Source organism: Saccoglossus kowalevskii, chromosome 7 (genome assembly GCF_978046115.1).
Source record: "Saccoglossus kowalevskii chromosome 7, keSacKowa6.1, whole genome shotgun sequence".
NCBI lineage: Eukaryota > Metazoa > Hemichordata > Enteropneusta > Harrimaniidae > Saccoglossus > Saccoglossus kowalevskii.
Window position 1 is genome coordinate 6,504,134 of NC_140647.1, and position 72,089 is coordinate 6,576,222.

Here is a 72,089-nt window from a genome sequence, read left to right on the forward strand (position 1 = left end):
GTTTGTTGATAGTTGATAGAAAGAATTTTTTGTGATGTTGATTGGTACACTCAGAAACACAATATCACATGTGCAATTTACGTTACACCCCAAAATAGCATGCGTGCGCATGTGAAACACCATATCTTCGACTTCTGAGGAAGTCATCTACTAGTATCCGTACACGCTTCCACACTGATTGGGTCGCTGTAGTAGAGCATACAACAACTCCAATTTGGTTCGCTGTACACGACATGCACTAATAAAACTCTGCATTCTGTAATGTCGTTATATACTGTTTCTGTGCATCCAATTAAATCGGTCCGTCTTTGCTCGCTTTTTAGTGCACGTCGCTTCATAAATTTGAACGAAACATGTCAGCAGCAGAAATTTTGCGTTCGTAAACAGCTGCTTAACAAAGTCACCGACTGATGGCACCCCTTAGCCTGTGCTAAGGACTGGCCCTCCCAATGCATGGTCTAGTCAAAATGCAAACATCAGCTTAAATCTTAGCCAGTACTTCATGTAGCATGAACATTACTATTGTCCAGTATTATAATACCGTAAACAAACAAACATGCCATTCACTGCTAAGTCAGCTAGCTACACACATGGAGCCCCCCCCCCCCCATATAACTTACTGAACCACCCAACACCGTTTTGTACACATGCAGTAGTCGTGGAATATTTTCACAAATATTTTTCATATAGCATTAAACCATTCATAATAGCAGAATATAAAAATGAAGCAGAGCATCATGGGTATTTTTTAGTTGATTGTGTCTAAGCCACTTTAAAATCACCTTCCATCGACCCGGTCTTCCACATAAACTTCTACAGTTTATAACACACATTATGAAAAGTTACTGATTAAGTATTTCAATGTAAAATGTTGTAGTTTGGGTGTATTTGAAGACTGAACTTTAGGTTTTTGTCATTATAAAAATGGGAATTTTGTTTATGTTTGAGCTTAACCCCACTCATAAAGACAGGCTCTTTTTTCGGATTAATAACTCGCTATGTGACTTTTTGGAGTAACTCCCTGTGATTTTTTGGAGTAACCAGCTGTTTATGTGACTTTTTTTGGTGGAAAGTCAGTTGCTGAGTATTTTGGGGGTTGCACACTGTTCGAATGTTCAGTAGTGAATGTCTTGCTTGTTTGTTCAAGGTATTATAATGATAGACATTGCCTTTATAAGAACAGGAAGTAGTGCAGAGTCTCATTCAGTCAGTCCATTTTTATCTCAAGAATAATGTCACAGAATGTGCTTGTAATGATTGTCAAGTTTAGTATAGTTATGAATAAGAATAGTTATGAATATAATAGTCAAATTTTCGAATGGACATCAAGTACAATGGTATTTTGGGTGATTAGCCTGGGCTCATGTCTGCACAAACTTCGTTAGCGCCCGTGATAAGGGTCTAGACCGTATTTTGAAAACAGGTCATCTTATATGTTTAATAGCCTATTGCATTACACTATACAATGTATATTATTAAGTCAACAGTATCAAGTGCATGATCTGTTGTGATTTCAAAAACAAATTAACCCAAAACTTCATATTATTTCAAGATATATAATAATCCATATTTCAAATTTTTCAAAATCTTGTATTTTACGTTTACCTACAATTTTACTGGCTTAAAATTGAAGCAAACTGAAGCGAGGGAGGAAAAAGAGGAGAGCTGTCAATCCCAATGTGCCATTACTGGGTATATCTGTGACATGAAAAAAAAAATGACCATTTTATTCATGTAATGAAAAATAAAATGATCATTATAATACCCATTAAAAAAATAGATTGTCACCCACTCCATCATTAAATAAAAAAAAACTATTATTCTGACCAGTGTAAAAATAGTGCTCATTATAACTACCAGTTGAAAATTACTGGTCAATATTTTGACCATTAAAAAAGTTCTGGTTGATATTCTGGCCATTAAAAAAATAGTGGCCATTACAATGGCCAGAAGTGACTTTTTAAAGGGGTCTGAGGGGTGAAAAAAACAGAGTTAAAGTGAAATGAAAAATTATTATAACCTCCTCACTAACCTAAAAGTATGAATTAATATTCAAAAGTTGTGAAAATTAAAACTTTCCGAAGAGCGACGGAATTTCCGAAAGTAATCCGGACGCTGTTATAAGTAATTGCAAAAACTAATTCATATTATGTGAATATCACTTGTTTGTTTTTACACACAGCCAGAAATGAAGAATGCACATTGTAAAATGCTTTGATTATTGTGCTTACTAACATCAACATTACCAAATGACATAACATAAATACAATTATTAAGCAATGATTTATGTATTGGATTTCATTCAAAAGTCAGCAAATAATTCATCTTCTATTCCCTCCAGTAAAGCATCCAGGTTATCTATAATAAATTCAAAGTGAATATATTCTCAGTCTGGTTCATGTACATTTGTAAACAGTCAGTAAATATGGTACTAGTACACTAAATGTTTGACAATAGACAACAATTTACACTCTTTGGTAGGAAATTATTCTCATGAAGCTTACCACTACAAACTGTTACATTAGAACTACATTTTATTTTGTTTGCAAGACAGTGAATTATATTGCAATAATGCTGGTTGTGTTGCTGGTTTATTCACAGTAATATGTTAGACAGTAGCACTGGTCAATAAATTGAAACATTTATAATCATTTGTGTTTAGGTACTCACTACATTTTCTTATATTTTAGCAACTTTGAATAAAAAACGTAACAAGGACCCTGTCACATGTTTCAAATTCACACTGATTATTCACAAGAAAATGAGATATGTGAATTTGTGTGGGTTTTGTAATACAATACTTCATCATGGAATAATCTTTTTCTGTCCAATGTGTTGATTCACTAGTAATGGTAGTAGTGAATTACTGGAATGGGAACACAGTATATCAGTCATGACACATATACATGGATTCAGTTACACTGTGTTTATCCTGTTAATTTCAGCCGGAAATACTGTTTTGTGGATATTGTGGGTTTAGTCATTTTGACCAAATCCGGTAATAGTCATGATTGGAAGTTTTAAATAGTGAAGTTATACTTTGTTTACCATTGGACAGACTAGTGTGTGTGTGTGTGTGTGGGGGGGGGGGGGCTGTTTAAGAAACCTTTGCCTGAAATTTTAACACCCTCAGGAGCCAGTAAAATTAGTCACCTAGGGGGTTCCGTTTTATTACGTTACTGTGTGTATGTGGGTTGGTTGGAATGGACAGAACGAGAGGTCAGTGCGAGTAGCAGTGATCTGAAACAGTACTGGATCTATTGCTTAATGAAATTGGATCCTTGAAAATAGGATACATGTATTATGCTATAATCGATGAAAGTGTTGATTTAAATATAACATTTATAAAGTCTGTGTCCCTGTGAACTTTGAGGGAATTTTGTGTGTCTACAATGACCGGTGAATGAACCTGTTTGCTCTGTACATGTGTGAACTGGACACAGAAAAAAGTGAATGAATCGTTGTCTGGTTATCATGATTTTGACCTTTGAGGGTACAGTCAACCAACCCTGCTGTTACATTGTACCAAACATGGACTATACAAATTTTATATATTATTCAAAACTCTTCATCAGTTACAGCAATAACGCAACAAGAAAAGAAAAATTCCAAACTGAAACAAAAAACATCCTTTAATAAGGGGTTCTTCAACTTTAGTTTTTAATAGTGCAGTACTACATTGTATGCCTTTCCTGTTCGGGTCGACCACAAACTTGTCGACCAGCAACTAGCAGGCTCAGACAACTTTAAAATAGAATGTTTAACCCATTGGCTAATCATTGTCAGGGATGCAGCTATATGTTCAAACCTTGAGAAGTTGAGACAGTGGATTTGCCAAAAAACAGACAACCATTTTATCTGACATCAACTACTGAAACACATGTCCAAGTTTCTTATTAATAACAGAATTTATATCTTAGAAAATTCTTCAAAAGAACTTTTATGTGCTGAGAGTATGGGTGACGTATAAAAAATTAATTCAAAATTTAAGATTAGGCATTCATCAAGAAGCTTGGCAACAAATACTTGTCTGCTATTTGAGATGTACAATGTGAAAACAATATGATCCACAAGTTTATAATACTTTAAATACAGAAAATATATTTGATTTGATTACATCCGTGTGTAGTCTGAATAAAAAACAGCTGCACAACTTTGAAGGCTCTGCAAAAGAGGTACCTGATAATAAGCAAAAATTGTATTGCCTTGCGTGGCAATATTAAATGGTAGAACCCAATCTTTAATCAAGTCTAATTCTGTGTACTACCCCATGGCTCCTCACCTCAAATATCTCAACGTTTACCAAACTGATCACCGAATTGGAAACAATGTATTATTTTTTACCTGATTATTCTTAAAATTCGGTAATAAGAGTGATTATAGCTTCAAACAATACAACGACAAAATGGCAGTCAAACCATGTGGAAATTCAACCTCTCCAGAAAATTATTTTCAAATCGAAAAGAAATCAGAAGAGAATCCTTTACCACACCAGGTGGAGATTTTCTGGTCCTCATCGGCAATCAATATTTTTACTTCAAGTAATGTTTTTGGCAATCTTTAGAAATGGATTCATTCATGTTGGAAAATATTAGAACTGGAATAAGAAGTAGTGGACCACTAGGTCCGCCACTAGTCTTATCCAATGCTGAACATTGGATTTTGAAGGCATGTATGACTGAATGTAATAAAATAACTACTTTGAATGTTCAAATGTGTTTCTACATATGCAGATTTTCAAACAATATATAAAGAATCATCAATTCACTCACCTGCTTGAAATGAAGACATATTTACTTTACTATCACATTTCTCTGGAACAGCAAGAACTACGTTTGTGCATCCATGTTTATCAATTTCATTATTATTTGTGTTTATTTTCTGCACAGAAGTTAGCTTTGTTACACCACCGGAAGGAGATACAGACCTGGGTCCAGGTAAAGAATCGGGCATGCTCGATGAACTTGGCACATGATTTGCACTGTTAATATTCTTCTGACATGTATTGACTGTATCATTGTGTTTTGCATCAGTTTTCAACTGTTGGGATATATCTGACTGACTCATCACCAGACTAGCATTACAATCTGTGGCAGAATAGACTTGCAACACATTTGCAGGAGTAATGTTGAGATAATGATTACGTAATGATGGGCTCAGTACACTAACCTAAAAAACAAACAAGACATGATGTACATGAAACAATTCCATTTTATTTTTGATGTAAGTTCATATAGGAGTGCAGTGTTGATATGTCACATGATAAACATCTTCAGAATTGAGTCTTTAGAACTGCATTATCTAAAACAAAATGGCCACCAAGTGATATAATTTGTCAAAGTGTTACAATACAATATATGTCCATTTATGAACCAAGATCACATTATGCAAATTTCAGGTAATTAATATGCAATAGATTTAAATTAAAATCTAATCAAATCTGCAAATTAGCAAAGAGCATCTATGCATCAAGTTTCATCAAAAACCAACGTGTGGTTCTTGAAATATCAGTGGAACAGGCAGGCAGACACACACACACACACACACACACACACACACACACACACACACACACACACAAACTGCAAAGACTCCCATTGCGTGTGCGTTGCACATGAGTCAAACACTGAGTAGAGATTTTAATTTAGACAAACCTGTTTGAGGACCAAGGCGGAACCAGGTTTGAAATTGCTCTGATAATCTTCCAGTAGTTTTCTATGAATTGTACCATGGATTTCACCAGATGAATCTCTAAAAACTGCAGTTGCATCATTGTAATCAACAGACTTGATTAAAACACACAGATGGGGGATTTTTCCCTTTGGTAGCTGCTTCAAACTTGCCTGAAATAAAGTAATAAATTCCAGTTTCAAAGAGTCAGAATATTATACTTGTGTAGACTTGAAAATGATATGACAAAACCTGACATGCATGTACAATGTATTACAAGCAAGTGCCATATGAATTATACTCGTATTAGAAACACCAATGGTATAAAGTCAGTGGCTCGTGTGTATTGTCTTTAGTTGACTGACAAAAGCTGTTGCGTTATATCTGTGAACCCACAATATTGAGTGAATGTTTCGAACTTGTACCAAGCAAAATGAAAAGCAGTTGTACTGCCCTGTGCCTGAATGAAGCGTAAACTTCTAGTCAACTCCAGACATTGCACCTGAAAAAGGCATAGTCTTAAAAGGGAACCGATCTTATAAATAGGGGCAAGATAGCCACCGCAATTAGTATGCTAATCCGAATCAAGCCGGGAGCTCCAGGAAATTTATGATGTTTAAAGATCAAGCTGTGATTCTAAATACATTTGCACAGGGGCATGAATATGTACGCTAGCGATTACACTCATCTGGTTGGCTTTTTGATGTGTAAATATTGGTTTTGGTCGAAACTTGCCGTGACAAGGAAAAATCCTGAGTTTAAAATGGCGGTTAATTAATTACCCATGAGCATGTGGTGCAATCCATGGGATTGAGTGGTTCCCCTTTAAACAAGGTCAGATTTACAATAGTGGGATTACAAGATTACAGTTATGTAGCAATCATAGTTTACAACTTGTGTACAGTTAGTTGTAGCAATTATATTTTAATAGCGTAGCAACCCAACTGTAGCATTTGCAAGTACAAATAGCATAAATAAAAGCATAAACAAAGAGACATGAAGATTTTCAGGAATTATACCACTCTTGGTCATGTGAGCCAATGTTCTGGCTATTGCTTTATTTCTTAACATGCACTTGTACCATACTTATCCGGGTAAGAGCCCATGTCGGGGCAAACGCCCACCCCCACTTTTGACACAATAAAGAAGTTGAGGTAATATCCGGGGGGTCTTTTTCTACACAAAAAATAACAAAAAACTATTTTCTATTCGTTGACTGTGGTTGTATTAATATTTGACTTTCTTGAAGTCTGTCGTGATGCTTATAAAAATTCTTTAAATATAATAGTTAATTGCGTAAAACAAGAACGCGAAATAGCTGTGACAGCAAAATGCGCGTTCTGCCAATGTTGCAATATTGTAGCAACCCGTACCTGGGAGAGTGGTTGAAATCACGTTATTTAATATAAAATATTTGGTAGCAGCTTGCGAATCCATAACTGGGGCCAGCAATTTTGCAATATAGAGGGACTGTGCTTTCACCATGATTCATAAGCATCGAGTAGGATAGGAAAGCAAAGTCACGATTTGACCTTTATGATGAAATACTAGTAGTGATGTCATTCTTAGCCAATCAGTAAAGCAGATGCATAAAGGTCAAAGATGATTGCCAGACTGTAAACAAAAGCATCGTGTGCCATCGCAGCAGAGCGACCCCATTTTTCTTGTCTCTTTATTGTGATTAGACATGAATAAAAAGTGCCAAATCTGTGGATTAAAAGTGCTAAGTCCAAATTGTGTGGGACGATATCGATCAACTCCAGGAAGAATTTGTAGTTTGACAAAGATGGCAATGAACGTACAAATAAAGATCTGAGAAGTTTTTTCAAACAGCTATGAATTTTTAGGATTTTTACTATGTAAATTTGTAAATTATTATTGATTTTGTATGACAGTTGATTCGTAATTTGTCGAGATCGGAAATCATTTTACGCAGTTTAACCCCTGACATTTGAGTTCACACGTATTGGGCGTGTTTGTCGGCAGGAAAATCCTAATTCAAATGACTCCTCACTGTCGATTTTTATTATTTCTGGTTTATTTGTCACATTATAAGCAATACTGAAACATTATTTTTGTTTTACTTCTAATGTTGCATATTGTTCATTTATTTCTGTTGCATGTTTTCATTTGCCGTTCTATTCCCTGCCGCAGTTCGATCTGCGTGTTGTCAATTTTCGAGAATTTTCTTTTTTTGCTGGGGATATCCTGGCAAACGCCCACCCCTATTTTTTGGCAATTTTCCATGTTCCGGATAAACACGGTACATGGTATTGCCATCAATAAATTTACAGCCAGAAGAATGGATACATTACCAAATAAGGTTTTGTGTTAGTGGATTTCATTGTACATTTGACACATTGTTAAAAATTGCACTAGGATTATTGTTGATCAATACCTTTCTCATAATCACAGCAATATTACTTTGAGCTAGAATACTGTGGGGATCCTTTTCATCTAAACCCATGTCACATTTCATGTTCATCCATGCACCTTTATTGAATTCATTTACACCATAGTAGTTACTTGTGGACGTCTCCTGCAACAAAAACAGTAATTCATATGTCATTTTATTGTATTTTGATGACAGCAGATACAGTAGCAGCAGTGCTGATAATCTAAAGTTCTGATAATACATGTTAATGTGTTTCAAAGAGTATGCTGTGCTGGAAACGACAGCATACAATGTAGACACATCAACAAGTTGTTTTATACAGGGATCTATTTTTTTCACAAAAAACAGATCACTAAATATAAACAGGTAAGCACCATAATCTGCCTTTGCTGAATTTTATTAAATTTTATTCGTTAAATATAGACAAAGACGGGGGAAAAAAAACTTTACTTTATAAAAGACCTGCACTTACCAAAACACCTGACTCTTCTACTGTATCTGTCTTTATTTCCTCTGGTACATGCACATCAGTTAATTTTTGCCCTGGAATCTAGGTACAATTATAGTGCTATGTTATTAAAGTACAATATTTATTTTACCTATAAATATTCAGTTCAGTTTGTATACAGAAGATGACTATCTTGAAGCCTAGTTCCAGTTTTCTCATGAATATGAATTGTATATTAAAATGTGACACTCCCTCATATTGTCTTTGGCTTTCAAGACTAAGAAATGATTGGGTTATGTTGTCAAGGTTGATATACATGTAGGTACATTACTGCAGGATAATTTTGTTGACTTTGCGCACATAAACCACAAAATATACTTATTGTATGCTCAAACATCACAAATGACAATGTTCAAGTTCTTTGTAAAGCAGAAAGTTCATTCAACTTCCACCATAAGTGGGCACATGTGTATTTCCCACAAAAAAGGCATTACGGCTTGATAGTGATACAACTGTTACAACACGTCTTTACTGATATACATCATACTCAGTGAACAATATATAGTAAACAACTACCAATTTTCTTTCAATGTAAAGGCTGATACTTTGCTAAATTTTGTAAAATCCTACATCCAAGATTGACAAAAGAATAATGTTATCTCTCATACTCATAGGAACATAACCACTACGCTGCTTCCATAGATAGGAAATAAGTCATGTAACATTTGTCCATATTTTGCAGTAAGTCCAGGAATAATAATTTTGACCATACTGTACAAAAACTTTGAACGGTTGGAAAAAACAAACATCAGTGCCACTGGGGTTAGGAACTACATTTCAAAAAATGTATATTTTTTTGCCCAATAAAAATTGGATGTAACATTTTGCATGATATTAAGCATTTTTCAATAAAATCTTAGTCTTCATTAAAATTTTTGAAAAAAAATGTGGTTTGTTGGGCGAAATCTGACACTAATGTTGATGTTAATGTACGATACTTACTAGTTTGGGTAATAAACCTGCTGGTCCAGGAAATCGTCTCATCTTTGATTGAGGTGTAATTTTTCCACCAGATTTCTGACAAAGTTGAGCTATCCTAGATGTCAATAATGGAGTATGTGGTGTAGTAGGTCTGCCAAAAGCCTGTCTTGTTTCTGCTGATGAAATGTGTATCTGTTGTTGCACACCAGATGTTGATGCGCCAGCGGCTGACTTTGATGAGCCAGAAGATGAAACTGCTGGATAAGAAGTTTTCAATGTATTGACAGATGTGTCAGATTGTAAGGACCTAAATGTTGATGGGGTGGAAGGGGACTTTGTAAATTGTGATGTTCTCACTGGATGTGGTGTCATTAACTTCCTGGCTGCAGCAAACTGTGAATTGGCAGCAGTGAATCGTGGTTTGCTGGATTGATGAACTGGAGTGGTATATCCTGTACCTGTTTTGGTATTTGAAACATTTGGTTTTGGAGCGTCGTCATTTGTCACATTGTGATTGGCAACAGTCTGTGTATTGTTCTCATACAGTGGTTTGCTCAATGCCTGAGAATTAACCTTCTTTGAATCTAACATGCCCAGTGGATATTCTTGGGTACACTTGTCAAGACCGGAAGATATTCGCTGCAGAGGATTGTTACTGTTTCTCATACCATGTTTTCCTGCTGAATGCCCACTAAACTGACGAGAATTCAAATTTGTCAGAATCCCAGTCTGAATTGCTGGTCTACTTCTTGCCTGTGGTGGAGTTTCACTGATTTTACTTGCATACTGAGTTGTAGAGTTACTGGAAGGATTAGCTGGCTGCAACTTAAAGTTGTTATTATTGACGTTTCCAGGTACCATACGATTGTTAAATTGCACAGTATTCAAGTGAAGCAGACTGCTCGGACTGTTAACCTGACTAGTTTGTTTTATTGATTTAAACTTGAACTGTTTTACTGGGGTATTAGTGCTGCCAACCATTGGAGGCAATTTTGCACTTGTCTTTACTATTTTACATGGTGGTTCAGTGTCGTGTTTTGCATTGCTTCTATTCAGCAAATGATTTCCATCTTGAAATAGTTTCTCATCCAATTTTGATACATGACTGCCGACTACTTCATCAATTGGTATATCAAAATATGTTGAGTGGTTGCTCAATGGATTCTTTGCAAATTGCAAGTTCCTACTAGTACTGTTAGCAAGATTCTCACTTTGGTGTCCTCCATCATTTACTCTCAGTTTTTCAGAAGTAGAGTTACCAGTGTCAACATGATTGTTGTGTGAAATTGGCAGAAAGAAGTCCTGTCAGAAAAAAACAAAAGACATAAATGGTGGGTATGAACTATGTGAATACAGTAGGTGGGTTCTGAAAACCCTCTGCCTCAATTCACTACGTTCAATTACCCACCATAGACTCTGGTCAATCAAAATGACTATTTTGAACTGTAGGCAGAGTCAGACGCTGATACTGTAGGTGGCCGATTTCCGAATGAACCGAAAACGATAAAAAGGGTGAATTGTACTGATTCAGTTGGCATAGGTCTATGATCGAGCACAACTACACTGCTGCTTTCTGTGATGTGATGCCCAGTTGTTGTAGAAAGTTGAACAGCATTTGTTTAAGACAGATTGTCAGGCTTTTCATTCAGAGAATCCAGACTAGTTAGGTGCATGTAGCTCTGAATTCAGGACAGTTTGTTGGGTTAGAAATTTCTATGTGTCTTGTACTAAAGTACAGTCCCTCAATATGAATCAAGAGACGTGTACATATGTACATGTATGTATGTACAATATTTTCAAAATGTGTACATACATGTACATGTATATACATGTGTACATGTCATTATGTAATTGATATGTAATATCTGCAGTAGTAATTCAAGAATGCATAAATATAGAACATGCATGACATTGTCCATGTTAATTTACCTCTTGTGAAAATGAAAAATCTTCATCACCAATGTGGAATAAACTGAAATTATCTTCTGGCTGAAAAGCAAAATCAAAAAAAGCTTACAATGTAGCTCCACCGTAGCAATGCACATTTCAATTAGAGAATTGAAGATATCACCACAAAATGAACAAATCTAAGAGGTCTACTCGAGGTACATTATACATCAGGTATCAAAGCAGTCACACTTGCGTTTTTGAGAAGAAGTTAAAAAAATAAAAAGTTGATGACTGCAGAGAATCAGTAATATGATTAGCTCTGCTCGACAAAATTAACGGAAGAGCCAACAAACTTTTGTATACCGAGAGTATAAGAACAAAAAGCTTGAATCACTGAATGAGTGAGAACTGGTGCTTCTATTTTATTTGCATATATTCTGGCTGTCTTTAAAACACCACTGAATTGTGTCTTCGGTGTTTCACAAGAATGTTGTTCACTTTGTGAGTGTGCATCTTCACATACAGTGGCGTAAAAATTGCAATAATCAAATGCATGTCAACAATTTTATACATCTACATATGGGTCATACCAATATTAATTTGTTGAGGTTTGAAAACTGGAATAATTTGTCAAACAAAATGCCTGCCAGTCAAACATCATGGACTTAAATAGATCAAAGAAAGCTTAGAAAGAACTCCCATGTGCTGAGAGTATTGGAGACACATTAAATATAATTTGAAATTACTTAGCTGAAAACTAATTATGCAAATCAGAAAATTAACATGAACAGATTTGATTGTAAAACTAATGAGGTCTGCGCAATGTAACAAAAACTCTATGTACCAAGTTTAATTGAAATGTGATTAGAACCAAAAAATTATGAATTATTATGGTAATTAGGGAAATAATATGAACAGAGTTTTACACCAAACTAATTAGGTTTGTACATTGTCCTAGAGCATCTTTGTACTAAGTTTCATTAAAATGGAAATTAGTACTTTAGATATCAGTGTGAAAGCTTAAAATTGGTTAATTATGCAAATTGGGTAATTAATATGTACAGATTTTAACCTACAATTATCCTGTCTATCTATTGTCCTACAGCATCCATGTATAAACATTCATTGATATGTGATGATTAGTACCTGAGATATCAGTGTGAAAGTTGGAAATTGGTTAATTATGCAAATTAGGTGATTAATATGCAAATATTTACCAAAAACTAATTGGGTCACTGCATAATTCTAGATTCATTGAAATGTGATGATTAGTACTTGAGATATCAGTGGAAGAACCGAAAATTGACTAATCATTATGCAAATTAGGTAATTAGTATCCACGGAATTACCAAAAACTAATCAAAACCTAGCATTAGTTCAGAGCATCTATGTACCAAGTTTCATCAAAATCCAATGAGTGGTTCTTTAGATATCAGTGGAACAGTCATAGAACAGCTAAAAATTAGCTAATTATCATGCAAATTAGGTAATTAACGAGCGTGGATTTTTACCAAAACCTAATCAAATCTGCGCATTGGCCCAGAGTATCTATGCACCAAGTTTCATCAAAAACCGATGTATGGTTCTTGAGATAGCAGTGGAACAGTCGGACACACATACACACATACATGTACATGTACACACACACAGACACACTAACTGCAAAGACTCCCATTTTGTGCTTCGCACATGGGAGTCAAAAACTTGAATTTGAGGTACAAAATAAGACAAAATGTGCGAAAAATGTGAAAATTATTGTCAAATAAGACAGCAGCCAGTTTCAAAAAATAATGTTCAGTATGCCAATAGTCTAAGTTTGAAATGCCCTACACATACATGTATCAAATGACGGTTTTTAGGATATTCTGAAGTCAAATTAACATTTTTAACAGAAAAATCAGCTTGGCCCTGGGGCATTAATGAGGTTCTCAACTATTTAATGTTTGATAAACAATAGACAATTTAGCTTAACAATGAATAAAATATTATATTCAATTGTTATGCAAATTAGCCAATACTCCATGCTATTTTTCTGTGTATAGATGTACATGTACATGTTTTTTGTACCATCATGCAGATGGCAAGTTGCATGATGTGATTAGTTGCATTATGTCCTCATTTAAATATATGAGTACCGGTAATTCAATACTACAAAAACTTTGCTCTCGACAACGATGATTATAGAGTGACGATGTCATATTCACTAATAACAATGGCTAAAACGCCAACCCAAAATAGATACAATAGGAAAGTGTGTCGTAGATCTACATCAGGTAAACCCTCAAAACAAAGAGAAAAATGCAGAAATGTCCTTGATGATTCAAATAATACTTCTGTAGAAAGCAATGCATTGGCCGTGGAGCCGATGTTACAACACAACGTAATCGGTAATGAGACAAAATATACTTTGTTGAAAAAAGGGCGCCCTCATGTGCGATTCCTTCTCTGCCATCATGTACAATGTATATAGGCAAAGTTAATATGTTAACAAGTTTTAAAGTGTAACTGAATTGGGACAATTGACTTTTTTTGTGTGCAAAATTTATTTATAAACACTATGAAAAAAAATCAAGTGAAAAAAATATACATAAATTAAATAATCGATCAATAATAATGTTCTTGATGAGGAAACACCCACGTCCAATTTCTTGGCCGACTCAGAATGAGGCTTCAACTAGAGAACCTAATTAGCATACAAGGGTGATTTGTGACGTCACAAGGTGAATTTGTCGTTTCACAATGGCTGCTATACGCATGCAGTGCTTGGAAAGCGACACAGAATCTATCTTATCGTCTGACGAGTGTTATGAGATCGAGGAATATGATGACGAGAGATGTCACGATTTTGATTTTGAGTGCCAGGGACAAATTGGCCCATACAGGTTTGAACCTGCAAGAAAAATGACTGTGGGCCCCCTTTTGGAGGTCAGTGATTTAAAGGTCAAATCTGCATATTTCAATTGTAACCAATCATATTGACTTTGCTGCCCTATTAGCATAAATAAACTATGCTTTTGCCAGTATTTTTAATTCAGTACTCAGTTCACATTGCCAAGCCAGCCAAAGATGTTGTGTTTTTCTCTGTTTACATCTTTCTTCACCATGATCTGTACCCATATTTATCGCTAAATGTCAACCACATTAAAATCACAATCTGCAGAGTGTTCCAGATACATTTTGTTTGAATCTGATCCACTACTTTCCAGAATACTCAACAGTAAAGTCGCATGTGGGGAAATTTTTTTTAAAACACTGAGCCACAACCAGTACATGAAATTGAAACGACATACTCAACCAGTTTTACTCATCAACGAACACTTGATATAGTTACTACCGTAGTTCTGGATGGCTTGACACAATCAGACATGTTCATCAGCGGCGTAGACCATACACCAAGAACATTGGAAACTGAATGCAACTCTGACTTAACTCTTGAAGTACAGCAATGGTCAGCAACAATGACATCACCTCCTTCCCTCTTGCAAAACTAGCCACTGGTGGATTCACTAACATGAAAGCTGTCAGACTTATCAAGCTGGACGATATTAATGCAATTGGAATGCAACCGCGGACACAGCGTTGCTTCTGGATCAACGGCATTAAAGACATCAAACATGCACAGCATTGTACAATTTCTGTTAATCCACGATGCCAACAAGCACAGCCTTTAGTTGTCAACGCACCGAATGTCAGCGCTACCAATGACTCCGATGATGAAAACATGGCTCTTTGGATGACGCTATTTTTGTTTGTTGTTTCACAAATCATGCAAAGTGAGACAGCTCAATTACGATAAAACATTTTCTTGAATGATGTTTTGGTAATTGAATTCTACAAAGAACTGAAAATACTTCAACTCTGAATGTTTGCTTCTAGTCACATGTCGTGTAGGATGCCATCTTGTTCAACTCGCGTATTAACTAATAATTCAACATTTGCATGCTTCAAAGTCCTATGGTTTAACATCATCTCCATCTTTAGTAAATCAATAATCTGTTCAGTTGCATTCGCTTGCTACAAATTAAAAGAGGCATCCTCTTTAGATAAAATGTCCACATGTATACAAATGTACATGTATATAGGGGAAAATCAAAATACCCTACGAGTTTGAGCAATGGAGACACCAGTCATGTTAAATCACATTCAACTCGTGTATGAACTAATAAATAATAAACATCTGTAGTTCACATGCTTGAGGGTTACCGGTATTTCAGTTCCATTAGGGTATATTTAGTAATAGTATAACCTGGTGCCTTGAGTGGCATATATTAAGCGAACAAGAACAGGCAAACACAAGCAATAACTGAATGCTATCGCACAACTAAGCAATATACAATGTAGTTCCATGGACAGTAAAAAAAATGTGTTTGACATGTAGTTATGCATTGTAGGGATTACACATCCATGTCGGCAATATTTTCTGAGTAGACACACATACATGTACACAATATAAGCATGGTAATACACTACACGTCGCAATACACTACAAGTGCACACCAAATCCAATTTGTAGCTTATAAGAAGCCATTTGTTCCATGGTCATGGTTTGGATAACAGAAATAGCATGCTGTCTTTATTGCCCTGAATCATGGCATTATTTTATTATTCGTTATTTTTTTTTTAAATGTAAAGAAATATAACATTGTGTTACAAAAGGTGAGCGTAGAATAATATTTGAAGAAGAATAATGATATTTTTTCTTATAGTAAAGAGATAAAAATGCAGAGAAATGTCAAAAAAGATTCTAAAATTTCGTAGGTGTCAGAACCTATTAGCATCTCAACATAGGATTGTTGGAATATAGAGATGTCGGGACATAGGGGTGACGGAATATAGGGATGTCGGAACATAGGAGTGTCGGAATATAGGGATGTCGGAACATAGGGGTGTCGGAATACAGGTGTGTAGCCGTTTTTATTGGCAACCGAACTATTTTTATTTTGTAAACAAATTTTCGCCTGCTAATTTATTCAGTTCAAATCGTTCAGCAACATATTTGGCATAGCAGGTGTACATCACATGGAATACTACGATTGTGAGAACTTGATGTATGTTGACTGAGTTTTATAAACCTTTAATGGAAGATCCACTCGCAGTAAAATTAGCGATTACCATCGAGGCACGACCACAAAACATCAAAGTATCAGGGGGTTTCTGCTGGCGACGTTGCGACATTACCCAGTTCCAAATAAAGATTACCAACGCCAAATGAGCAACATTTTAACTGGTAATAAAGATTCATTTAATCCACTGCTAACAAGCAACATCACAAGCAAAATTGTAGGATGCAGCTCAGTAACGACCGCTGTCGGCGCAAGTCATCCCCTCAGTGGAGTACTGCAGTAGCACGGCATGTTTGCCTTCACCATTGTATTCAAACGATTCATGTGGTGTGCCGTTCTCCTTCAAACCCGTGATTCGATCAATAGGGGAGTTTCAGTAAAAGAAAACCATCGCAAATCATGCAAATTCAACATTTTCAAACCAGTATACTAAAACAGAAATGTTCAGCAATACAAAAGAAGGATAGATATTACTTTTCACTATACACATCTCTGTTGATACTGTCCTTCACATATTCTACTCCCAATTACTCCTGCATAAAATAGACTAGCCTCTTTTCATGTTGACATTCAGAGTAAAATCATGTGATTGATTTATTCTGCAGATATAGGTAAAATATAGGTTAGGCTTTGGCGAAATTTGAAAGAGCAAATAATATTTTTCAACCTGGTATTTTTGATAGATTTTATTCTTCATTCTGTTCGTCTGTTTTTTTCCAGTTTAAACAATATGAGCTGGCTGGAGCCTTCATCCCTTGTCTATTTCTTACACTAGATACCAGCCGATACCCCCCCCCCCTCATAGGGAGTGCGTACGGCAGAGCTCCAGAAGGAGTACCTACACTTTATGCAAATTTTTTAAAAATTATGCTAATTTATTCATGACATAGCAGTTTCTGTGCTCATGAATATTCATTAATTTGTGGGTCATTACATTTTAAAAGGGGCGATATATTATTTTTGGGGGAAGAGTTAGAAAGGGGGATTAGCAATCCTTAGGGGGTCAATACAAAAGAAGGGACCCATTTGGAGAGCAGCCATGCTCCTCGTGTCTGTTGTTGCACGTGACCTACAGCTGTCAACTGTGTTCGTTCTTCGACGACTTCGGCTGGCTTCCACGTGGGGTAGTATTCTTGTGTTCTGTTTTCCTGACTTGAGTTTTTGAATCCGCTGTTTATGATTTTAACGTCTTTCATGTCTTTTGTAGGAGTGTCCAATCCGTGATTCGAACTTGCGATCTTTGAGTTCCCAGCGCACTGTCTTGTCCACTGTACCACGAGTGTCTTCACACAGGAGTTAGGATTTAAGTCCTATTCATAGGACACTGTCTTCACTAGCATTCAAAAATCTAACTAAACATACTGGATTCGAACCAGCGATCGCTCACATTGCTGACATAGTACAAATCAACTGAGCTATGTGGGTAGTCATGCAAACTAAATAATTTGTTGTCATATTTAGCTTTATTGCCAAATGGTGTTTGCGAAAAAAAGATGGGCAGGCAAGGGAATTGAACCCAGGTCCTCCTGATCACTATGTAGAGAACTGACCCACAAGACCACAATGGATTGACTGGATGTATTTGCATTTGATAAGACTATATAGTGTGTATATATATATAGAAATACAACATATTTCTATTATTGAGTTACAATTGTCCAAAAAATTGCCAATTTTGTGTTTTTACTTGTGTAAACTATATGCATGCCATAACCCATTAGTGTACATCTTGCCAATTGGGTGTTTGCCATTTGCGTTGCCCATACCTGACCCGACCCTAACCCTAATGCCAAGACACGTTCCTGTTTATAATTGCTCAACAATGATACTCTGTTGTGCACTGTCTGCGAGTAAGTTGCATTGATGTCAACTGATTAAACAAGTCGCGTTTAAGTAATTTCCACTATCAGTGTTCTCCACAATCCAAATTAGCTGGTGGGCGGCCTAATTAGCATAAATTTGCATATCAATTTGCATATCATTTACATACAGAATTCCTGCATTTATGACATGAACTGCAATACACACTAAGTTATTTACTATTCTCTTTTTAATTTAATTTAATTTAATTGGAACATGTTACAATTTTTTGAAATACAAACAGATTGATCACTATCAATATTTACGAAATGCAAAAAGTTTGAAATCAGTGATTTATGCGTTCGCAAATTATTCTGCGTTCATGAAATGCAATTCGAGTAACCAAGAGCAAGTACAAAACATAATTGAGTTATAATGTAGAAAATATACGAGATGATTTGCCCACGAAGCCAAAACGGACAATTTGTCAAAACAAAATCCATAACAATTTTATTTGTGGCATCAGTACTCACCCGTGCCGACGGACGGTAAGATGCATTTACGCATGTACGGCCACGATACGTTGTGTTTTCACACATTGTTTTGAAATTCAAGAAAAAAATGCTAGCAATCGGCAAAATAAAAGAATCTGATATGTTCTCGAAAGATTAGACATAAAAAATAGATAAATTGAAAAAAGTACGTGGAAAAGATAACTAAAATATTATTCAATTACAAATACTCGCGGTAAACTAATCCAGCAGCCATGTTTCATGTTTATTACCGCTTTCCGAATTCAGTACACGAACACCCAGAATGCGCTGTTCCCCTATGCAACTTAGATACTAAATCGTTACAGCGCCAACAGCGGTGGGTAGCAGACGGTCGTTGAATGGGGTAGGCCAAAAGGTCATCAGTTTGCCTTCTCCATGCTGTTTTCACAATGAAAATCGAGCGAACGTTGTAAATACGGCTAGAATTTAAATTTTTGTTCGAGTTTACATGCAATCTGCTAATATATTTGTTTATTTTCTGTGCATATACATTTCGTTCGTATTTACTTCTTTCTTTCGTGACGATTATTAAAAATACAGCTGTAAATTGAAACCACTGTAGTTGCGTGTCGGGGGCATTAAGTGGCAACAATGTCGGGCGACAATGAATTCAAGCGATTGACACATTGCCATGAATACACTTGATAACTGCTTGCAGACTTCCAATGGACATTGTTTATGTTTGGACTCTTGAAACAATAGAAAAATAAAGGGTTGGGCAACTACTCTTTTGTTTAGGCTTGGGAAGAACAATGCAAGCTTTTTACAAATAATTTCAGCTGGATGTACGTTGGTGGGCGGGTGTTGAGAGTTACTGGGCGGCCGTAAAACTTGATGGGCGGGCCGCCCGCCTAAAACCCCTTGTGGAGAACACTGACTATTAACAAGTGGTTAAATTGTGACAATAAATGTGTGGACAAATATTTGAGATTAATTTTGGTGTAGACAACTCTCGTTTAATTATTTTACACCATTACAAGTTGTTAAATTGAGAGAATAAATGTCTCAACAAATATTTAATACTTAGTTTGATGTAAACAACTCACGTTTGATTAATTCCCACAATTACAGGTTGTTAAATTGAAAGAATAAATGTGCGGACAAATATTTTAGACTTATTTTGGTGTAGACAGCTCTCGTTTAATTATTTTACACCATTACAAGTTGTTAAATTGAGAGAATAAATGTGTGGACAAATATTTTAGACTTATTTTGGTGTAGACAGCTCTCGTTTAATTGTTTTACACCATTACAAGTTGTTAAATTGAGAGAATAAGTGTGCAGACAAATATTTTAGACTTATTTTGGTGTAGACAGCTCTCGTTTGATTAATTCCCACAATTAAAAGTTGTTAAATTGAGAGAATAAATGTGCGGACAAATATTTTAGACTTATTTTTGTGTAGACATCTCTCGTTTGATTAATTCCCACAATTACATGTTGTTAAATTGAGAGACTAAATGTGCGGACAAATATTTTAGACTTATTTTGGTGTAGACAGCTCTCGTTTAATTATTTTACACCATTACAAGTTGTTAAATTGAGAGAATAAATGTATGGACAAATATTTTAGACTGATTTTGGTGTAGACAACTCTCATTTAATAATTTTACACCATTACAAGTTGTTAAATTGAGAGAATAAATGTATGGACAAGTATTTGAAACTTATTTTGGTGTAGACAACTCTCATTTGATTAATTCCAACAATTACAAGTTCTTAAATTGACAGAATGAATGTATGGACAAATATTGACCATTATATTTGTGAGTAAATACCTGTTGTTTAATTAATTTCCACCTCTACAAGGTTGAGAGAATAAGTGTGCGGACAAATATTTTAGACTTATTTTGGTGTAGACAGCTCTCGTTTGATTAATTCCCACAATTACAAGTTGTTAAATTGAGAGAATAAATGTGCGGACAAATATTTTAGACTTATTTTGGTGTAGACAGCTCTCGTTTAATTATTTTACACCATTACAAGTTGTTAAATTGAGAGAATAAATGTGCGGACAAATATTTTAGACTTATTTTGGTGTAGACAGCTCTCGTTTAATTATTTTACACCATTACAAGTTGTTAAATTGACAGAATAAATGTATGGACAAGTATTTGAAACTTATTTTGGTGTAGACAACTCTCATTTGATTAATTTCAACAATTACTAGTTCTTAAATTGACAGAATGAATGTATGGACAAATATTGACCATTATATTTGTGAGTAAATACCTGTTGTTTAATTAATTTCCACCTCTACAAGGTTGAGAGAATAAATGTGTCGACAAATATTTGATACTTATTTAGGTGTAAGAACTCGTGTTTGACCAACTTCCACCATTGCAAGTTGTTAAAATAATGAAATAAATATACTGGTATCATTGGATATTTGATTTAATTGTGAAACTTTCTAACAAAACGTTAACTGCTGGCTTCGAACCCTCAATCAACAATTCCGCAGACACGGTATAAATTCAACAACACCACAGAAGATATTCGTCTGTTGCCTGAATTGTTTTCGTAATATAGGGAACGCCATCGACACTTTAACAAAACTTACCTTGACTTGGGTCTTGTTTATCTCTTGTCACAATCTGGAAACTGTTGAACAAATTGCGCGTCGTCCAGTTTAAGACGTTAGTTATTTTATTATTTATTCATTCAGTTTTGTATGGTGCAGTTTTGTGAGGTTTATTATTTTTTGCGACGTTCTTTGTTTACTTGTTTACGGTTTGAGAGATTTCAGTTTATTTGATTTACGTTTTTACGGTAGCTCTGAGCGAGACTCGAACCCACTGTCTTTTCAAGCTAATTTTGTTTTATTTTGATGGCACGCTTGTGTACCACGCTACGACGTTGGTCGTTAAGTGGTGTTCATTTTTCTAACTACTCTAGTGTTCCGATGAGTTGAACGGAAAAGCCAAAACGATTGCTGGTTTCTGATTGCTTCGGTTCTGGTGAGTGTGTATCTAGTGTGATTCGAACCCATGTCGTTTGTATTGGGCGTTTTTTTATTTCCCATGGTAGCTACGCCGTAATATGCAACCACTTCCCCGTTTTATTGTGATTTTGAGTGTTTAATGATGTCTTCCTCACCCGTCACGCCATGACCCAGTTTCAACCACACGGCCCTTTTGCAACACAGTTCGTGACCCTCGGCGTCACCCGACTGACTATATGAGCGTTCTCTTCAACTGTTAAGCTAGGATTTATTACCGTTATTATCATTATATTGTCACGTGATTTGTTTTACCTTATGTGTAATGTCTTAAGTATCTTTATTGTAATTTGTATATACCAATTCGTATATACCGAGGAAACGACCCCGATTGAAGGTCATGTATTTTATGACGTCACCAATTCGTGTGTAGGTACTGCTTCTAGATCTGTGCCGTGCGTACAGTTGATCATAGTTCCTGGGCTCCCTGTGCACAGATGTAAAACAGGGTACTTGTTTTTTTGTAGCCATCACAATCGGAAGATAAAAACAAATGTTATTGTCACTACCTTAAATCGGACGAATGAACTTTGGGACGAACAAACTAATGGGACGAATCAATCGTCAATAATATTAATCTTGAATGTTGCAAAGACACTTCCTGTCGCCGAATATTAAGAAAATCACACACAAAGTTCGCCACATGTATGTATACTACACCTTTCGTTCCTCTGCAAATGCTTGTCGGTTCATGGCAAGGTCAATTCAGCCCAAAGCAGAAATAACCAAATAAATCTAGTCGTTAATATCATAGTATGATGACTAACAAGATTCCTTCCAATCTGCGTCCAGATCAGTTGTGAAGCGGTCCCAGAATTTACTTTTTAAAATGGCCGCCCTACCACGTCTCGTAAATTGCGTTCTTTCAGCAGTGCGAGATTAAAACAATCGGACGAAGTTATAATGATCTAACATTCAGTAAAATTATGACACATCCGAGTCTGTTGATTATAACACGGTCATTGTGTCCTAAAAAATCACGGAATAATTCAAATCAACCTGGAAATATAACAGATTTGAAAAGCACGTGACAAGCAAAACGAGATCGCCTCGTTTTCATATCATAACAAAAATGGCGACGAGAAATAGTTTTGTAATGAGTGTTAGTGTTTCGGTGGTTTCATGTCATGATAGTCACTACTTTTAGGAAAATAACTGGGAATATATATCAGGAAAATAAACACATCAACGTAATGGCAACAAAGTCATCAAAGAGGAATGATTCGGAAGTGTCCGATAAGGTGAGATAAAGCAATTTGTGCACAGGTGAATGATTTGTTGTGTACATCTGTGTACATATCCGGGAGGAAAAATTACGGTATATAAAAATATACACTATCATTTTTTTTTTTGCATTTTGCAAATAGACATAGACGCTGTCGTATACATTGACAGGTGAAGCCTAGGACTTACTCTGACCCAAAATAAGCAAGCAGGGCACTTCCTAAAAAAACCGGACAACCCAAGGATCTGTATATACATGTAGGAGGAGGCAGCTAATGTAGCAACCAAACCGTGATTTCCGATCCTGTATAAATAAAAAATAATAATCTAAGATGAAGAGCAGCTTTGCCGGGTTCACGTTTGAAGGTTGACAGTAAAATATGCCTATGTTTTTAGTGATAGACGTTTACATATATTCAAAAGGATGCAGTGGTTTACTAATTGTAAATCATAAAACCCCGTGAATCACGTGACATATCATAATTCTTTGCTCAAAGTACATGTACATGTATGAGTTATTGAGCCCTTCCATCTATTTTTCTTAAAATCACAATGGCGACCAAACAACTTTACTGATCACAAGAAATTCTGACAATAGATACTACCACTAATCATGTATGCTTTATTTTAAAATCAGTTGAGAGAAATTAAACAGATGCAATCAAACTGGATGCATCAGAGAGCCAAAATTAAGGAATATGGTGAAGATTCTAGTGTACCAAGGGAGACCAAGGCTAGAACAAAATCTCTTAAGAAAACAGAAGACACATCAAACAAATCAAAGAATGCAAAGAAAGGTACGTACAGTAAATTTCTATTGAAATAAATAATTAAAGATGTAAAACAGCTGCTTGGGCCCAAATTTTAAAAACAGAATAGGCCTTAATAGCTACCTACTGATATAGTAGTATATAAATTAATAAACGCTGCTCAGACTGATAAATATGATATATAGAAGATAATATTTGGTAATTGTAGTCCTAAATAACTATTAAAAATAGCTAGACGTTTCGAGCAATGGCTCTTTATCGATAGCATAGAAGAAAATGTACAAAACAAAACATTTTCTTCTAACGGCTGTTTTTATTTTTGGCCATATTACAACTACGCGGAACATGTGTTTTGATGTAAATAAACACACTCGTGACAACTTCTCCTCTTTAATATGATGAGCACAAAGAGAACTTTCAAAAATTTAACGGAGACTGTCATTTTCAATGACTTTTTCTTATAAGAAACTAAGGTTATATATGCTACATGCCAAATATCTAGTTGATTTGTTAAAACAATCCTGAGAAACAATTTTTTGGCAAAAATGGTTGTAAAATCATGCGACTGATCCAAATAATTTGTTTGCTGTCTGAATGAGTTTGATATACATTGTAAGAATGCAACATGACATGACTTAGTCGACTGAACAGAGTTGTTCATATTACTGATTGTCTTGCATTCCGCAGCATCAACTTTACATTTTCAACTTCTTGAAAACAGCTGTTTGCTTGATATTTGGGAGACATTGTACAATGTACCTTGAGTGAACCTCTCTCAGATTTGTACTGTGACATATCATGTGAATTTCACATGGAACAAGTGTGCAAGGTTTGAGGTTCCTAGCTATTAAACCATGTGGTCACACGTGGAACACATCTGCCATATCTTAAGACCATGGCTATTTCTCCCCTGTAATTATAACAAGCATAAACTCGTACTGTGACCTGACCTTCAACCTTAAAAGATAGTAAGGTCGCACAGGGTACATATGTGCCAATTTTGATGGCATTCAGGGTTCCCTCTGGCTAATATGAAACAGACTCGTCTGTCACAGATTCATGATGATTTTATGCTTTTGAATCAACACTTAAGTATGGAAAAGCCTGAACACCCTGAAATAAAAATGAGAAAGATTTAGAAGGTAAGAAACTAGCTACTAGTAAACTAGTTGAATACACAATTGCTGATTACAACTTAAATAACAAAAATTCCCATAAAAGTTATGTTGAAACATAAAATTGTTCTTCTATCAACATCATGCAATTAAATGTATTTTAAATATTACAAATAATACAAAATGGTAAAATGAACTTTTACATGAATGTCACCACATAAGCATACACAAGAAACTGGGTGCCTTCAGAATACTGAACTTAAGTTCAAGCCCTTTAAATAAGAAATAAAATAATAAATAAATCAATGAACTTATATAAATTTCCATGATGTTTTATTTTTATATAACTAGTTTAAACTAGGAAACAAAATATTTCAGTGAACTTGAATGAATTTAAACTGTTTAAACTGTCTTCCTGCTAGCATGTTTTTTTTGGCCAACCAGTAAACATTACAGCATGAATTATTGCGTCTTTCGGCATTTTGTACGACTCAACGTATGCACATTTTATATAACTGGATAGTTTTGGGGCGATGACAGTAGCTCTATGATCCGAACCAGATTGGTGTTTTGTGCACTGCAGTTGTCTCGCTTGGGAACGGTTGCATCTTTCCTCAATCTGAATATATTTTGCATTTTGGCAGCCAAGCACTTCGTATAATAAAACACGTTCTTTTCTCCATCATGCTGTTGCCAGGGAAAATCAGTAAATCATTCAGATTATTCTTGTATATTCGAGAAGTTTGGCGACGTGGCGTCAATGTCTCTTTGCTTTTAGGGTTTGGTTGCATTTGCTGTCTAAAGACAACGCATTTTTTCAGAGATCAATTCTGTCTGACTCAAACTACTGTCAATTCAGTGATTGGGGCTCTTCATGCACTCTCTTAGTAGACTGTTTTACAAAAGAAAGCAGCGTTCGTGTTTTCATGGGCCGAATGTCACCCATTGCTGTAATGACGCAGAAGAAATGAAAATGGCACTCTAGCTTACCATTTGTAAATCAGTGCATGCGCAGTGATGCAAATCCCTTATAATGCTTTTAGTAATCGGTGTGAACTCTTTTGCAGATCTTACATTGTTGGAATTCCACTTGAAAATCAAGAAACATTCCCAGTCCAATTCTTCTATTCTTGCACCACCCTATGCTAAAAAATTGGACTCAGTAAACAATCATTTGGTTCTTTGAAGAAATATCTGAAAAATAACATCAAAATATTTATATAATTTTGTTTTATTAAATCTTTATTGCAGTGAAAAAGTAAAAAAGCTCATACTATAATACCGTACATCTTGTATTTGAAAAAAATAAATAAAATAAAATGTCATATACATATAAATTGAATACACTAAAGTAGCTATGGCCTGTGCATAAGTTTACGGTACAAAGCATATACAATGTAGCTTGGAACACAAATGTGTGTAAAATGATAAAAGCACTACAACGATTCTATTTTAACTTTTAATTTAGTATACAAGTAAATTAAAATAAATTTTAACTTTTAATTTAGTGTACATGTAAAAAAAATACATGTAAATTGAAAAAAAATCATGTTTCACCTAAGAGCGTCAAATGTAGAAACATTGCAGGATACAAACATACTACTTGTACTACCGGCTGGCCTAGGAATAAACAAAATGCATTATCATATGCATTGCAAGACAAAGATCATTAATACTTGTGCATTATGTTGAAACCTAAGCTGTGAACAATACATCACCATGTTAGCACAATTAAATGTATGGAACAATGTAATTTTAACATAATTTGAAGCAAAATATTGACTTTGTTGTTGCATGGTCGAATCTGTTATTTTATGTCAGTAACAACATAACCTTCAAAGAACACTCTTCTGAAGAATAAAGTACATACATCTAGACTTGTTAGGATGATATCAAAGTCTAAGCCATATTCATAGCATACATGTTTCTCACTAATAAAACTACAAATAACAACCAATTTGTCATTTGGTATTGTACACACAAAAGTACATTATATCATTATTCTTTTTATTTCTACATTTTTTGGTATATCACTTTACAAAGATGATGAAATTAATTAAAAATATGGGGACACACTACTAAGTACTAAGAAAAAATAGATCAATAAAATATGTGAAAATAGCATCCACTAAAATTTAAATTTTGAAATGTTGTCACTGCTAAATGTGTTAAAATATGTGCACATGTGAAAAAGTAGCATTATACCTTAATTTGTTTAAAATTTATATTTATAAAGTATTAATAAAATTCATGCCTTGGTGAATTATTAAATATATCTAATCTATATTTGCCTTTACATGTAGCCTGAACGTGTGATTCACTGTCATTTTGTCCAAACTAAAGTACACAAAATGTATTCCTATGTTTTCACGTACATTTTTATTGCACAATTTTGTTTTATCATTAGAATCAGATCCCTGTGTGTGGATTGTTGGTAGTGGTCAGAAGAAGACAAAAACCAGTAGTTTGAGGACAAGATCAGCATCTCCAGTAAGCCGTCATAGTAGTAGTAGTGGAAGTACTGGTAGTATCAGTAGGGGACCTAGTAGAACAAACAGTGGTAAACCACCAACACCAAAAACTGCATCGGGTAATGCCAGATTAAAGAAAAAAAGTTTGAACAATGATATAGAAGATACCCATGTAGCGCAGCAGACACATATGAAACAAAACTCTGATTTTGACGTTGTGGAAACTGTGACTCGTACCGCTGCAGAGGTCCCTGATGATCATAGAACTATACATTCTGTGAAAACTGAATTGTCAGATATCAAAGAAAAGCTAGCTACTCGTGACAGTCAGGGGCTTATGGCTCCAGATATGTTTGACAAACTAGCTGATCAGATTGCAAATCGAGTAAAAGCCGAACTGGAACATGAAAGGGAGCAGGAATTATATACAAGACCAACACGGACAGTGGCTGCAGTGGAAGATGATGTTATGGCAAGTCACAGATGTGAGAAGTGTAAACAATTAATGGTTAGTTACCAGCATTTCTTTGCTTCATGCTTTGCTTTGCGGACCATTAATTCTTATTTCCAGTTTCTGCCTGTGACGTCTCTAACATTTTCTCAGAAATTCTGCAGGAGATATCGATGGAACTTGGCAGGGTGATGAACAAGTCTCTGCTGACTACAAATGTATGCACGTAATTCGGAAAATCCTAAGTGGCTCTTTTTCATGATTTTCATCCAAAACTACTTCTCCCAACACCACTGAGAGAACAACTGAGCATGCTCAGAATAAATAATTAGCTTAGATTGTAATGTTTGGGTTTTTAGTGATGTCATGACCTGGTCATGACCTTGATCAGTTGACCCTTACCAATCTCAGTGGAAACTGTAGAGGGGTGTCAGGGCTACATATTGATGGGAATTATAGTGGTGATACTGATACAAACCCAGGTCCTGATAATATACAAAGACCAGAATTAACAAAGAAGTCAAGTTGCTATTAAAGGTACATTAAGGTTTACTCAGATTTATGAATGCAGTTTCTTGAGCATGTATACATGTATGTATGAGACATACCGTAGTTTGGTTGGCACATGTGTACTCTGAGATTTTGGACCCGGGTCAATGAAAGTTTTCAGTTATCAGATTGAGGGAAATCACTTTATGATGAGTTGTACCCACATAAAGTACATATTAATTCAATTGTTTGCAGATGTTCCATGTTTTATTTTAACATGAGTATTGAGGTATGTAAGGGTGCCTCTAAAAAGTAGTTGTGCGTGCAAAAGGTGAGGTGCATTTTTGTCTATATGGCAGTTATGCGTACACGTAAATCAGACTTACGGGTGACATTTAAATACAGTTCAGATCAACTGAAATGTACTATTACATGTAGCACTGTATTGTGGAGAGATGAGTACTATGTGGCAAAAGGCAAAAATATGTATTTAAAAACAAATCAACATCAGACTTTCACAAGCCGAAACGTAACTATACTCCTCAACTATAGGCGATGAGTGTTTATGAGGTGTGAAAGAACGGCGTCTTCAGAAAATAATTAGGGCGACTCCCGAGAAACAAAGCGAAGCAGCACAGATTGGGTGGTCGATAGTATTGTCAGAAAAAAAGTATTCCTGTTTGTGGTCGGAATGAAACAGAAATATGGTAATAATCATGGAATGTAGTAGGGGAGACGAATCGAAAAATAGCTTCCCCCATAGAAAAATATAAATCTCTTAAAGCCAAAAGCATTGTAGGATGAGATGTTTGAGTACTGGCTGAGCGCTCAAGACTCGAACTATATGTTTTGTCATTTGTTCATTTCATGATGATATCTTCAATTCTCTAATTTTGGTGAATATTTTTGTCCTTTTTGGTAAAAAGTGATATTTTCGACTTCTTGTTAAAAACCGCAAGTCCAATTGCTTTGATATTACATACATGTATATAAGTACTACATGTAGACCTCTCTCAGATTTGTTCATTTTGTAATGATATCTTTAATTCTCTAATTTTGGTGAATATTTTTGTCCTTTTTGGTAAAAAGTGATATTTTCGACTTCTTGTTAAAAACCGCAAGTCCAATTTGCTTTGATATTACACATATAGGTACTACACGTGGACCTTAATAAGATTTGTTCATTTTGTGATGATATCTCTAATTATAAGACCTTGATGCACATCATTTTGTTTTACAATCTGATTCAAGATGGCCGAATGGCGGCCTATTTTAGTATTAAAAAATCCTAAAAATCAAGCATTTCTTGGCTATTTACAGGTGGATTTTGTTCAAACTTGGTATATACATTAAACATTATAAGACCTTGATGCACATTATTTTGTTTTTCAGATAAGATTCAAGATGGCCGAATGGCGGCCATTTTTGTGTTAAAAAATCCTAAAAATCAAGCATTTCTTGGCTATTTACAGATAGATTTTGTTCAAACTTGGTAAATAATTTTGTTTTTCAGATAAGATTCAGAATGGCCGACTGGCGGCCATTTTGTTTTAATGAATGTGGTTCTCATGCCATATCTCTGATCACTGTGATCACAGTGATCACTACTATAGGGTTCAAAAATTATTTATGATCATTCAAAATATAGTGGCCATGGCTGTCGGTTCAACCTAGTACTGACCTTCACTATTTCGACACCACGAGCAGAGTAAAGGAAAGCTGAATCCCCGCGTCTATACTTAATTCATGTATAAGGCAGACACCCGACAGCAACAGCAAAGAAGTTTGTCAGTTTTATTCAAGATATAAATTTTCTATTTTACGCATTGAAGCTACACAACGTGACCGAAAGCACTTCCAATGTGATCTAATTTGTAAACAATCTCTTTGCACACGATTCCCAGTGTCTTCTCCTCGAGCAGACAGTAATGTTTCACATTTGTTTTTGCATGGTTTCCATCTTACTCAAATAAAACAAAGCAGTTGATTCCTATTTTACTTAGTGTTTATTCTTGTTTGATATTTTTAAACAAAAATGCACTCATTAAACAAATAGTAAATATGTGAGTTTTTTGTTTTTGCCGAACGAGGACAAGGAAGATAAAATGGCAGTAGTTTTGTGTAGGGTCGATCGCGATCTTCGATTTGTATCAAAAGCACGTCTCACAAATGAAATATTTTTTTTGAGTGATAATTTGATAGCAATTAAACAAATTTCAATCGTTGGCATATGTAAGGGCTGGATCACTTACTTTCAAGGGCTCAAAGTTCGGACGAACATTAAACTATGATGTTTTTATTTATCTGTTCTAGGTATGTTGTACAGACTTTTTAGTTGTACTATTTTGATGATTTAATTTCAAGAATCTGTCAAGGAAACAATCTGTTGTTACTTTACATGTTCACGTAGGTTTAATTTAGCAGATTTTACTTGTTAGCGAAAATAGCGAAATTTGCCCATTGCGTCAGGAAGATCTATCCCGATTTGCTGCACTGAGGTTAATTACGGTTTTTACTACTCCGTCGCTAATGACACTAATTACGAAGAATTAAAAAAAACAAGTGAAATTAAGTTGCATTGGGAAAATACCCATAAGAAAATCAAAGCAAAAACTATTCAACTGCAGACGAGACAAACCCCGACCTCTAGAAATCCCTCATTCATAGAGTGTCTCATTAGTGCCCTTTGTTTACAAGTATAGTGTCCTTGCATGTTTTTCAAAATGCCCATATCAAAATCATGTGTTTCCATATACAGTATGTCATAGATTCTCAGACATCTTGATCAATTTTATTGATGGATTGACCTACATGCAATTACATTAACTTATTAGGAAAAGCCTATATCTTTATAATACATGCTCTGATCACACGGGAGCTACCGGGGGTATTTACAGTTTAACTTTGATTTTAGTGAATATTTTTGTAATATTTGGTAAAAAGTGATATTTTCGACTTCTTGTTGAGAACTGCAAGTCCGATTGCTTTTATATTACATATACCGGTATAGGTACTACATTGTACATGTGGACCTCTTTCAAATTTGTTAATTTCGTAGTGATATTTTCAATTATCTAATTTTGATGATTATTTTTTTCATTGTTGGTGAAAAGTGATATTTTTGACTTCTTGTTGAAAACAGCAAGTCCCATTGCTTTGATACTATACATATTGTTCATTTTCTAATGATATCTTCTGTGCTTTAATTGAAATGTGCATTGCTAACAGCGGAGTTATCTCAGCCGACAGGCTGCTCGTATTTATGCACATCAATTTGTTTCACAATCTGATTCAAGATGACCAAATGGCGGTCATTTTTGTGCTGAAAAGTCATCAACATCAAAATGAATGGGTTTTGTTCAAACTTGTACATACGTTGGACATTATGGAACCTTGAAACACACAATGGGAGTCTTTGCCTGTCTGTATGCATGTGTATGTCCGTCTGTCCGTTCGTTCCACTGATATCTCAAGATATCTTATAGATTCTCTGGGCTAATGCGATTAGGTTTTGGTTGATATCTATGCATATTAATTACCTGATTTGCATGATAATTAGCTAATTTTTAGCTGTTCCTTGACTGTTCCATTGATATCTGAAAAGGGGCTTATGTACATAGATGCTCTGGACTAATGCACAGATGTGATTAGTTTTGGATAAAAATCCATGCATATAATTAAACTAATTTGCATTAGTCAATTTTCGGCTTTTCCACTGATATCTCAGTTACTAATCATCACATACAAGAAACCTGATGACAACCAAAAGCGACAACTTTCTGATTTGCTGGAGCCACCTTGCTGCAAAATTCGAGATTACCATGTATTAAAATTAACATCTGTACTGTATTGTAATGTGGGACTTTATGGGAGAATAATTATGTAAATGGAGCCTTTTAATTGGTAAAAAGTCGCATGATGTTATTTAAATAACAGTTGAACAAGTATAATTATTCAGTTTATAATTCATGTACATTGTACTTGACATTGAGGGCATCATTTACAGACACAGTAGACTCTTCTTTTCATCTTTGTTTATTAGGGTAATCCTGGTTGATATTGCTTTTATGAAATAACACTAACACAGGACGGGGAAGGAAAGCTTAGAGTGGTCATAATGAATTGGTTTTGTTTCTTTCACAGGTGCCACCAGATCACACTCCGACATTGTTAATACCATGTGGTCATACTCTATGTGAAGCATGTGCAGAAGACAGAATCAAGTGTCCAACTTGTAGAACAAAGGGTGAGTTAGTTGTCTAGTGACTTGATATCTATTTGTCGACATTACATTCCATTAATCTGAAATGTAGGTAGCATTGTGTACTGTTCTTTGGTGTGAGACTTAAATTCTGGTGAGATGGTTTTGATTGTACTGTAATTCTACAGGGGGAGGGGTTCTGGTGAGATAGTTTTGATTGTACTGTCATTCTACAGGGGAGGGGTTCTGGTGAGATGGTTTTGATTGTACTGTAATTCTACAGGGGGAGGGGTTCTGGTGAGATATTTTCGATTGTACTGTAATTCTATAGGGGAGGGGTTCTGGTGAGATGGTTTTGATTGTACTATAATTCTACAGGGGGAGGGGTTCTGGTGAGATGGTTTTGATTGTACTGTAATTCTACAGGGGGAGGGGTTCTGATGAGATGGTTTTGATTGTACTGTAATTCTACAGGGGGGGTTCTGGTGAGATGGTTTTGATTGTACTGTAATTCTACAGGGGGGGGTTCTGATGAGATATTTTCGATTGTACTGTAATTCTACAGGGGGAGGGGTTCTGGTAAGATAGTTTTGATTGTACTGTCATTCTACAGGGGAGGGGTTCTGGTGAGATGGTTTTGATTGTACTGTAATTCTACAGGGGGAGGGGTTCTGGTGAGATATTTTCGATTGTACTGTAATTCTATAGGGGAGGGGTTCTGGTGAGATGGTTTTGATTGTACTATAATTCTACAGGGGGAGGGGTTCTGGTGAGATGGTTTTGATTGTACTGTAATTCTACAGGGGGAGGGGTTCTGATGAGATGGTTTTGATTGTACTGTAATTCTACAGGGGGAGGGGTTCTAGTGAGATAGTTTTGATTGTACTGTCATTCTACAGGGGAGGGGTTCTGGTGAGATGGTTTTGATTGTACTATAATTCTATAGGGGGGGGTTCTAATGAGATGGTTTTGATTGTACTGTAATTCTATAGGGGGAGGGGTTCAGGTGAGATGGTTTTGATTGTACTGTAATTCTACAGGGGGAGGGGTTCAGGTGAGATGGTTTTGATTCTACTGTAATTCCACAGGCGGAGGGGTTCTGGTGAGATGGTTTTGATTGTACTGTAATTCCACAGGGGGAGGGGTTCTGGTGAGATGGTTTTGATTGTACTATAATTCTGCAGGGGGAGGGGTTCTGGTGAGATGGTTTTGATTGTACTGTAATTCTACAGGGGGGGTTCCCTGATGAGATGGTTTTGATTGTACTGTAATTCTACAGGGGGAGGGGTTCTGGTGAGATAGTTTTGATTGTACTGTCATTCTACAGGGGAGGGGTTCTGGTGAGATGATTTTGATTGTACTGTAATTCTACAGGGGGAGGGGTTCTGGTGAGATATTTTCGATTGTACTGTAATTCTATAGGGGAGGGGTTCTGGTGAGATGGTTTTGATTGTACTATAATTCTACAGGGGGAGGGGTTCTGGTGAGATGGTTTTGATTGTACTGTAATTCTACAGGGGGAGGGGTTCTGATGAGATGGTTTTGATTGTACTGTAATTCTACAGGGGGAGGGGTTCTGGTGAGATAGTTTTGATTGTACTGTCATTCTACAGGGGAGGGGTTCTGGTGAGATGGTTTTGATTGTACTGTAATTCTACAGGGGGATGGGTTCTGGTGAGATATTTTCGATTGTACTGTAATTCTATAGGGGAGGGGTTCTGGTGAGATGGTTTTGATTGTACTATAATTCTATAGGGGGAGGGGTTCTGGTGAGATGGTTTTGATTGTACTGTAATTCTATAGGGGGAGGGGTTCAGGTGAGATGGTTTTGATTGTACTGTAATTCTACAGGGGGAGGGGTTCAGGTGAGATGGTTTTGATTCTACTGTAATTCCACAGGCGGAGGGGTTCTGGTGAGATGGTTTTGATTGTACTGTAATTCCACAGGGGGAGGGGTTCTGGTGAGATGGTTTTGATTGTACTATAATTCTACAGGGGGAGGGGTTCTGGTGAGATGGTTTTGATTGTACTGTAATTCTACAGGGGGAGGGGTTCTGGTGAGATGGTTTTGATTGTACTGTAATTCCACAGGGGGAGGGGTTCTGGTGAGATGGTTTTGATTGTACTATAATTCTACAGGGGGAGGGGTTCTGGTGAGATGGTTTTGATTGTACTGTAATTCTACAGGGGGGGTTCTGGTGAGATGGTTTTGATTGTACTGTAATTCTACAGGGGGAGGGGATCTGATGAGATGGTTTTGATTGTACTGTAATTCTACAGGGGGAGGGGTTCTGGTGAGATAGTTTTGATTGTACTGTCATTCTACAGGGGAGGGGTTCTGGTGAGATGGTTTTGATTGTACTGTAATTCTACAGGGGGAGGGGTTCTGGTGAGATATTTTCGATTGTACTGTAATTCTATAGGGGAGGGGTTCTGGTGAGATGGTTTTGATTGTACTATAATTCTATAGGGGGAGGGGTTCTGGTGAGATGGTTTTGATTGTACTGTAATTCTATAGGGGGAGGGGTTCAGGTGAGATGGTTTTGATTGTACTGTAATTCTACAGGGGGAGGGGTTCAGGTGAGATGGTTTTGATTCTACTGTAATTCCACAGGCGGAGTGGTTCTGGTGAGATGGTTTTGATTGTACTGTAATTCCACAGGGGGAGGGGTTCTGGTGAGATGGTTTTGATTGTACTATAATTCTACAGGGGGAGGGGTTCTGGTGAGATGGTTTTGATTGTACTGTAATTCTACAGGGGGGGGGGGGGGGTTCTGGTGAGATGGTTTTGATTGTACTGTAATTCCACAGGGGGAGGGGTTCTGGTGAGATGGTTTTGATTGTACTATAATTCTACAGGGGGAGGGGTTCTGGTGAGATGGTTTTGATTGTACTGTAATTCTACAGGGGGAGGGGTTCTGGTGAGATGGTTTTGATTGTACTGTAATTCTACAGGGGGAGGGGGTTCTGGTGAGATGGTTTTGATTGTACTGTAATTCTATAGGGGAGGGGTTCTGGTGAGATGGTTTTGATTGTACTGTAATTCTATAGGGGGAGGGGTTCTGGTGAGATGGTTTTGATTGTACTGTAATTCCACAGGGGAGGGGTTCTGGTGTGATGGTTTTGATTGTACTATAATTCTACAGGGGGAGGGGTTCTGGTGAGATGGTTTTGATTGTACTGTAATTCTACAGGGGGAGGGGTTCTGGTGAGATGGTTTTGATTGTACTGTAATTCTACAGGGGGAGGGGTTCTGGTGAGATGGTTTTGATTGTACTGTAATTCTATAGGGGAGGGGTTCTGGTGAGATGGTTTTGATTGTACTGTAATTCTATAGGGGGAGGGGTTCTGGTGAGATGGTTTTGATTGTACTGTAATTCCACAGGGGGAGGGGTTCTGGTGAGATGGTTTTGATTGTACTATAATTCTACAGGGGGAGGGGTTCTGGTGAGATGGTTTTGATTGTACTGTAATTCTACAGGGGGAAGGGGTTCTGGTGAGATGGTTTTGATTGTACTGTAATTCCACAGGGGGAGGGGTTCTGGTGAGATGATTTTGATTGTACTATAATTCTATAGGGGAGGGGTTCTGGTGAGATGGTTTTGATTGTACTATAATTCTATAGGGGGAGGGGTTCTGGTGAGATGGTTTTGATTGTACTGTAATTCTATAGGGGGAGGGGTTCAGGTGAGATGGTTTTGATTGTACTGTAATTCTACAGGGGGAGGGGTTCAGGTGAGATGGTTTTGATTCTACTGTAATTCCACAGGCGGAGGGGTTCTGGTGAGATGGTTTTGATTGTACTGTAATTCCACAGGGGGAGGGGTTCTGGTGAGATGGTTTTGATTGTACTATAATTCTACAGGGGGAGGGGTTCTGGTGAGATGGTTTTGATTGTACTGTAATTCTACAGGGGGAGGGGTTCTGGTGAGATGGTTTTGATTGTACTGTAATTCCACAGGGGGAGGGGTTCTGGTGAGATGGTTTTGATTGTACTATAATTCTACAGGGGGAGGGGTTCTGGTGAGATGGTTTTGATTGTACTGTAATTCTACAGGGGGGGTTCTGGTGAGATGGTTTTGATTGTACTGTAATTCTACAGGGGGAGGGGATCTGATGAGATGGTTTTGATTGTACTGTAATTCTACAGGGGGAGGGGTTCTGGTGAGATAGTTTTGATTGTACTGTCATTCTACAGGGGAGGGGTTCTGGTGAGATGGTTTTGATTGTACTGTAATTCTACAGGGGGAGGGGTTCTGGTGAGATATTTTCGATTGTACTGTAATTCTATAGGGGAGGGGTTCTGGTGAGATGGTTTTGATTGTACTATAATTCTATAGGGGGAGGGGTTCTGGTGAGATGGTTTTGATTGTACTGTAATTCTATAGGGGGAGGGGTTCAGGTGAGATGGTTTTGATTGTACTGTAATTCTACAGGGGGAGGGGTTCAGGTGAGATGGTTTTGATTCTACTGTAATTCCACAGGCGGAGTGGTTCTGGTGAGATGGTTTTGATTGTACTGTAATTCCACAGGGGGAGGGGTTCTGGTGAGATGGTTTTGATTGTACTATAATTCTACAGGGGGAGGGGTTCTGGTGAGATGGTTTTGATTGTACTGTAATTCTACAGGGGGGGGGGGTTCTGGTGAGATGGTTTTGATTGTACTGTAATTCCACAGGGGGAGGGGTTCTGGTGAGATGGTTTTGATTGTACTATAATTCTACAGGGGGAGGGGTTCTGGTGAGATGGTTTTGATTGTACTGTAATTCTACAGGGGGAGGGGTTCTGGTGAGATGGTTTTGATTGTACTGTAATTCTACAGGGGGAGGGGGTTCTGGTGAGATGGTTTTGATTGTACTGTAATTCTATAGGGGAGGGGTTCTGGTGAGATGGTTTTGATTGTACTGTAATTCTATAGGGGGAGGGGTTCTGGTGAGATGGTTTTGATTGTACTGTAATTCCACAGGGGAGGGGTTCTGGTGTGATGGTTTTGATTGTACTATAATTCTACAGGGGGAGGGGTTCTGGTGAGATGGTTTTGATTGTACTGTAATTCTACAGGGGGAGGGGTTCTGGTGAGATGGTTTTGATTGTACTGTAATTCTACAGGGGGAGGGGTTCTGGTGAGATGGTTTTGATTGTACTGTAATTCTATAGGGGAGGGGTTCTGGTGAGATGGTTTTGATTGTACTGTAATTCTATAGGGGGAGGGGTTCTGGTGAGATGGTTTTGATTGTACTGTAATTCCACAGGGGGAGGGGTTCTGGTGAGATGGTTTTGATTGTACTATAATTCTACAGGGGGAGGGGTTCTGGTGAGATGGTTTTGATTGTACTGTAATTCTACAGGGGGAAGGGGTTCTGGTGAGATGGTTTTGATTGTACTGTAATTCCACAGGGGGAGGGGTTCTGGTGAGATGATTTTGATTGTACTATAATTCTATAGGGGAGGGGTTCTGGTGAGATGGTTTTGATTGTACTATAATTCTATAGGGGGAGGGGTTCTGGTGAGATGGTTTCGATTGTACTGTAATTCTATAGGGGGAGGGGTTCAGGTGAGATGGTTTTGATTGTACTGTAATTCTACAGGGGGAGGGGTTCAGGTGAGATGGTTTTGATTCTACTGTAATTCCACAGGCGGAGGGGTTCTGGTGAGATGGTTTTGATTGTACTGTAATTCCACAGGGGGAGGGGTTCTGGTGAAATGGTTTTGATTGTACTATAATTCTACAGGGGGAGGGGTTCTGGTGAGATGGTTTTGATTGTACTGTAATTCTACGGGGGGAGGGGTTCTGGTGAGATGGTTTTGATTATACTGTAATTCCACAGGGGGAGGGGTTCTGGTGAGATGGTTTTGATTGTACTATAATTCTACAGGGGGAGGGGTTCTGGTGAGATGGTTTTGATTGTACTGTAATTCCACAGGGGTAGGGGTTCTGGTGAGATGATTTTGATTGTACTATAATTCTATAGGGGAGGGGATCTGGTGAGATGGTTTTGATTGTACTATAATTCTACAGGGGGAGGGGTTCTGGTGAGATGGTTTTGATTGTACTGTAATTCTACAGGGGGAGGGGTTCTGATGAGATGGTTTTGATTGTACTGTAATTCTACAGGGGGAGGGGTTCTGGTGAGATAGTTTTGATTGTACTGTCATTCTACAGGGGAGGGGTTCTGGTGAGATGGTTTTGATTGTACTGTAATTCTACAGGGGGAGGGGTTCTGGTGAGATATTTTCGATTGTACTGTAATTCTATAGGGGAGGGGTTCTGGTGAGATGGTTTTGATTGTACTATAATTCTATAGGGGGAGGGGTTCTGGTGAGATGGTTTTGATTGTACTGTAATTCTATAGGGGGAGGGGTTCAGGTGAGATGGTTTTGATTGTACTGTAATTCTACAGGAGGAGGGGTTCAGGTGAGATGGTTTTGATTCTACTGTAATTCCACAGGCGGAGGGGTTCTGGTGAGATGGTTTTGATTGTACTGTAATTCCACAGGGGGAGGGGTTCTGGTGAAATGGTTTTGATTGTACTATAATTCTACAGGGGGAGGGGTTCTGGTGAGATGGTTTTGATTGTACTGTAATTCTACGGGGGGAGGGGTTCTGGTGAGATGGTTTTGATTGTACTGTAATTCCACAGGGGGAGGGGTTCTGGTGAGATGGTTTTGATTGTACTATAATTCTACAGGGGGAGGGGTTCTGGTGAGATGGTTTTGATTGTACTGTAATTCTACAGGGGGGGGGGGTTCTGGTGAGATGGTTTTGATTGTACTGTAATTCTACAGGGGGAGGGGTTCTGATGAGATGGTTTTGATTGTACTGTAATTCTACAGGGGGAGGGGTTCTGGTGAGATAGTTTTGATTGTACTGTCATTCTACAGGGGAGGGGTTCTGGTGAGATGGTTTTGATTGTACTGTAATTCTACAGGGGGAGGGGTTCTGGTGAGATATTTTCGATTGTACTGTAATTCTATAGGGGAGGGGTTCTGGTGAGATGGTTTTGATTGTTCTATAATTCTACAGGGGGAGGGGTTCTGGTGAGATGGTTTTGATTGTACTGTAATTCTACAGGGGGAGGGGTTCTGATGAGATGGTTTTGATTGTACTGTAATTCTACAGGGGGAGGGGTTCTGGTGAGATAGTTTTGATTGTACTGTCATTCTACAGGGGAGGGGTTCTGGTGAGATGGTTTTGATTGTACTGTAATTCTACAGGGGGAGGGGTTCTGGTGAGATATTTTCGATTGTACTGTAATTCTATAGGGGAGGGGTTCTGGTGAGATGGTTTTGATTGTACTATAATTCTATAGGGGGAAGGGTTCTGGTGAGATGGTTTTGATTGTACTGTAATTCTATAGGGGGAGGGGTTCAGGTGAGATGGTTTTGATTGTACTGTAATTCTACAGGGGGAGGGGTTCAGGTGAGATGGTTTTGATTCTACTGTAATTCCACAGGCGGAGGGGTTCTGGTGAGATGGTTTTGATTGTACTGTAATTCCACAGGGGGAGGGGTTCTGGTGAGATGGTTTTGATTGTACTATAATTCTACAGGGGGAGGGGTTCTGGTGAGATGGTTTTGATTGTACTGTAATTCTACAAGGGGAGGGGTTCTGGTGATATGGTTTTGATTGTACTGTAATTCCACAGGGGGAGGGGTTCTGGTGAGATGGTTTTGATTGTACTATAATTCTACAGGGGGAGGGGTTCTGGTGAGATGGTTTTGATTGTACTGTAATTCTACAGGGGGAGGGGTTCTGATGAGATGGTTTTGATTGTACTGTAATTCTACAGGGGGAGGGGTTCTGGTGAGATAGTTTTGATTGTACTGTCATTCTACAGGGGAGGGGTTCTGGTGAGATGGTTTTGATTGTACTGTAATTCTACAGGGGGAGGGGTTCTGGTGAGATATTTTCGATTGTACTGTAATTCTATAGGGGAGGGGTTCTGGTGAGATGGTTTTGATTGTACTATAATTCTACAGGGGGAGGGGTTCTGGTGAGATGGTTTTGATTGTACTGTAATTCTACAGGGGGAGGGGTTCTGGTGAGATGGTTTTGATTGTACTGTAATTCTACAGAGGGAGGGGTTCTGGTGAGATGGTTTTGATTGTACTGTAATTCTACAGGGGGAGGGGTTCTGGTGAGATATTTTCGATTGTACTGTAATTCTATAGGGGAGGGGTTCTGGTGAGATGGTTTTGATTGTACTATAATTCTACAGGGGGAGGGGTTCTGGTGAGATGGTTTTGATTGTACTGTAATTCTACAGGGAGAGGGGTTCTGATGAGATGGTTTTGATTGTACTGTAATTCTACAGGGGGAGGTGTTCTAGTGAGATAGTTTTGATTGTACTGTCATTCTACAGGGGAGGGGTTCTGGTGAGATGGTTTTGATTGTACTGTAATTCTACAGGGGGAGGGGTTCTGGTGAGATATTTTCGATTGTACTGTAATTCTATAGGGGAGGGGTTCTGGTGAGATGGTTTTGATTGTACTATAATTCTATAGGGGGAGGGGTTCTGATGAGATGGTTTCGATTGTACTGTAATTCTATAGGGGGAGGGGTTCAGGTGAGATGGTTTTGATTGTACTGTAATTCTACAGGGAGAGGGGTTCAGGTGAGATGGTTTTGATTCTACTGTAATTCCACAGGCGGAGGGGTTCTGGTGAGATGGTTTTGATTGTACTGTAATTCCACAGGGGGAGGGGTTCTGGTGAGATGGTTTTGATTGTACTATAATTCTGCAGGGGGAGGGGTTCTGGTGAGATGGTTTTGATTGTACTGTAATTCTACAGGGGGGGTTCTGATGAGATGGTTTTGATTGTACTGTAATTCTACAGGGGGAGGGGTTCTGGTGAGATAGTTTTGATTGTACTGTCATTCTACAGGGGGAGGGGTTCTGGTGAGATGGTTTTGATTGTACTGTAATTCTACAGGGGGAGGGGTTCTGATGAGATGGTTTTGATTGTACTGTAATTCTACAGGGGGAGGGGTTCTGGTGAGATAGTTTTGATTGTACTGTCATTCTACAGGGGAGGGGTTCTGGTGAGATGGTTTTGATTGTACTGTAATTCTACAGGGGGAGGGGTTCTGGTGAGATATTTTCGATTGTACTGTAATTCTATAGGGGAGGGGTTCTGGTGAGATGGTTTTGATTGTACTATAATTCTATAGGGGGAGGGGTTCTGGTGAGATGGTTTTGATTGTACTGTAATTCTATAGGGGGAGGGGTTCAGGTGAGATGGTTTTGATTGTACTGTAATTCTACAGGGGGAGGGGTTCAGGTGAGATGGTTTTGATTCTACTGTAATTCCACAGGCGGAGGGGTTCTGGTGAGATGGTTTTGATTGTACTGTAATTCCACAGGGGGAGGGGTTCTGGTGAGATGGTTTTGATTGTACTATAATTCTACAGGGGGAGGGGTTCTGGTGAGATGGTTTTGATTGTACTGTAATTCTACATGGGGAGGGGTTCTGGTGAGATGGTTTTGATTGTACTGTAATTCTACAGGGGGAGGGGTTCAGGTGAGATGGTTTTGATTCTACTGTAATTCCACAGGCGGAGGGGTTCTGGTGAGATGGTTTTGATTGTACTGTAATTCCACAGGGGGAGGGGTTCTGGTGAGATGGTTTTGATTGTACTATAATTCTGCAGGGGGAGGGGTTCTGGTGAGATGGTTTTGATTGTACTGTAATTCTACGGGGGGGGGGGGGGGGGGGGGGGGGTTCTGATGAGATGGTTTTGTTTGTACTGTAATTCTACAGGGGGAGGGGTTCTGGTGAGATAGTTTTGATTGTACTGTCATTCTACAGGGGGAGGGGTTCTGGTGAGATGGTTTTGATTGTACTGTAATTCTACAGGGGGAGGGGTTCTGATGAGATGGTTTTGATTGTACTGTAATTCTACAGGGGGAGGGGTTCTGGTGAGATAGTTTTGATTGTACTGTCATTCTACAGGGGAGGGGTTCTGGTGAGATGGTTTTGATTGTACTGTAATTCTACAGGGGGAGGGGTTCTGGTGAGATATTTTCGATTGTACTGTAATTCTATAGGGGAGGGGTTCTGGTGAGATGGTTTTGATTGTACTATAATTCTATAGGGGGAGGGGTTCTGGTGAGATGGTTTTGATTGTACTGTAATTCTATAGGGGGAGGGGTTCAGGTGAGATGGTTTTGATTGTACTGTAATTCTACAGGGGGAGGGGTTCAGGTGAGATGGTTTTGATTCTACTGTAATTCCACAGGCGGAGGGGTTCTGGTGAGATGGTTTTGATTGTACTGTAATTCCACAGGGGGAGGGGTTCTGGTGAGATGGTTTTGATTGTACTATAATTCTACAGGGGGAGGGGTTCTGGTGAGATGGTTTTGATTGTACTGTAATTCTACAGGGGGAGGGGTTCTGGTGAGATGGTTTTGATTGTACTGTAATTCCACAGGGGGAGGGGTTCTGGTGAGATGGTTTTGATTGTACTATAATTCTACAGGGGGAGGGGTTCTGGTGAGATGGTTTTGATTGTACTGTAATTCTACAGGGGGAGGGGTTCTGGTGAGATGGTTTTGATTGTACTGTAATTCTACAGGGGGAGGGGTTCTGGTGAGATGGTTTTGATTGTACTGTAATTCTATAGGGGAGGGGTTCTGGTGAGATGGTTTTGATTGTACTGTAATTCTACAGGGGGAGGGGTTCTGGTGAGATGGTTTTGATTGTACTGTAATTCTATAGGGGAGGGGTTCTGGTGAGATGGTTTTGATTGTACTGTAATTCTATAGGGGGAGGGGTTCTGGTGAGATGGTTTTGATTGTACTGTAATTCTACAGGGGGAGGGGTTCTGGTGAGATATTTTCGATTGTACTGTAATTCTATAGGGGAGGGGTTCTGGTGAGATGGTTTTGATTGTACTATAATTCTATAGGGGGAGGGGTTCTGATGAGATGGTTTCGATTGTACTGTAATTCTATAGGGGGAGGGGTTCAGGTGAGATGGTTTTGATTGTACTGTAATTCTACAGGGGGAGGGGTTCAGGTGAGATGGTTTTGATTCTACTGTAATTCCACAGGCGGAGGGGTTCTGGTGAGATGGTTTTGATTGTACTGTAATTCCACAGGGGGAGGGGTTCTGGTGAGATGGTTTTGATTGTACTATAATTCTGCAGGGGGAGGGGTTCTGGTGAGATGGTTTTGATTGTACTGTAATTCTACAGGGGGGGGGGGGTTCTGATGAGATGGTTTTGATTGTACTGTCATTCTACAGGGGGAGGGGTTCTGGTGAGATGGTTTTGATTGTACTGTAATTCTACAGGGGGAGGGGTTCTGATGAGATGGTTTTGATTGTACTGTAATTCTACAGGGGGAGGGGTTCTGGTGAGATAGTTTTGATTGTACTGTCATTCTACAGGGGAGGGGTTCTGGTGAGATGGTTTTGATTGTACTGTAATTCTACAGGGGGAGGGGTTCTGGTGAGATATTTTCGATTGTACTGTAATTCTATAGGGGAGGGGTTCTGGTGAGATGGTTTTGATTGTACTATAATTCTATAGGGGGAGGGGTTCTGGTGAGATGGTTTTGATTGTACTGTAATTCTATAGGGGGAGGGGTTCAGGTGAGATGCTTTTGATTGTACTGTAAATCTACAGGGGGAGGGGTTCAGGTGAGATGGTTTTGATTCTACTGTAATTCCACAGGCGGAGGGGTTCTGGTGAGATGGTTTTGATTGTACTGTAATTCCACAGGGGGAGGGGTTCTGGTGAGATGGTTTTGATTGTACTATAATTCTACAGGGGGAGGGGTTCTGGTGAGATGGTTTTGATTGTACTGTAATTCTACATGGGGAGGGGTTCTGGTGAGATGGTTTTGATTGTACTGTAATTCTACAGGGGGAGGGGTTCAGGTGAGATGGTTTTGATTCTACTGTAATTCCACAGGCGGAGGGGTTCTGGTGAGATGGTTTTGATTGTACTGTAATTCCACAGGGGGAGGGGTTCTGGTGAGATGGTTTTGATTGTACTATAATTCTGCAGGGGGAGGGGTTCTGGTGAGATGGTTTTGATTGTACTGTAATTCTACAGGGGGGGGGGGGGGGGTTCTGATGAGATGGTTTTGATTGTACTGTAATTCTACAGGGGGAGGGGTTCTGGTGAGATGGTTTTGATTGTACTGTAATTCCACAGGGGGAGGGGTTCTGGTGAGATGGTTTTGATTGTACTATAATTCTACAGGGGGAGGGGTTCTGGTGAGATGGTTTTGATTGTACTGTAATTCTACAGGGGGAGGGGTTCTGGTGAGATGGTTTTGATTGTACTGTAATTCTACAGGGGGAGGGGTTCTGGTGAGATGGTTTTGATTGTACTGTAATTCCACAGGGGGAGGGGTTCTGGTGAGATGGTTTTGATTGTACTATAATTCTACAGGGGGAGGGGTTCTGGTGAGATGGTTTTGATTGTACTGTAATTCTACAGGGGGAGGGGTTCTGGTGAGATGGTTTTGATTGTACTGTAATTCCACAGGGGGAGGGGTTCTGGTGAGATGGTTTTGATTGTACTATAATTCTACAGGGGGAGGGGTTCTGGTGAGATGGTTTTGATTGTACTGTAATTCTACAGGGGGAGGGGTTCTGGTGAGATGGTTTTGATTGTACTGTAATTCTACAGGGGGAGGGGTTCTGGTGAGATGGTTTTGATTGTACTGTAATTCTATAGGGGAGGGGTTCTGGTGAGATGGTTTTGATTGTACTGTAATTCTACAGGGGGAGGGGTTCTGGTGAGATGGTTTTGATTGTACTGTAATTCTATAGGGGAGGGGTTCTGGTGAGATGGTTTTGATTGTACTGTAATTCTATAGGGGGAGGGGTTCTGGTGAGATGGTTTTGATTGTACTGTAATTCTACAGGGGGAGGGGTTCTGGTGAGATATTTTCGATTGTACTGTAATTCTATAGGGGAGGGGTTCTGGTGAGATGGTTTTGATTGTACTATAATTCTATAGGGGGAGGGGTTCTGATGAGATGGTTTCGATTGTACTGTAATTCTATAGGGGGAGGGGTTCAGGTGAGATGGTTTTGATTGTACTGTAATTCTACAGGGGGAGGGGTTCAGGTGAGATGGTTTTGATTCTACTGTAATTCCACAGGCGGAGGGGTTCTGGTGAGATGGTTTTGATTGTACTGTAATTCCACAGGGGGAGGGGTTCTGGTGAGATGGTTTTGATTGTACTATAATTCTGCAGGGGGAGGGGTTCTGGTGAGATGGTTTTGATTGTACTGTAATTCTACAGGGGGGGGGGGGGTTCTGATGAGATGGTTTTGATTGTACTGTCATTCTACAGGGGGAGGGGTTCTGGTGAGATGGTTTTGATTGTACTGTAATTCTACAGGGGGAGGGGTTCTGATGAGATGGTTTTGATTGTACTGTAATTCTACAGGGGGAGGGGTTCTGGTGAGATAGTTTTGATTGTACTGTCATTCTACAGGGGAGGGGTTCTGGTGAGATGGTTTTGATTGTACTGTAATTCTACAGGGGGAGGGGTTCTGGTGAGATATTTTCGATTGTACTGTAATTCTATAGGGGAGGGGTTCTGGTGAGATGGTTTTGATTGTACTATAATTCTATAGGGGGAGGGGTTCTGGTGAGATGGTTTTGATTGTACTGTAATTCTATAGGGGGAGGGGTTCAGGTGAGATGCTTTTGATTGTACTGTAAATCTACAGGGGGAGGGGTTCAGGTGAGATGGTTTTGATTCTACTGTAATTCCACAGGCGGAGGGGTTCTGGTGAGATGGTTTTGATTGTACTGTAATTCCACAGGGGGAGGGGTTCTGGTGAGATGGTTTTGATTGTACTATAATTCTACAGGGGGAGGGGTTCTGGTGAGATGGTTTTGATTGTACTGTAATTCTACATGGGGAGGGGTTCTGGTGAGATGGTTTTGATTGTACTGTAATTCTACAGGGGGAGGGGTTCAGGTGAGATGGTTTTGATTCTACTGTAATTCCACAGGCGGAGGGGTTCTGGTGAGATGGTTTTGATTGTACTGTAATTCCACAGGGGGAGGGGTTCTGGTGAGATGGTTTTGATTGTACTATAATTCTGCAGGGGGAGGGGTTCTGGTGAGATGGTTTTGATTGTACTGTAATTCTACAGGGGGGGGGGGGGTTCTGATGAGATGGTTTTGATTGTACTGTAATTCTACAGGGGGAGGGGTTCTGGTGAGATGGTTTTGATTGTACTGTAATTCCACAGGGGGAGGGGTTCTGGTGAGATGGTTTTGATTGTACTATAATTCTACAGGGGGAGGGGTTCTGGTGAGATGGTTTTGATTGTACTGTAATTCTACAGGGGGAGGGGTTCTGGTGAGATGGTTTTGATTGTACTGTAATTCTACAGGGGGAGGGGTTCTGGTGAGATGGTTTTGATTGTACTGTAATTCTATAGGGGAGGGGTTCTGGTGAGATGGTTTTGATTGTACTGTAATTCTATAGGGGGAGGGGTTCTGGTGAGATGGTTTTGATTGTACTGTAATTCCACAGGGGAGGGGTTCTGGTGAGATGGTTTTGATTGTACTGTAATTCTACAGGGGGAGGGGTTCTGGTGAGATGGTTTTGATTGTACTGTAATTCTACAGGGGGAGGGGTTCTGGTGAGATGGTTTTGATTGTACTGTAATTCTATAGGGGAGGGGTTCTGGTGAGATGGTTTTGATTGTACTGTAATTCTATAGGGGGAGGGGTTCTGGTGAGATGGTTTTGATTGTACTGTAATTCCACAGGGGGAGGGGTTCTGGTGAGATGGTTTTGATTGTACTATAATTCTACAGGGGGAGGGGTTCTGGTGAGATGGTTTTGATTGTACTGTAATTCTACAGGGGGAAGGGGTTCTGGTGAGATGGTTTTGATTGTACTGTAATTCCACAGGGGGAGGGGTTCTGGTGAGATGATTTTGATTGTACTATAATTCTATAGGGGAGGGGATCTGGTGAGATGGTTTTGATTGTACTATAATTCTACAGGGGGAGGGGTTCTGGTGAGATGGTTTTGATTGTACTGTAATTCTACAGGGGGAGGGGTTCTGATGAGATGGTTTTGATTGTACTGTAATTCTACAGGGGGAGGGGTTCTGGTGAGATAGTTTTGATTGTACTGTCATTCTACAGGGGAGGGGTTCTGGTGAGATGGTTTTGATTGTACTGTAATTCTACAGGGGGAGGGGTTCTGGTGAGATGGTTTTGATTGTACTGTAATTCTATAGGGGAGGGGTTCTGGTGAGATGGTTTTGATTGTACTGTAATTCTATAGGGGGAGGGGTTCTGGTGAGATGGTTTTGATTGTACTGTAATTCCACAGGGGGAGGGGTTCTGGTGAGATGGTTTTGATTGTACTATAATTCTACAGGGGGAGGGGTTCTGGTGAGATGGTTTTGATTGTACTGTAATTCTACAGGGGGAAGGGGTTCTGGTGAGATGGTTTTGATTGTACTGTAATTCCACAGGGGGAGGGGTTCTGGTGAGATGATTTTGATTGTACTATAATTCTATAGGGGAGGGGATCTGGTGAGATGGTTTTGATTGTACTATAATTCTACAGGGGGAGGGGTTCTGGTGAGATGGTTTTGATTGTACTGTAATTCTACAGGGGGAGGGGTTCTGATGAGATGGTTTTGATTGTACTGTAATTCTACAGGGGGAGGGGTTCTGGTGAGATAGTTTTGATTGTACTGTCATTCTACAGGGGAGGGGTTCTGGTGAGATGGTTTTGATTGTACTGTAATTCTACAGGGGGAGGGGTTCTGGTGAGATATTTTCGATTGTACTGTAATTCTATAGGGGAGGGGTTCAGGTGAGATGGTTTTGATTGTACTGTAATTCCACAGGGGGAGGGGTTCTGGTGAGATGGTTTTGATTGTACTATAATTCTACAGGGGGTGGGGTTCTGGTCAGATGGTTTTGATTGTACTGTAATTCTACAGGGGGAGGGGTTCTGGTGAGATGGTTTTGATTGTACTGTAATTCTACAGGGGGAGGGGTTCTGGTGAGATGGTTTTGATTGTACTGTAATTCTACAGGGGGAGGGGTTCTGGTGAGATGGTTTTGATTGTACTGTAATTCCACAGGGGAAGGGGTTCTGGTGAGATGGTTTTGATTGTACTGTAATTCTACAGGGGGAGGGGTTCTGGTGAGATGGTTTTGATTGTACTGTAATTCTACAGGGGGAGGGGTTCTGGTGTGATGATTTTGATTGTACTGTAATTCTACAGGGGGAGGGGGTCTGGGGAGATCATTTTGATTGTACTGTAATTCTACAGGGGGAGGGGTTCTGGTGTGATGATTTTGATTGTACTGTAATTCTACAGGGGGTGGAGGTCTGGGGAGATCATTTTGATTGTACTGTAATTCCACAGGGTGAGGGGTTCACTGTGTCCCATGTCTCACTGTGTCCCATGTCTCACTGTGTCCACGGTGTCCATGTCTCACTGTGTCCCATGTCTCACTGTGTCCTATATCTCACTGTGTTCTGTGTGTCACTGTTTTCTGTGACTCATTGTTTTCATGATCCATTCTTGTATCTCAGAACTTCTGTTGTATTCTATTGGCAGTGACTTCATTGACATGCAACACAACTCTACTATCCATCATACAAGATTTTATTGATCAAAAAAAGCCTGGATACTACGCCCATGGAATGTTGTCACATGACAGCAGTAAACCTGGTGGACAGTACACACCCAGCAAATATACAGATCCTAGAAATCACAAATACAATGTTGACTCCTTGCACAGAGAGACGCCCACTAATTCACACAAAAATGGACAGCACTATGCTGAGGACTACCAGTCTCTGCTGATCAGATCCGAAGCACTGAAAAATGAGAAAGATGTTATTAAAGAGAGTTTGAAAAGTTGCACACAAAATATTTCACAACAGAAAGTAAGTGATGATTGTGTTGTCTCCAGTGTCAAAAAAATTCACAGCCAAAATAATTTCTTCTACTGTATGTTTTTCACTTTATTTTTCATCTTCGTCGGACATACCTGGGGTAGTCCAAAACAGGATGATTGTAGCACATTGCAGTTAGTCTGTCTGTATGTATTTGTGTGTGTGTGTGTGTGTGTGTGTGTGTGTGTGTGTGTGTGTGTGTATGTGTGTGCGTGTGTGTGTGTGTGTGTGTCGTCGTCGGTTCCACTGATATCTCAAGAACTGTATGATGGTTTTTAATGAAACTTTGTGCATAGATGCTCTGGGCTAATGCGTAGATTTGATTAGGTTTTGGTTAAATTCGGTGCTTATTAATTACCTAATTTGCTTGATAATTAGCTGATTTTTAGTTGTTCCATGACTGTTCCACTGATATCTGAAAAAACACTCATTGGATTTTGATGAAACATGGTACATAGATGCCCTGGAAAAATTAGTTTTTGGTTGAAATCAATGTGATATAAGTACTGTTGCTGATAGGGACATGCAACTGATGCTATAATTTTGTCTGACAAGATATATGACCAAAATATCAAGTCATTATTTTATTAATTATTTATAATTGTTAAACCATACATGTACATTTAGCTACTTGGAACCCCCCAGATCATTGCTTGCAGTTATATTTTTAAATGCTGTATTTTCTCTAATAGAAGCACATGTGCTAATGCTTCCAATACCTCGTCAGCACACAGGAGTTCTTTCTAAGCTTTCTTTGATTCAGATATGCCTAGACTGATTTTGTTCAACATCAAACATTTTATAATATGTTCATTGATGATAAAGTATGTACTTTCACAGGATCTGGTCACTACTTTTCATGCTTGTCCTCTTTCTCGTAGTCCATTTCAAGATTTACATGCTGATGTAGTTGCACATATTATAAAGAGGTCATCTCAGACCAGTGAACCTAACCCAGGCTTAACTTTGAGTCTCTGTTTTATTCTTTGGTCAGAAGCAAATAGGTAATATTGCCAGAGAGGAAGATAAACTATTGGAGCAAATAGCAGCACTTCAAGAAAGACTGGACAGTTTACGAACACACAAGAAAGACTATGAGCAGAAAATGAAAAATCTGATAGAAACTCAAGAAGAGGAAAACAGTAGACTGATGTTGGTAGAGGATACACTGAGAACAATTCACAACAATTTGGAAAAGGTACTGTTATAATTTTTTATAATTAACTGGTTGTTTATTAAATTGTTGTAGAAACGCTAATTCTAAATTTAGGTTGAAACGAATTTAGGGTCCTATTTGCATTATACCATACTCGACCGCGTTAGCGCCCATGCCCGGGCAAGCGGCCACCTCCCACTTTTACGCAATTTTCATATTTGGGGTCACATTCGGCAAAGCGCCCACCCCTTCAAAGTGCAACTAATTTAAAATTGGGTCTTGCTTAACGAATCTTGGTAATCGTTTTTATATGATACAGCGTGGATATCGACCGCTGTGAACATGCGTAGACCACGGTAAGCGTAGGTAAACTAGGCATTGACAATTACTTGTTAATACAAGTAAAATGCGGTAAATATTTCATGCCATATTCTGTTGACCTTTCAGAAATGGCTAGTTACTAGTTTTTTGGAAAAACCATGTCGTTTATTCGCTGAAATCAATTCCAACAGATCGTACTTCGATATCGTTAATTCACTTCCGCATTGCGTTACCGGAAAGTCTTTAGGAATTCACGAAGTCGGTACAACACAGCATTCTGATTGGTTAATAACCAACTTGACCTATTAGGTCAAAGGACGCTGCTGCAGGTCAATTCTGCAATGCATCATGGCGGAAAGTGATTTTCATCGTGAGTTTGCGTACGATCCAACACCTTCGTCAGTGGAGATAATATGCCAATTTTGACTTCGACTATGTTCCAACATTCTTGTGGTACGTAATTAATATTGTAATAAAATGTGCATATTTTTTGTGATCATTTCATTGTGAAAATCAATGATGACGCAACTAATTTCGGAATTTGATTTTTTCCTCAAAGACGTAATCTGTCACATGATGAATCAAAATTTTCAATTGCACTCTTTTTTGAGGGGGTGCTCGAGTAAGCACCCACCCCTAAAAAATCGTGATTTTCTGAGTTGAGGCCCCTGGGCGCTAACGCGGTCTAGTATGGTAGATACAAATACTCAGGATGAATGATATTCATTTTATTAACCTTAATGGAACTAATTATTTTGTTGTTATCTAGATATGGTATAATTCAATAATAATGAAACTTAAGATAACTTGTAAGTTATGCATACATGTACATGTACACTAATTTAGTCTTGAAATTAACTTTCCACTGTAGGTCAAGTTGTTGGCAAATAATTTCAACGTTCAAGTTGGAAATCAGTGATGGTACCAGCAAGAGAAACATGATTGAAGCCACTTCATTAGAATTGGCTAGATACAATACAGCTTTTGTGCAACCTGTCATATTTTTTCCATGTTTCACATTCATCAAATTAAGGTTATGTATTTGGCACATTTGTTTCACCCATTGTACCATTCATTGATCACATCAACTTATTGCATTTCCATCTTAACTTCAAACACTAGAGATCTAAAAGTTCTTATCATAAGTTAATGAACAAAGGCAAAACAAAATTATCACAGCTGAGTCCGTCTCCTTCTGCTCCTCATTGTGATGCGCTAGGGGTATTAAATGGATGAGATGAATGAGATAATGCAATGAATGTGTATAATGGGTTAGGCAGAAGCTGTACTGTGTCTCTGGTCAGTATATCATACGTCAATGTAAACAGAAAACTCAGATGTCTGGGAAGCGTAAATACAAGATGTATGTAATCCGAAATGACCTTTACTGCACTCTGTATTGAAGAAATACTTTTGAATAGAAAACTGGTTTACTTCATACTTTATTGTGCAGGATCACATTATAGGACTGCTTGTATATATTTTATTAGTCCCAGTTCAGACACCAAAAATAGGCACTTACAAAATTGAGCTCCATTCGTATGCCTGAACTTATTTCCGGTACATTCAAACTTCATACATACATCATACATCTAAGGATACATAATTTTTATGTATCTCGGTATACACATGTATAGATGAGTTTTGTTCAAACTTAGTGCATACAGCGAACATTATGAAAACCTTCTTGATGCTCATCGTTTTGTTTAGATTTTTCCAAATGGCTGACTGGTGGCCATTTTAGTGACCCCGTGCATCAATTCATGCATGCCCACCTTGGCCGATCACAAGTCACACATACATTGTTTTGACGATCAAGATGACCAAGTGGTGGCAATTTTTATGATTAAATAGCCATATCTCAAACACACAATCGCAATCAAACTTTACAACTTCATACATCATGTCATTTTCAGGTATCAGTTCTACAATTATGTAGTATGGAAACTTCACGCTTTCATGGACATGCATATACCCGGTATGTGATTAATAGCTACAGTCATACCAATTGTTCTAAACTCTGAAATAGTGTAGATCCACTACATATGTGTCACACATTCTATCTCAATATGTATGAATACTCCAAAGTAAATTTTTCTATATTTTGTGAAATAGTAATTTTAATATGCAATGTAAATATTGATGTTTTATAATAATCTTCATGTAATAAATTTGCTATATTTACAATCAAGGCTTTTCTCATAACAGAATAAACTTACCATACATACACTGATATCGAGTGTCTTTAATTCAGTATTGAGCTAACAAACACATCATACATTGACCAGTTGGGTTATAATTTTTTTTGAGGTTTGTTAAATGCACTTTCTGTAAGAACTTATTGATTGTATGTCTATTCATGCTTGCATCCATCCCCACATGTATCTTGGAAATGCATTGGCCGATCACATTTAAACTTAACATATCATACATCTTGACTTTTACTATTCAGGAAAAAGGTGGAGAGTACATGGCATGTACCAATTGATTAGCACATTCCATCATTATTCAGTTACATGCAAATAGCCCCACTGCATCCCATCATGCCACGCATAGTCAAGCTTTCCTGTAAAATCTTTATTGATACTATTACAATCAGTTATGTACATTTCTCAAACTGAGTAAGCAAGGCAATTCAAGTGAATTTCATACAAGTCCTAGTACCAACCTTGTTGGTATTATTTGTCTATCTCTAACTGAAAAACACAAACTCTTGATTATGTCGCATATTTCAGGAATAAAGGAGGTATGGATAACAAGGCAATGACAGTGATGCATTATTTCAATTATTTATAATACCTCTAAATGATGGAAAACATTTTAATATACATGCAGTGGTACACTTGAAATGAAAGAAATGGACGAGTTACTAAGCACATCAAAGCATGCAAAATACATTTCCAGATTAATGAGAACCGAGATTGGTTTGTGCAAATGTCTGTGTGCATTGACCTCAAAGTACTGCTCAGGTTTAGAGGGAAAAGTGTTTATTGTCTTACCTTCAATAGGAACCCCTGTTTCTTACCCAGACTGTACTATATGAACCCCTGTCTCTTACAAAAACTCATCAATAGAAACACCTGTCTTCTTACCAAAACTCAACAATAGGAACCCCTGTCTTCGTACCAAAACTCATCAATAGGAACCCCTGTTTCTTACCAAGACTCATCAATATGAACCCCTGCCTTCTTACCAAAACTTATCAATAGGAACCCCTGTCTCTTACCAAAACTCATCAATTGGAACCCCTGTTTCTTACCAAGACTCGTCAATATGAACCCCTGTCTTCTTACCAAAACTCAGCAATAGGAACCCCTGTTTCTTACCCAGACTCATCAATAGGAACCCATGTCATCTTACCAAGACTCATCAATAGGAACCCCTGTCTTCTTACCAAGACTCATCAATAGGAACCCCTGTTTCTTACCAAGATTCATCAATATGAACCCCTGTCTTCTTACCAAGACTCATCAATAGGAACCCATGTCTTCTTACCAAGACTCTACAATATGAACCACTGTTTCTTACCAATACTCTACTATATGAACCCCTGTCTTCTTACCAAGACTCATCAATAGGAACCCATGTCTTCTTACCAAGACTCTACTATATGAACCCCTGTCTTCTTACCAAGACTCATCAATAGGAACCCATGTCTTCTTACCAAGACTCTACTATATGAACCACTGTTTCTTACCAAGACTCTACTATGTGAACCCCTGTCTTCTTACCAAGATTCATCAATAGGAAACCCTGTCTTTTTACCAAGACTCAACAATAGGAAACCCTGTCTTCTTACCAAGACTCAGCAATAGGAACCCCTGTCTTCTTACCAAGACTCAACAATAGGAAACCCTGTCTTCTTTCTAAGACTCATCAATAGGAACCCCTGTCGTCTTACCAAGACTCATCAATATGAACCCCTGTCATCTTACCAAAACTCATCAATATGAATCCATATTTTTCTACCAAGACTCATCAATAGGAACCCCTGTCTTTTTACCAAGAATCATCAATAGGAACCCCTGTCTTCTTACCAAAACTCATCAATAGGAACCCCTGTCTTCTTACCAAGACTCATCAATAGGAACCCCTGCCTTCTTACCAAAACTCATCATTAGGAACCCATGTCATCTTACCAAGACTCAGCAATAGGAACCCCTGTTTCTTACCCAGACTCATCAATAGGAACCCATGTCATCTTACAAAGACTCATCAATAGGAACCCCTGTTTCTTACCAAGACTCATCAATATGAACCCCTGTCTTCTTACCAAGACTCATCAATAGGAACCCCTGTTTCTTACCAAAACTCATCATTAGGAACCCATGTCATCTTACCAAGACTCAGCAATAGGAACCCCTGTTTCTTACCAAGACTCATCAATATGAACCCCTGTCTTCTTACCAAAACTCAGCAATAGGAACCCCTGTTTCTTACCCAGACTCATCAATAGGAACCCCTGTTTCTTACCAAAACTCATCAATATGAACCCCTGTCTTCTTACCAAGACTCATCAATAGGAACCCTTGTCTTCTTACCAAGACCCGTCAATAGGAACCCCTGTTTCTTACTACCAAAACTCATCAATAGGAACCCCTGTTTCTTACCAAGACTCATCAATAGGAACCCCTGTCTTCTTACCAAAACTCATCAATAGGAACCCATGTCTTCTTACCAAGACTCATCAATAGGAACCCCTGTTTCTTACCAAGGCTCGTCAATAGGAACCCCTGTTTCTTGCCAAGACTCATCAATAGGAACCCCTGTTTCTCACCAAAACTCATCAATAGGAACCCCTGTCTTCTTACCAAGACAAATCAATAGGAACCCCTGTCTTCTTACCAAGACTCATCAATAGGAACCCATGTCATCTTACCAAGACTCATCAATAGGAACCCATGTCTTCTTACCAAGACTCAACAATAGGAACCCCTGTTTCTTACCCAGACTCATCAATAGGAACCCCTGTTTCTTACCCAGACTCGTCAATAGGAACCCCTGTCTTCTTACCCAGACTCAGCAATAGGAACCCATGTCTTCTTACCAAGACTCGTCAATAGGAACCCCTGTCTTCTTACCCAGACTCATCAATAGGAACCCATGTCTTCTTACCAAGACTCATCAATAGGAACCCCTGTCTTCTTACCAAGACTCATCAATAGGAACCCCTGTCTTCTTACCAAAACTCATCAATGGGAACCCCTGTCTTCTTACCAAATCTCATCAATAGGAACCCTGTCTTCTTACCAAGACTCATCAATAGAAACACCTGTCTTCTTACCAAAACTCAGCAATAGGAACCCATGTCATTTTACCAAGACTCATCAATAGGAACCCATGTCTTCTTACCAAGACTCATCAATAGGAACCCATGTCTTCTTACCAAGACTCGTCAATAGGAACCCCTGTTTGTTACCAAAACTCATCAATAGAAACACCTGTCTTCTTACCAAAACTCAGCAATAGGAACCCCTGTCTTCTTACCAAGACTCAACAAAAGAAACCCCTGTCTCAACCAGCTGCACCTCGAAAATGCACTTTGAATGTGTATAGGGTTCTTTCATCACCATTGTCTTATAACAAATATACTGTACATAATGTGATAATATATAATTATAGATATAAAATACACCAAATATATAACAAACTCTAACACAAGTCCACCACTTTCTGATTCTTCTCCAAGACTAATTTTGCAAGCATAGATTGAATGTTCCAAAGCGTCTAACCCTATAACCATTACCTAAAAATGTTATGATTCTATGTATATGATTTACTGGCGTCCTTTTACTTTGCCATAACAATTTTTCTTTGGCCGAGGTTTATCAGTGCAGCTTCCCACACAATCATTGCCAGTGTTCACAAACGATGATCGACTATTTCAATGTCGTTTAAAGTACATCCACTATACTAATTGTTATGTTTATGAACGTTAACATTTTTACCTTGCCCGTACCATCAAAGATGGAAGGGAAAATGATATTAAGGGAAACATTTTGTCTGGCGTTGTCGTCGTTGTCGTCGTCGTTGTCGTCGTCGTTAATAATTGTTATTGTGTGCATGATAACTTTACTAATTCTATTCCAAACTTCATCAAACTTGGTCACCTTGTTCATCAGTATAAAGTCTTCCCTGAGTTTGAAGAACAGATGTCTTGTATGAAAATATCATGCAAAAATAGAGAAAAACTGTTAAAATATTTTGACTGTTTCTACTTGACTGATCACTGGTGATACACATGAAAGGTGATACACATAAATATGCATTGTTGTATGTGTTCAATGAAGCAAATGATTTATCTTGTAATAATATCCTTGGTAATGTATCTCAGAATCCCTTACTGGGTTTCAAAACCAACTCATGGAGAGATTGCACAGTCTGATACACATTTGCAAACCTACCAATAAATCTTTACAGAAAACAAGATGTCAGAAAATCAATATAAGCACTCCTATGAACTGGGTGCCAGACTTTGATCAAGATCTGAAGCTAACAGAAAATCTGTTTAGTTCAAAGTTATCAAATCAAAAACAATACATAAAAAATACATAAAATGCAAAACATTTCATTCACATTTTAAGAAGAAAATTGTTCTAAAATATATGTATTCTGTATTTGACAAACAGTTCATTCGACAAATGAAAACTCACAGGAATATGTTTCAGCTATTAGAACAGAATGATAGAGTTTTTATAATACTAGTTTAAAAGCTCACTTCAAACAAAGATTGCAGTGTTTGAAGATGTAGGTTCTCAGGAGGCAACAGTACTGTTGACTTCTCCCTCCACTGGACACCAACTAACTATTTAAGTTGATTTGCATACAAAGCAGAGCTTGCAACATGATAGCTATTCATAAAGGGTTTTTTTTTTTACTTTTCATATAATACAGTAGTCACACAATGAGGCAGTTCATATTTGTCTCAGTGAATCATTAATTTTTGACAGACACCTGTACAAAATACTTGGACAAAAGCCAGCTAAGATTTTCTGTTATCTTGCATGTTTTATGAATCTATTCACGTCTAAATGCAGCACTTTTTTTGCAATGAGGCATTTGTTTTTATACTAAAATATCTGAATTACTTTGAATAAAGCTGGAAATTATGTCCCTTACAATAATTAAACAAATAAGGCACAAATGTTTTTGTAAGATATTTACATCTTTAAAGGACATTCGGTAGACTGATTCCCCACTGTTAGTTCAACCCCAAAACTTTTTTGTATTCAAAATTAATTATGACAATGTATATTTATATTGAAACAAACTATGTTAAAGGGAATTATATTATATAACAAAGGGCAAGGTCACCAGAGTTCAACTATGTTTGTATCATAATAATCATAATAATGTAGACGACATTGCAAAATTAAAAACTAACTAATAAGATTATCCTTATTTCAACATAAATTATGTATATGAAGTAGCTTTCAAAGCATAGATATGCATGTATGAATACAATCGCTAGACTGTCATTTTATGGGTAGCACTGGAATTACAGGTGCCCACATAGCTGAGGTTGAAGCTGTATTATGCATCGTTATGCTAATGAGTAGGCCTTTGTTTTAGCACTACGGTGTAGTGCTGTTAGAAGCACACTTTGTTTTGCACTTTGAAGGAGCAGCAAGTCACGTTGCCCTGCTTAGTGGGTTAGAGGAAAATTCCACACCATAGCTTTTCTAGGCAGTTGATGTATTCATATATTGGTGTATTGCGCTGTAGTGCTCTCTGAGCCGGTTTCTGCTATTCGAGTGGAAGTACGTTCAGTACTTCCAAAAAGCAGTATTTTGTCAAATTGACACAGGCAGCGTGGATGAGTACTGGGTGTGGCCGACATGGTGGTGTGGTGTTGCTGGGGATAACTCTAGGCGGGGTTCAGTGGAACAGGCCTCTAGACCTTCCGTTGCTGAGCGTGAAGTGTGAAAGAACTCTCATCCATTAGATTAAAGACTCACAACTAACCAGCCAGTGACTTAAAGTCCGGTATGCTCGACTCCTTGAAAGACAAAGGACTACAGTTCAGACTACCCTGTATGGAACTCAGTGATCATGTGCTCTGGATCGTCGAGACTACGTCAACCTACGTATATGGGAGGTGAATCTGCATTGAGACTGTTCTGCCGTGAATGTGATACACAGCTAAGTGACATATCAGCATTGCATTAACAGTAACCACTAGTCATAGAGAGTGAACATTGTGCTGTTGCACTTATTACCAGAACTGATATCGTATGACCAAATGAATTCCTGTATGTTATTATAATAGTTTACATTTAGTAGTGTAGCGTCTTTAACTTGTGCACATAAGTATAGATTTAAGACGTGTTATTACCAAACGCTTCAGTGTGGACGAGTCTTGGGTCAGCCTTGCGACAGTCTTGGGGACTTTTCCCAAGGGCGCTGTGTCTTATAGAGTGCTCGACTGACCGACTATGACGAGAGTTGAAACGTATTTTGTTGTGTGCGTCTATTTGACTGTAAAGTATAAGTGACTTTCCCGATCCCGCACCTCAAGGGGACGCGATAGAGAGACAAGACGAGATTCCCCTCTTACACGTGTGGAGAACCCAGAGGAGATGAATCTCCCCCGTGATAATTGTCTAAAATCTGTTTAATTTTTTTTTCAAACTTTGTTTTTAGTTTTTCTGATATTATTTTATCTATATGTACATTGTTCTCATTTTGTTTTTTTTCTTCCTGCCACAAATGGTCTATATCTAGATCTTTAAGTATAAGTTTTAACCCGGAAACCCAGCTGTAGGTGCCAGAGTTGTCTAGTTCTAAGCCGAGACTGTATGCTTCATATACCAGAGAATTTTCAGGCATTTTTTTATTCGAGACCAGTATTCGATCATCTGTTTTATCCCTGTTGTAATTAATGGATACCTTCCTAAGGTATTAAGAGTTTGTTTTCAGGGGTGGGTGATACCAAGGTGGAAAATGGATGCACATATGGGGTTAATTCTTGGGATTGCAATAGAGAGGTTTCAGGCTGAAATACAATATATAGTGTTTTTATGTTTCGTCTGATATTTCTGTGATATTCCGCTGCTGTAAATAATGCACGATTTGTTCCGAAGTGTGTTGTGTGCATTCCATGGTTATTCGTTTTTTGCTGAAAACACCCCTACTTTTTAATGGCAGAGTTGAATAGTTTCACTCCCACTGGGAAATCTGCATTGTTGCTTGAATCATGGAAGGTACTAACGGAAGGAGCTACGACGACTTTCAAGTGGCCACTTAAGCTTCTTAACAGGCTTATTTTTTTTTTGTTTCAACCCAAGTTAATCCTGATGAGGACATTGTCTAGCTCATCTTTGATGTCGATGATCGCTTGCGATTGTTTACACAAGTAACGAGTTAGCGGAATATGATACAAACCCGCCGATTTTTAAATGTGACCATAAAATATATGCGCATTATGAAACTACGGTCATCACACATGCGCACTCGGTTTGTTTAGGTGTGAAAGGTCAAAATATGTATTTCATATGTATTTTAATTATTAGCAACTGTAACAAGAACAAGATTTCGAGTGTCTACAAAAAAATTCCTAAGGACTCCTAAAAAATATTATCACGGAGAAAGTGTCTAGGCATGCCCTTCTTTCGATACTATCTTTTCTGGTGATGTTCGCCGATGCCTGGTGGTCGAAAATTTCAATAGTTTTGGGCGTCAAACCCACGCAATGACGTTGGGCAATCATTGATTACATCTCATCACCATTACAAATACAAAAAAGATTCACGATAGTTCATCAGTTCTTCTTCAATTCAATATCTGCCAATTTTTCATTAAAGTTCGCCAAGCATTAAAACTAAATGCCATTTTCAGTATTGTACATGCGAGGTTTGTCTATCACTTCCGAACATGCTCCGAATATTACCGAATGCTCAAGATTAGCGTAATCCACTGTACGAAGGTGCTAAGAGCTAACGAGAACCAATGTTTGTGAACAAACATTGACACACGATCATGGGGTAAAGCTAAAACAATAGCGTCGTGGCTCCTTCCGTTAGTACCTTTCATGATAAAACTCAGTCAACATACATCAAGTACTCTCAATCGTTGTATTCCATGTGATGTACACCTATTATGCCAAAAAATGTTGCTGAACGATTTGAATTGGATAAAATTAGCAGACGAAAATTTGTTTACAAAATAAAAATAGTTCGGTTGCCAATGAAAACAAGCCGGTAGGCTGGTTGGCGGTATGACATGAACGTGAAGCTAACGTCGTTTTATAACTAAAACCAGGCACCGTATACGAAGTTCGCAAAAACATTAAGCTTTTAGAAGTCACTTTATTTTATTGCTAGGATGTATTCTGCCGTTAAATTTATTATTTCCAACCGTTTTGCGATAGTAGTTTCTGAATTGGAGACAGCATTAACATTTCATTCAAAGTTCAAAGTTGTGTTGAAAATACTTTGATATAGTGTAGCAATGTCGGCGCCGGTGATCTCTTACCGGTGTGCAATGTAGCCAAAATAAAAGGCATGATCATTTGAACACTGCTATTACAAGTCTGGTAGGAGGTAATACATTTTGGGCGAAAGTATTAAAAAAACAGTTTTGGGCTGTTGCCATGGTAGCTGTGGGCCAGGATTGTTTTTCCAATTAGTGGCGGTACGACCCGCCTGTCAAGTATGAACACAATTAGCCAAGCCAAAAAAAATCTCAGAGGAGTTAAAAACAGTTACGTTGCCAATACCATGTTCATTTGCATATTGACCTTGAAAATACAAAAAAACATTATTGCATTGGTGATATGCAAATTAGTTTTAGTCAAAATAAGTGACTGCTTAGAACTTTCTATTACTGTTCAAATTTCATTTTACTGGGCAAGTATATTCCTGTACCCAAGGGTAAAATATCGTACTTCTAAATATTGTTTATTTCTGCTATGTTTCGAAAAACGCTACTCTTGAGTCTTGAAAGGACTACTTTGTTTGCTCCCAGACCTCATTTGCATATGGGGTGTGGAAATATCGATTTTGATTTCAGGGACGAATCAAAATAAACTGCAGTACATATGTAATAATGTGGAATACATTTTCAATGTAAACATTTTTCCGCTAAAATAAATTCCAGTGAAAATTTCCCTCATACTCTATTGAGACTTGACACAGCACAGTGAAAATTGGATTTACACATAATACTTGAAAACTTTTCATCGAAAATAAATTAAGTGAAATTCTATGTGACTTCATGAGAATTGGGAATGAACAAATTATATGAAACCCAACCCTACCACTCCATACACAATGTAAAACATGTATTCTATTTGATTTTAGGAGAAATTGAAATAACAAATTATATGACATAATTTCAGCCTCTAGTTCAGCACTGATTAAATAAACTACCTCGTCTTTATATCAACTTGCAGTTATTCAATGCCTACATCAGTGACTTCAAAATCTATGCTTCAATTCTAGGAATTTAACTTGCTATTAATTGCATGGGAGTACCAGTCTTTTATTTTCTATTGTAATGTAAATTTCTTGCGATTACTCGGAACATGAAGCTGTAACCACAGACCGTCTAGGTAAAACCTGGTGTAAGCACCGGGTAGGCAGTCTTAAACTATGCATGTGAAGCCAGTTGAGAAATATATCCAATCTTATTGATTTCTCATTGTTTGGTGACTATTTGCTGCAAATGCAACAAAAATCATGTATAAATATTACCCACACAGCATTCTACAGGTTACTTGTGATATCAATATTCTGTTGATTACATTGATTTATTGGTTAATTCAATTCGCACTAAGACTTGTGTAGTTTCTCCTCATACCCAACCACGGATCTCTCGCTTCTTAGGCTGATATGCTATTTGGTATTTAGGGTGGCTGATTCCCAGCACCCGACATATACAATGCAATGTATTGCCCAGGAAACCAGGATTGATCAGCATGTATGCTATAATAACGCGTAACTATTATTGGCGTGTGTCAACAGCTTTCATCACAGGAATAAATGAATAATGACTTGTGTGGTTATTGCTGGGAAAGGATTGAGCAGATTTGTTATTAGTCCAAGAAAAATGTTCAGCTTGGAATGTGTCTGAATCCCTAATTAGTATGCAAGAATGTAGGAATGTACCAAGAAAATTGTTTTTTCTGGAGTGAATTGTACTTATGAAAGGTCAAAAAAGTGCATGGAGATTTTAAGAAAATGTGTGGATGTTAACAGAATGATGCCATGTGGTCACAATTGCGTAATAAATGATGGACTATTTTGGGCGTAGCTATAAAATATGTCACCGAAGTACTCGCACGTGTGCATGACTCCAATAGTTTGTGCTGTGAAGAAACTCCATTAGAAAATAAGTATTGTGTAATTTGTAGTGAGAATGTATTCAAATAGATTTAGGTTCATGAATCTTGTTTCTTTTCAAAGTGTATTTATATAATTAAAAATTGTTTATAAAAATGTTTTTATACTTTTTCGATGGATTGAATTTACAAATGATGAGTTATTTTGTTATACCATCACTCGAATTATGTGTTACGAATTTCTGATAGTTTAGGCTCTGTGTTCTTGCGAACAGGAAGACATTAAACTGTTGAACAGTGGACATCGATAAAAGCGAACGTATTTCGAAAGTTGTGAAATCATGGTACTGTTTTGGCATTATACGACTTGCAGCTCCCTTTTCATGAATTTTATGTGACTGGCCATGTTATCGAACTGTAGTATTATGTAAATCTGCCCCGGAAAATCTGCAAGCGAAGTTTAAATTGCCATTTTCACGCTGCGTTTAGCGTGGAGTCGTCATCTAAGTATGCACAATTGTTCGTCTCGTGTTCCCCGGTGCATTTAAAAATCCCTTTTGAATTTGAGGGACTTTGTGTGACTGACCGTGATGGCGTGATGTTTGTAAACTTTAGTCGAACTGTAGTAGTGTGTATTAAATCTGCCACAACGTGGAGTTGCCATCGTCTCTCATTTAAGTACGTTTGTGCCTCAACGAGGACTGAAAAGTGATTTCCATTTACTTCGTCTGTTATAATTCAACTGTATTAGCTTCCTTCAAATTTCCTATTGCCATCGGGATACTATACTCGGCGGTGTAGTTCGTATCGATCTTCTTGTATGAAAGGCACCCGAACCCGGAAATCGACAGCAAATCGGGATGGTCTCCTCACGTAATTTCTTACCTTATTCTTGACCGCAGTACGCTTGGCTATGAACTTCCACATACCCACGCTTATGGGAATAGTGCATCTTGGCTAATACTGTATTGATTGAGGTGAAACAAACATGGTTGCCGTACATCGCTCGCGTTTCTCTTTCTGTCTTAGAGTTCTCTGTTCTCTTTGATTTTTTTTAATTTCAATTAAACAGCGATTTGGCTGTGACCATGCATTGAACAATTAGTTTTAATGGTTATATTCAGTTACGACTTCCATTTATATTTTCTTAGCCATGTGTCAGTACTTGTGATTCTTGAGAAGCACTTAAGTAATTTCTAACATGATTATTTAATTTAGTTTAATTCCTTCAGTTAAAAATTGAGTTTCCAAAATAAATAACAAGTAACCTGTAGAATGCTGTGTGGGTAATATTTTTATATTGATTTTTGTTGCATTTGCAGCAAATAGTTACCAAACAATGAGAAATCTATAGGATTGGATATACCTCTCAGCTGGCTTCACATGCATAGTTCAAGGCTGCCTAACCGGTGCTTATACCAAGATTTAGTTGCAGCACTGTGGTCTGTGGTCACAGCTTCATTTTCCGAGTAATCACAAGAAATTGACATTACAATACAAAATAAAAGACTGGCACTCCCATACAATTAATAGCAAGTGAAATTCCTGGAATTGAAACATAGATTTTGAAGTCACTGGTGTAGGCATTGAATAACTTCAAGTTGGCATAAAGACGAGGTAGTTTATTTAATCAGTGCTGAACTAGAGGTTGAAATTATAATTAAGTTCGTTGTCATATAATTTGTTTATTTAATTTTCTCCTGAATTCAAATAGAATACACTGGTGAAAGGATGTTTTTGAGGTGTGGTTACATTGTGTATGGAGTGGTAGGGTTGGGTGTCATATATTTTTTTCATTTTCAACTCTCATGAAATCACACAGAATTTCACTTAATTTATTTTCGATGAAAAGTTTTCAAGCATACGGTGTGAATCAAATTTTCACTGTGCTGTGTCAAGTCTCAATAGAATATGAGGGAAATGGCATTTTCACTGGAATTTATTTTAGCGGAAAAATGTTCACAGTGAAAGGAAGTATTCCACATTATTACATATATACTGCAGTTTAAATTGATTCGTCCCTGAAATCAAAATCGGTACTTCCACACCCCATATGCAAATGAGGTCTGAGAGCGAATAAAGTAGTCCGTTCAAGAGTAGCGTTTTTCGAAACATAGCAGAAATAAACAATATTTAGAAGTACGATACTTTACGTTTGGGTACATGAATATATTTGCCGAGTGAAATGAAATTTGAACAACAGTAATGGTACTTCTAAGCAGTAACTTATTTTGACTAAAACTAATTTGCATATCACCCATGCAATGTTGTTTTTAGTATTTTCACGGTCAATATGCAAATGAACATGGTATTGGCGATTCGCTCCACTTGGATTGCCCTTAAAATCACTTTAATTTTGTGTATCTGTGTGTGTGTGTGTGTGTGTGATTTCTAGTGTTTTTACGTATTAATTCTTCTGTGATTTGTTTGGCTTGGCCGATTTCGCTCAAACTTAGCAGGTAGGTCACACCTTCACCCTAGTTATCAGGAAATGTATCTCCTACAAATTTTGGATACAACCCCTCAGACATAGCTCATTTTGCTCAGCTTGAGTGTGGGCACAAAGTTACTATTGGTAAAATCTGAAAACAAATTCTGACCACCGTTTCCATGGAAACAGCCAACAACTGAATTTTTTAATACCTTCACGCCAAATGTATCACACCCTACATTTCTATGATTAAAAAGCATGGATGTAGCTCATTCTAATCCGCTTGAGTGTGGGTAACAATTTACTGAGATTTTTTTTGGCTTGGCTAATTTTGTTTATAATTGACAGGCAGGTCGTACCGTCACTAATTGGCAAAACAATCCTGGTCCACAGCTACCATGGCAACAGCCAAAAACTGTTTTTTGAATACTTTCGACCCCAAATTTATTACCTCCCACTAGTCTTGTATTCATGCCTTTTATTTTGGCTACGTTGCACACCGACGCCGACTTTGTTACACTGTATCAACGTAATCCGGACGCAACTTTGAACTTTGAATGAACTGTAAATGCTGCCTGCAATCTAGAAAATACTATCGGTTGGAAATAATAAATTTAAGGGATTGTTCAGTTACTCTGGCCTGGGGGGGTCGGCAGATTCCATTTTGTCAGCTGTAAATCTCAGTTGACCCACCCCTATCAACAACAAAAAGTGAGCGACCCGCTAACATTATATTTTAAAACATGCTGACCCCCCCCCCCCCGAAAAACCAAGAAACATTAACAGTTTTGGCTCTGACATGATAACAAAATTTATGATGTGCATTGAAAATATCGTGGTTTGCCGTAATTTTTAGTGTTTGCATTTAATAGACTAGTCACCTTAGGAGGGGAGGGGAAGCATAAAGCCAAAACACGACTACAGAAAAGGCTGCAGGAAGTAGGGAGATCTATGCTGCTAAAGATAGTAAATAAAAACAAAGCTGTGGAGTACTCACTTGATAAACGCCCTTATAAGATAGGAAAAGATGATTTGAATCTAGGCCGTTTGAAAACTAATTTGGATTTAATATATCTTTCATATCTTATAGACCAGGAAAGCTTTACACCTGAAGCACAGTCTGTGCTTATGAAAACAAAGGACACTTTGATTTTTGTATAAATTTGTGTTGGATTTTGGTATTTTACAGAGCAAAATATGCATATTTAAAAGTTAAAAAAACTATTTATTTATATAGATGAATCCATTTAACTTTTTTGATTTGCTGAACAAAAACTGTCACTGCTCTTTGTACTAATTGCTGTGTTTTTCCGTCTCCAGCTACAATTGGATAAATCCAGTAAATATCTTATACAATAGTGACTTCAGACTTTAAATATAATAATCTGATATCACATGGACTTGGGATGTGTTCAAAACTTAACTGTATAATTGCATGGGGCTCTGCCGCATTGCATAATCTGTTAGTTATTTGTCAACTTCAATCCCAAAATATTTAGCCTATAACATTTTTTGCATCAACAAATTTATAGGCAATATGGGTAATAGTTATTATTAAGAACACATTTGTACGATTAACTTTTTAATCTATTGTTCTGAAATAAAATTTAAAAAAATATATGCATAAGCGCGTGTGTGAATTGTGGAAAACAGGGTGACCCCCCCCCATTCGCAAACTCAAAAACAGGGTACCCCCCCTACTGATCCACCCCCAGGCCGAAGTAACTGACCAATCCCTAACAACAGCATACGTCCTAGCAATAAAATAAAATGACTTCTAAGGACTGAATGTTTTTTTGCGAACTTTGTATACGGTGCCCGGTTTTAGTTATAAACCGACGTTAGCTTCACGTTCATGTCCTACCATGGCAACAGCCGAAAACATATTGCTAGTTTTTTTTTAGTGGAGTGGATCGCCAACCGGCTTGTTTTCATTGGCAAAATCGTTCAGCAACATGTTTGGCATATTAGGTGTACATCACATGGACTACTACGATTGAGAAAACTTTATGTATGTTGAATGAGTTTTATAAACCCCGAAGGGCTCTTGGAAGATCCACCCGCAGTAAAATTAGCGATTGCCATGGAGGCGCAACCATCAACATCAAAATCCCAGGAGGTTTCTGCTGACGACGTTACCCATGTCCAAATAAAGATCACCAACGCCAAATAAGCAACATTTTAACCGGTAATCAAGATTAATTCAATCCACGGCTAACAAGCAACATCACAAGTGAAGTTGTAGCGTGAAGTTCAGCGACTACTGCTGACAAAGTAAGTCATGCTTGCGTGCCTTCACCATTGTATTCAAACGAATCACGTGGTGTGCCGTTCTCTTTCAAACCCGGGATTCGATCAATAGGGGAGTTTCAGTAAAAAAACACATTGCAAATCATGCAAATTCAACATTTTCAAACCAGTATACTAAAACAGAAATGCTCAGCGATGAAAAAGAAGGATAGATGTTACTTTTCATTATACACATCTCTGTTTATACAATCCCTCACATATTCTATTCCCAGTTATACCTGCGTAAATGGATTAGCCTCTTTTGATGTTGACATTCAGACTAAAATCACGTGACAGGCTGTTAAAATTGGCTGTTGCATACACTTTCGCCGGTCTGGAAAATGTGTTTAGTTAGCTCTCATTCAAGTAACAATGCAGATTTCCCAGTGGGAGTGAAACTATTCGACTCTGCCATTAAAAAATAGGGGTGTTTTGAGCAAAAAAAACGAATAACCCTGGAGTGCACACAACACACTGAATTTCGGAACAAATCTTGCATTATTTACAGCAGCAGAATACCACAGAAATATCAGACGAAACATGGAAACACTAAATATATGTATTTCGGCCTGAACCCTCTCTATTGCAATTCCAGGAATTACCCCCCGTATGTGCAACCATTTTCCACCTTGGTACCACCCAAGCCTGAAAACAAAATCTTAATACCACGCTGAAGCGTTTGGTAATAATACGTACCCTCATGTATACTTCAAGTTTTCATTAAAACAAAGTCAAAGTCTTTGAAATTGCTTTTCTGTCTGTTCGCCAATCCATTGCTCCAAAACACACCTTTAAAACTCTTATTTTTCCAGCATCGAGATGGCTCTGCCAACTCTTGTATGTTGACGTAATGGTGTTGTACAGCTCTTTGAGAAACATATTGTAGCAATGAACAATGTAAATTAGAGATTTCAACGCAATGCTCACACTGACTTGATAATTTAAAACCCAGTAAAATGAAGTTCTCTCTCAAGTTTTGTGCATTCACATTTGTTTTAAGTGCGTCAAACGTCGCGCCATGTTTTTTATTTCATACATAACATGTGTAGAATACGAAGTTTGTGGCATGTGCTGCATTGAAACAACGACTAAAATGAATAGGCATCACAATATAGTGGACTTCTATTCATTTTGCAGGTATTGTCCTAATATTGCAATAACAAGGTGTAGTTGGTAATTTGGGGCCAAGTCAGAGGTTATTTTTAACTATATAGTAACAATCAGTACTCTTGTATGCGCTCTGAGTACATCTTATTGTTTTGATGGGTGGACCACAAATATGAAAAGGGGCAATATTGACGGGGTTTCAACTTTCACACAAGTTGTATTACGTTGCTCTAACGGGAGGGTTTTACTTCGTTGGCAGGTTTTGTGCCTCGCTCGTTTTGTGTTTCATAATCTTTGCAGTGTTGAACACTTAGATTTTGTACTTGTTGTGTTTAAGTTGTCCCTCATCAACATAAATATTGTTGTCTTTACCTGTTGCAATTTAGAGAGTGGGAGAATAGAAAATATCATTGAGGGTCTCCACCAGTGGTGTCTCAATTCCCATGCCAAAGTCGTATGACTCACAGTAACCCAAGTTATGAGGAGTAGTGGTGAGCTGCGTGCTTCAATATAGGTGGTTTAAAGTACTACACAGGAGTATGTGTTTGGGTAAATTACACTCGTCATTTGTCACTGCATGGCAGATGTCCTGGAAATGAAATCAAATGAATAATTTACGTGATCATGATAGAAAGCAGTTAAGAAGGTAGAACTTGATTGACTTGTGACATTTCTCCAAAGTTGTTAGAACACAATGGTGGTTCAAAAATGAACCTGAGCTGCTATAAACATCAGATGTCAGCTTTTCTTAGACTTTTCTATATCTGCTTCACCAGAAAAAGTTTTGTCAAGAACTTTACTGGGTCTGGGAGGTATTCTTCAGATGTTCTGACATTCAGCTTATCATCTGTGGGCTAAGGAAGTGGTGTTGAATCATTGAACATACCTGAACAACACTGCATAAGTGCAAGGCAACACCCTCAACTAAACCTCTATGTATAAGTCAGTGCTTCTGCAACACAAATGCTAGTACTGTACACCATATTGTAGGCTGTTTATTCCTTGTGCCCAGGAATCACTTTTTTGTGAAAGCAATGCACTCATAAAATTTGTTTTGAAGTCGAAATGCCCCAATTTGCATAAACTCCTCCTGTTCTATTATACTACAGCAAACAAGTTTTTTTTTTCTTTGAAGTGGTTGATGTTTTACGAGGGTATTTAATTGTCGATTATTCATCGTCTGGTACATTTAAAATTAACAGGATGTTTTGTAAAGGCTTGTCAATATCTCTGATATATTCCCGATTATAGGTTGCGATGTCCAAGGCCGCATCATAAAGAGTGTCTGGAATTAACCTACACACATCCTTCATACAATCGGGTGAATCAATTAGCTGAAGGACCCGTCTCTGACGTAGACCATGTAACATTTCAAAGTTTTCCTAGGGAGGACATCTTATATTGTGAAATAATATACATAATAATTCACCATGTTTTATATACCACTTATATGTAAAATACATATAAAAAATTGCTTTTGCGCTCCTCCAAATTGCAGTCATGATCAGTTCTGTTTTTGTTTTGCTTTTTGTTTTTCACATGATGAAGCCGAAGCCACCACCAGCGCGTTTACTTATTACCTAAAAAGACATAATTATCCACCACCAATTGACTATAATCATTTAGGCATGCCACGAGATATCTAATACAAAAAACTAAAGTAATTAGTTGATCAAATTTAAAGAATGTTGTTTGTATGCCGCTAATACTCCCAACAAAATTATCATTTACTTTATAATTTTCTCTGAAATAATATTTTTGTGTTGGAATTATAAAATAGTTGAAATAATAAATGTTGTAGTGAAATGAATTCATCCCCCGGAAGTTAAAATTCTGTCTTCATATATTAAGATACATTTCTGTTCATTTTTTCATTCTATGTTCAAAATTACTTTTAGCAGCCTCATTCATATCAAGAAACAAGTATGCCTAATATTAGAATTTGTTTTTTCTACCAAGACATGTCAAGTAATTTCGTTTTGTTTCTGTTAATTTTAAATCCCGAATTCCGTTGTTAAAATATGTTTTCAAAATCAATACCGGTTTACAAAACATTTGTGTCGTCCACATATTGGGCTAGTATTATTCTTTCATGACAAATATGTTTATTTTGTTTTCTCAAGATGGTCAACAATTCTATTTTGGTATCAAAACGATAAGGCGATAAAGAATCTCGAAAAACCAGAAGTAATTCCATTATTAATAATCTACTGAATCTAACGATTAAATGATGGCTTGAATTCAAATGACGTCAATGCTGCCAATGAAAAAATCCACTCAAGAGAGTCAAAATCTATCTGAAATAAGGATACCAGGAATAATGTTACTCTTGGTATATTCTATTGTTCCAACACAGTGTGTATTCCTCCACCTTTCACCTTCACCTTTAGTATAGCCAGTTTGATTGTGGTATTATATGGTAATATATTCGGTAATGCTTTGGCTGTAATTTAATAATCCGCATTCAATAGGGAAATGGGTCTCCAAATCCAATATGACGCTGTAAGGGATTTATTATTGTTGTTTTTAGTCTCCACCATCAAATTAATTGTGTTCACTATATTTTCGAAAAGTGTTTATTTACGGATAGATGTTTACATTTGTATGACGTCATGACAGCATCTAATTTTGCTACTGTGAATTTATAGCTTAGATAGTATCACACTTTCTATAGAAACTTATTTGATGCTAGACGTCCGAAGACAAAAATGGAAGCAATTTAAAACGCGTTTTGTAAACTTGTGAATCACCTCAACTCAAATTATTATCTAGTAGTAAATAAGTATTAATGTTTTTGTTCAGCATCAGGATACGAGGTTTTAATTTTCCTGGTTTTTACAGTTGTTATAAATTACTAGTTCGGTTGTCACAAACTATATATGAAACAAATGAAAGTACAGAAAAGTATTTCCTTTGCATGAACATACAAGACAACAGTAAATATCAACATAACAGTTGTCTGATACTACTCGTTACAGCATGTCTTATTAGTCATCTACTCGATATATATCTAAAGTTGTTTGCATTTAGGTTTGAGGATATTCACCACATGTTATCGGAAAGTCACAC

The 72,089-nt window shown here is 37.9% G+C and overlaps 2 protein-coding genes across 2 annotated transcripts; one reads left to right on the forward strand and one right to left on the reverse strand.

Annotated features, from left to right (window-relative positions):
* Positions 1–2,141: 2,141 nt before the first annotated feature.
* Positions 2,142–22,789, reverse strand: LOC100367660 (uncharacterized). Its single transcript, XM_085501001.1, has 8 exons — positions 22,460–22,789; positions 11,424–11,483; positions 9,516–10,796; positions 8,538–8,615; positions 8,069–8,209; positions 5,655–5,843; positions 4,773–5,169; positions 2,142–2,358 (listed from the first exon to the last, which is right to left on the reverse strand). Exons 1-8 carry the CDS (start codon positions 22,490–22,492, stop codon positions 2,303–2,305), a joined length of 2,235 nt encoding a protein of 744 aa, XP_085357127.1. The 5' UTR covers positions 22,493–22,789; the 3' UTR covers positions 2,142–2,302.
* A 51-nt stretch (positions 22,790–22,840) lies between these two features.
* LOC102803181 (uncharacterized) lies at positions 22,841–53,146 on the forward strand. The gene is made up of 7 exons (XM_085501002.1): positions 22,841–23,040; positions 23,661–23,820; positions 27,316–27,887; positions 32,463–32,565; positions 49,096–49,427; positions 50,431–50,634; positions 51,785–53,146. The coding sequence occupies exons 1-7, from the start codon at positions 22,927–22,929 to the stop codon at positions 51,830–51,832; spliced, it is 1,533 nt and encodes a 510-aa protein (XP_085357128.1). The 5' UTR covers positions 22,841–22,926; the 3' UTR covers positions 51,833–53,146.
* The last annotated feature ends 18,943 nt before the right edge of the window (positions 53,147–72,089 follow it).

What these genes read in the sequence shown, in the direction of transcription:
- LOC102803181 (XM_085501002.1), top strand. Translation starts at nt 22,927, where the DNA reads ATGATAGTCACTACTTTTAGGAAAATAACTGGGAATATATATCAGGAA. An exon ending in AGAAGTGTAAACAATTAATG is followed by an intron (nt 27,888 to 32,462) that starts GTTAGTTACCAG and finishes TTTCTTTCACAG; the next exon opens with GTGCCACCAGATCACACTCC. An exon ending in AAAATATTTCACAACAGAAA is followed by an intron (nt 49,428 to 50,430) that starts GTAAGTGATGAT and finishes TTCTTTGGTCAG; the next exon opens with AAGCAAATAGGTAATATTGC.
- LOC100367660 (XM_085501001.1), bottom strand. Translation starts at nt 22,492, where the DNA reads ATGAACCGACAAGCATTTGCAGAGGAACGAAAG. An exon ending in CAGGTTTATTACCCAAACTA is followed by an intron (nt 8,616 to 9,515) that starts GTAAGTATCGTA and finishes AATTGTACCTAG; the next exon opens with ATTCCAGGGCAAAAATTAAC. An exon ending in TTGCTGTGATTATGAGAAAG is followed by an intron (nt 5,844 to 8,068) that starts GTATTGATCAAC and finishes ACTTTATTTCAG; the next exon opens with GCAAGTTTGAAGCAGCTACC.